At 40.0% G+C, this 72,089-nt stretch overlaps 1 protein-coding gene, 1 long non-coding RNA gene and 1 other non-coding gene across 3 annotated transcripts; all 3 read right to left on the reverse strand.

The window, feature by feature from the left end:
* Positions 1–26,390: 26,390 nt before the first annotated feature.
* On the reverse strand, positions 26,391–26,497 carry LOC148860917 (small nucleolar RNA R71). The gene has a single exon (XR_016095239.1). It is a non-coding gene; the product is annotated as a small nucleolar RNA R71 (small nucleolar RNA).
* Positions 26,498–37,973: 11,476 nt separating this feature from the next.
* LOC148860918 (uncharacterized) lies at positions 37,974–38,906 on the reverse strand. Its single transcript, XR_016113422.1, has 2 exons — positions 38,402–38,906; positions 37,974–38,262 (listed from the first exon to the last, which is right to left on the reverse strand). It is a non-coding gene; the product is annotated as an uncharacterized LOC148860918 (long non-coding RNA).
* Positions 38,907–67,805: 28,899 nt separating this feature from the next.
* Positions 67,806–68,384, reverse strand: LOC148860919 (uncharacterized). The gene has a single exon (XM_088984987.1). The coding sequence runs from the start codon at positions 68,382–68,384 to the stop codon at positions 67,806–67,808; it is 579 nt and encodes a 192-aa protein (XP_088841113.1).
* Positions 68,385–72,089: the final 3,705 nt, after the last annotated feature.

Consider the following 72,089-nt stretch of genomic DNA (forward strand, 5'->3'; position numbering starts at 1 on the left):
AAATGCACCTACTGACCAAGTAATCCAAAAGTGAGATGGAGCATAAAATGCACTCGCTTCTTTAGAAGAGAGAAAAAGAAAATAAAAGAGAGAGAAGATAAAAATGTGTTCCCTGATTTACTACTTGGTTTGTAGTAGCAAAAATTGGATTGACTGGTGCATGAGTCATGTATGACTTGGTTGTGTTGATTTAATGATTCACAATAATTAACCTAGAATATTTGTAGAGAAAGACGAATGAGAGTTGAGTTTAAAAATTGGTAGGATAGCTAGTTTGTTTTTGTTCTATTTTTACTTGAATTTTGACTTGCTCTAGGACGGGCAAGGTTTAAGTGTGGGGGAATTTGATAAGAATAAAATTTGCCATATGTTTATCCCTCAATATTCAGTTTTTTACACTTAATCGGTACCTAATTGGACTCATTACTCTTGTATTTCGATTCAGGGCAAGCAAGAAGGCGATTGGAAGAAAACAAGGCTAATCGGATGTTTTTGTACAGTTTCGGCATCGATCAGTCATATGGGCCTAACTCTCAATTCGGGACTCCGATTTGGATATTTCAAGAACCACTGGAAAGATAAGGAAAAGGCCCACAACTTTTATGTTTTGGGTTATGGCAGAATCGGTCCATATCTAAGACGAATTCGGGCCCAAAGTCAGAGCAATTTCGCAGCAAAGCCCATTTCACAAGCTGAAGCCCATTTCGCAGAGAGTCTTGAAGCAAGCCCGAATTGTTAAAGAAGCCCAATTCGAATTCAAGATCCAAGAGTCCCATTAGAATAGAAGTTGAATGTAATCTCAATAAAATAGTTTTACCAGATTTAAATTCTAAAATTGTAATCCTATAAAGATAAGAGATAAGAGTTAGATAGGATAAGTTCAAATTAGACTAGGACATTCCAGTTTGACGATAATCTCCTTAAGGGAGTTGGAGAGCAGCCCTCTCCCCAAATCTATATAAAGGGGGGGCGGACCAGCACCCAAGGCATCAATTCCTCCAGGAGAGCTTCAGTCTTCAGAGAGGGAAATCAGCAACCAAGGAGGAAGAAGCAAGAGTTCGCCGCCCTTTCTCATCTAGAAGCTGCGTTTTCATCATGAAGTGTCTGTAAGTTTTTATTTCTGGTTGAAGGGTTAGGGAAGCCTTGATTCTGTAATATTGTGAGATCTAATTGATTTTTTTATTTTAGTTCATTGTTTATGGGTATTCATATGTTTTCTTCTAATTAACTATGAGGATTATTTTTGTTGATTAAGCAAGAAGGGCCCCTTGCTCATTCAATGGAAATAATCTATGGCCGATTGAACCTCCAGTTTCGTATATGATTGGTAGGTTTGATCATGGTGGCAACTAACATAAATTGATTGCAAAAAAGTTTTCGATCTATGTTAGGAAAATATATGATCTAGTTTAAACGATCTGAGCTTGTGAGATCGCTGACCAGAATTGGGTCTCTCCCCTCTTAATGCTATTAATAGGTTAAATCCTAAGAGCTTGTTTAGGATTGCCTATTAATAAGGGAAGCAATCAAAGAGCTTGTTTTGGTTGTCTAATAATAAGAGTAGAGATTGGCTATTAGAGCTTGTTAATAACTATTACCAATTTATTCATAAACATATGAATCTATCTTTGCATCAAGGATCAATGCTACGAATCAAAGCTGAACTTGTCCCTTCAACCGGAAACCATCTCCCATCGATTTAATCTTTGTTTTCTATTATTTTCTGCTATTTTCTTATTTTCGTTAGCTTTACAATCCCTCTTAATCCATCTACTCAAAAATAAATCCACCCAATCCCTGTGGAGAACGACCTTGCTCATCACTATCTGCAAATTATTAACCCAGAGCAAGAATATTTATCTTTGGTTGGGTTCAGCACCCACCATCAAGTCCATTTTAAAGAAGACGGTGAACCCAGGTAGAAAGGATTGGAGCCTACGTCTCGATGACGCACTTTGGGCATACTGAACCACATACAAAACACTAATAGTGATGTCTCCTTATAGGTTAATTTTTGACAAATCTTGTCACTTACCAGTCAAAATCAAGCATAAGGCCTGTTGGGCAATCAAACGCTGCAATATAGACATGGAAGAAGCTGGCAAGGCAAGAAAGCTCCAATTGCAAGAATTGGAGGAGTTGCGGTTAGAAGCATATGAGAATTCGAGAATCTACAAAGAGAAGACCAAATTGTTCCATGATAATTTGCTTTTAAAAAAACAATTTATAATTGGACAAAAGGTTTTATTGTACAATTCTCGACTTCAACTCACGCCAGGTAAGTTGCGTTCCTGGTGCATGGGCCCATTTGTTGTTACTAATGTATTTCCTTATGGTGCAGTAGAGATCAAAAGTCTCAATACAGACAAGGTTTTCAAACTAAATGGGCATAGATTAAAGTTGTTCCATGAGGATGCAAATGTCTCCTCCTTGGTAGATATCTCGTTGGATCTTCCTCATTATTCATCAAATCAAGGAAGCAAAGATGGACGTTGTGAAAGAATGGTAGGATTCATCGTATAGACGCCAAAAAGGATGCGGAATGGGTGGGCAAATTTCAAAAATTTTCCTACCTTCTTCCAACTGGGAATCTTATTTCCTAAATTTAGAATGCAATATTCAATGATTCTACTTGAACCATAATCGAACCAGATCTGAACTAAAAGACAATGGAGGAATTATACCTGATCTAGAGAAGCAGTATCTCCCAAAGTTGGTGTTCATGCCCAAAGAGGACACCAAGATCCTCTCCTACTGAAGATGACACAGCAATATGTGGAACGGAACTAGCAGAGTGCATCCTACACACTGAATCCTTCGCAAGAATCCTCTGGAAACACTGAGCACCGAATCTTTTTAGTTCTTTCTACAAAATTGATATCAAAAACTGATTTCTTGATTTCTTTTCTTCAAAGATTGAATCTTTTCAAAGAATGGTGGTGCTGGAGGAGAGCTCCTGAGATTAAGATGGCGAAGATTGCTTCTCTTCTCTCTGGAGTGTGTATGAGATCCTATCTCAATTCGTAGTATGTTTTCTTGCTCAAAAACTCTAGGTTCAAATTCTGTTGTATCTTTCTTAGGGTTTCTCCTCTTTTCTTCTTGATTAAGAAATCACCTAATTAGGAGTTATCCCAATCCAAATCAGCATCTGGATAGGGGATGATCTTAATCCTATATGCAGATTAGGTTAGCTAACTACTGATATTATCAGGAGATTACCATATTCAAATCTGATTTGAATTCGGTCTCCTAGAGTGGATTAGGTTAAAGGCCCAATCCTTTTTCTAACCTTAATCTCAGATCCGCCCCTTAAGTGGGTGATCATATCAGTCCAGTTTGAAATGGGCTTTTGGCCCATTAAATAATCAGTGCTCAATTAGTTTCCAATCTGCTGCCCAGTTGGGCTTCTTTGTATGGCATGGGACCCAAGCATTGATCTACACACCAGCCGCATGGGTTCGGACCAGCCTTCATTACAAGGTCTAGCTGAATTCACTGAGAAGCCCAGTGAACCCCTAAGCCCATCAAATGGACCCTATGGGCCCAACACTTACATTAAGTGGTCCCTGAGCCAAGCCATCTTATAAAATCCTAGGGGCTGTGGGCAGGTGGAAGATTAGCCCATCAGGTATTATCCTAAATGGCCTTACACTTAACCTCTCAGCCCATAATGATCAAGCACTGCCCAACAAGAGAGGACCTCTCCCTCGGTTGCAAGGAACAGTGTTGCACTCTCTACTCACATGGATCCTAGGAATTAAAACCATTATCATATATAAATTTTGCAAAACAAAATTCCAACGATTGAAATCAACTGCCGGCAGTTTTGTTTCCATCAGAGAGAGTGCATTCCCGATCATTACCTTTGTCCGAAAAAGGGGCTGATCCTGTCACTATGATCACCCACTCAGATGAATTCTCAGACTGCCCCAACATGCCCAGGTTTTGACCCTCGCTAAGGATCTCACTGATTGGCATATCAAAGACAGCCCAATCCGACACCTAGTGAAGTATCATAATCGAGTCTAGGGGTCAGGTGTAACTTTCCATTTTTCCCATTTGTCTCTAAGGTCCAGGGCAATACTGAAAATCTGGTCCGGTTCAAGGATTTGAGTAATCCTATACTGCATGTGCCTTGGGTCTTACCCTGGTAGCCGAGACAGCTCATCCCAACACTTGGCAGCACACTAATATCAGCCTTGGCTGTATAAATCTCCCCAGACTTATCCAATGGCTGCGAACATTTAAAACTAACATAAGTCTCATTAAGTGTCCAGTTTTAGGGTCTTACACAGAATCATACCAAACAACATGAATCAAACATGCACTTTATTTATTTACACTAAATATCAAAAGTACATCAAATCAGATTGAAGCTATGGGCATACAAAACTGTCTAACACGTCGAGCATAACGACGTTAAACAATTGCACTTGTGGAAGGCAACCCACTATGTTTGGTTATTTTTTGTTCAGTTATTGTTTTCAATTTTAGGAACATGGTCGTGTTTAGCAGTTGATTTCACATTTGAAGAATCTCAACAAGGCGTTCAGGGAAGTTCCCTTAAATCCTTCTATCATATGCATAATCATATACATTAGGGACAATGTATACCTTAAGTGTGGGGGGATTAGGGGAAACTCATAATTTCTGGGGTAACTCTAGCATGCTTCGATCATCACTTCTTAACCTTGCCTTTTGAAGTTTCTGCTCCCTAGAAACTTATCCTTGAATGATTTCAAACTATCAAGAATTATGTGCTTAGGTTGTATAGACAGGATAGGATGCAAGCATGACTAACTGGAATTTTTTGCTGTATAAGTACCTCATTATTTTAAATGATCAATAGGCAAGATGCATACAGATTTAACCTGCATGAGTGTGTGCTTAATTTTCACCTAAATATCTGTCAAACATAGTCTGATTATTCTAGAACTTGCTATGTTAGACATGATGAGACCATGTTAATGAGTTCATGGATCAGAATGGTGATGTCCTTGTGATTCTTTCGTAATATATATATATAAATTTTCGTGACAAATGTGAGATGGAGCACAAAATGCACTCACATCTAGAAGTGAAAGGAAAGGGTGAGATGGAGCATAAAATGCACTCACATCTAGTAGCGAAAGGAAAGGGTGAGATGGAGCATAAAATGCACTCACCCTAGACCCCAACTCCATTCTCACCTTTAAATCCTCTAAACTCATGATAAGTGGTGGAGATGTGATACATACGCAAGCTTATGGCAATAACATGCCTTGTTTTGACCTAAGAAGCAAAGAGAGGTATTTGAATCTGACTACATTGGTTTGTTAAAACAATGAGTGCTTGTTTAGTCCAAGAATGTTCAGTTGATGAAAGGCTTGTTTTCTTTACTGTTGATTTAACTTGGGATCATGAGGAATGGTGATTTGGGATCACTCTTGGACAAGTTAAAAGGGAGAAAGAAATGGAAATGGGAAGATTATTAAGTTTGGATTGAAGCATGCAATGGATCAGGCCTTATGTTGAGAGAAAGAGAGATTAAAAATTAGTAGGTAGTTTCTTTTGTTTTGCTTAAGTTTTGCCTTGCCCGAGGACGGGCAAAGTTTAAGTGTGGGGGGATTTGATGAGACTAAAAAGTACCCTATTTTTATCCCCAAATATTCACTCTTTTTCATTATTTTAGCACTTAATTGGACTCATTACTCTTGTATTTCGATTCAGGGCAAGCAAGAAGGCGATTGGAAGAAAACAAGGCTAATCGGATGATTTTGCACAGTTTCGGCACCATTAATTAATCTAGGCATAACTCTCTATTCTGGACTCCGATTTGGATAATTCAAACTGCACTGGAAAGATGAGGGATAGACCCACAATTTTATGTTTTGGGTTTTGATAGATTCAGTCCACCTTAAAGATGAAATTGGGCCTGAAGTTGGAGCAAGTTCATAGTAAATCCCATTTCACAGCTGAAACCCAATTCGTAGAAGAACCTTGAGGTAGACTAAGTTATTAAAACAGCCCAACTCGAATTCAAGAGCCAAGAGTCCCAATTTCGAATGTAATCTCCAGAAAGAGAGTCTTATCAGATTTAAGTTTTAAATGTAATCCTAGAAAGATAAGATGATTGAGATTAGATCACTAGATAAGAGATAGGATAGGATTAGTTCAAAATAGATCAGGACTTTCTTAATTGAGGTTAATTTCCTAAAAGGAGTTGGAAAATAGCCCTCTCCCTCAGCTATATAGGGGGGGTGAACTAGCTTTAGGCATCAATCAATCAAAAAAAAATCCATCAATCAAGCATCAAGCAACTCGATCAATCAAGAAAGATCAGTTTAGCCTTCTCAGAAGTAGAGCATGGAGGATTCGAAAATCATGAGCAGTTAAGCTTTTCTTTTCTGGTTCAAGGGGGGATGTTCGATTGTGTCATCATGAGGTTCAGTATTTAATTCAAGTTCTTGTTTTTTAATTCAAGTATTCATTGATTCTTGTGCTTATTCTCTATGGGTGTTAATGTTAATTAGTCTAACAAATTAATTAATAATGATTTTCCTACTGCTATCCATGGTTCGGTGATCCGTAATTGTCACGAATAGTGGTACAAGTAGCAATTAGGTTAATATCTTTCTGGGTCAATTGTTCATGACAGCCTTTAACCAATGTATTGACATGTTTTAACCTAAAGGGAATCAGTGGAACAAGATTCGATAATTGCAGCTATCTCAATTATTGTTATTTTGGTTTAACTATTTTCACAAAGTTTAATGCTATCACTAGTTAATATGGAGCGCTATCGTACCGAGTCGATTAGTGATAAGTGTTGATCGAATGCTGGGTTTGGTCAGCTGATTTAGGAAAACACAAGGTTTATTATGGCTATCCTAATAAATCTAAGGTTAAATGCTTGAATTATAAGACTGTCGAAGTCTACCTAGGATCGATGACCAATTGATTAAATCCGAACCCTTGAATCAGAATTCGGTAAGACTGATTTCTCTTAAGTTGATGTTGCTCTCTTGATTCTTTTTGAATTTTAATTATTTAATTTTCCCACTCTTTATATTGCACACTCAGTTGAGAAATTATTTCCCTAGCTCCCTGTGGGATTCGACCTAGGACCACTACTACTACAAATTTATTGTGGGACTAGCATTAATTTTGAAGGCTTCGATAACCCGTCACTCGGTCTGCCGCTTAAACCCTGAATTCACCCTCAACCCTAAATCAGACGCCATTATCAAAATTAAGACCTCCCAAAGTACCTACGTAGCAAATCTCAACTCAAAATTCCTCAATTTGCCCTCTTACCTAGCAAATCTTAACTCAAAATTCCTCCGTTTACCTTCTCATCAAGCGAAATTTCCATTTTGACCCCTCTCATTAGCTTAAAACAACCACAACCTAGATTTCCTTAATCCAATCACATCTGAGCCAATTAGACCATATGACTAAGCCCTAAACACTTGCTCATAAAGTTTCATTCCAAGATTTTCCCGTTTACCCCTCCGTCAAACCAAGATTCAGTAGTGGATCCCCTCGTTGACCCAATTCCTACAATTTTAACTCCCCTGAACTAAAAAACCCACCTATAAAATTTAAACCAAAAATACCCCTGTTTGCCCATCCATCACATAAAGATTCTATTATGATGCTCTGTATCAATTAAATTATGCCCTTTTCCAGATTTTCCTGATTCATTCCTAATTGACCCAATCTAACATTTCCAACCTTCTCAGAATGTCCAAAAACCCCATCATACCAAATTTTAACTCAAAATACCCTTGTTTGACCATTCATCCAAAAGATTCCATTTTAGTTAATCTTACTAGCCTATATACACAAAACCACTCTTTGCGCTTAGACCCATCTCAACCCTCTAATTTCTTACCAAAAATCCTATCCATCCATCAAGAACCCTGGTGTAAACCACCTTATACCTGGTTTGACCCAAAGTTCCCAAAATTATAAAATTGTCCCTAGAAACCCTTAAAATTACAAAAATACCCCTATACACTAATATATAAGGGGACCTAACTTTCTAATTTGGGGGGAGCTTAATGTGATTGAATCCACTATTCATCATCTTCAACCTTGAGACAAGAACATAGCGGCGGCCATCCAAAAATTCCCTAACCAGTCTTCCCTATCACTCTTTCCCTAATTCCCTCTTCTTATTCTTGTCCATTATCCCTTTACTTTTTTTCCTCTTCCATTTTTCACCACCACTCGCTTTCTTTTCAATGGGGAAACAAATTTTCCATTGAGCAAACCATCACAGCTACTAGCAAATTTTTGTTTCCTTTCGTTTCTGATCTGTTAAGAAAGCACATCTCCATAAGCCCATCTTACTTTTTATAATCCATTAGTCGCATCTCCATAATCCCATCTTACTTTTAAGAATCCATTAGTCACCTACCTCTAGGTGGTCTCTGGTATAAATAGGGGGTGAACCCCCTAAGGTGAGGGATCAAGACTCTCTATTACTTGGAACTCAATCACTTCCTTGTGGCATCGTCTAAGATATCCTAACTTAAGCCTTGTCCACCTCCTATTGCACCTTCACTAACTTAACCATCGGTCTCCGCACCTCGAGTTAGGACCTGAGGCCTCTGATGTATTCTCTTCCTCCATAGGACTAACCCATAGGCCCTCGATTACAGCAAACCTTGGACTCAATAGCCAACCCTTTTCTCGGAAGCATAATTACCTTATTGACATTGGCCCATCCAAGGCAATAACAATTGGTGGCTTTTTAGGAAACATTGCTAAGACTTCCCTAGATTAAAAAAAAATCACCTTAAAATTAACCCCAAGCTTCTACTGATGTGCTAGTTAGCCACCAAGGGCCTCCCGACCCCCTAGCCAACGAGGGCGCGACACAGCACGGTCTCGCAATCACCTCCAAGACCAAGGACATCGCCACCAAAAGGAAAGCCCCCGAGATGAAAGGAGGAAGTTGGGCCACCACAACCCACCTCTGAGGGCTGAGGGCTGAGATCACGCCTCTCCCTTTGTGAACTGGGCTGACCCATTCCATGTCTAAAAGGACCAGGATGAGGCCTAGTCCCCCATCGACGAAAAGATCATCAACTTGGAAGAATGGTAGGATCCATCTAATGGACGCCATAAAGGTTGCGGAATGGGTGGGCAAATTTCAAAAATTTCCTACCTTCGCCCAACTGGGAATCATATTCCCTAAATTTAGAATACAATATTCAAGGATCCTACCAAAAGACAAATGGGAGGAATATACCTGATCCGGAGAAGCACTGGATCCTTCACAAGAATCCTCTGGAAGTACTAAACACTGAATCTTTTTCAGTCTTTCTTGCAAGACTGATGTCAAGAACAGATTTCTTGACTTTCTTTTTCTGCAAAGATCTAATCTTGCAAAAACAGATGTTGGCGGCAGGAGGAGAACTCCAAAAGCGAAAAAGCTGAACTGCTTCTTCTTTCTTTTTCTAGAGTATGAGATCTTATCTCAATTCGTAGGAACCTTTCTTGCGATTTCTCTTGATTCGAAATCTGTTGTATTTCTCTCCCTTTTTGGTTAGGGTTTCTCCTCCTTTCTTCTTGATTAAGAATCCTCATAATTAGGAATTATCCCAATCCAAATCAGTATTTGGATAGGGGATAATCTTAATCCTATCTGCAGATAAAGTTAGCTTACTCCTGATCTTATCAGGAGGTTACCAGATTCAAATCTAATTTGAATTTGGTCTCCAAGAGTGGATAAGGCTAAAGGCCCAATCCTTTTACTAACATTAATCTCAGATTCGCCCCAAGGATGGGTAATCATATCAGCCCACCTCGAAATGGGCTTCTGGCCCATTAAGTGTTCAGTATCTAATTACTTTCCAATCTGCTGCCCAGTTGGGCTTCTTTGTATGGCATAGGACCCAAGCATTGATCTACACACCAGCCACATGGGTTCGGCCCAGCCTTTAATACAAGGCCCAGCCGAATTCACTGAAAAACTCAATGAACCCCTTGAGTCCATCATATGGACCCTATGGGCCCAACACTTACATTAAGTGGTCCCTGGGCCAAGCCATCTTATAAAAACCCAGGGACTGTGGGCAGGTGCAAGATTAGCCCATCAGGTATTATCCTCAATGGTCTTACACTTAACCTCTTAGCCCTTAATGATCAAGCACTGCCCGACAAGAGAGGACCTCTCCCTTGGCTGCAAGGAACAGTGCCGCACTCTCCTCTCACATGGATCCTGGGAATTATAACCATTTGCAAACAATTTGAAACCGTACATATATATATATAAATATATTAATTTTGCAAAACAAAATTCCAACGATTGAAATCAACTGCCGGCAGTTTGGTTTTCATCAGAGAGAGTGCATTCCCGATCATTACCCTTTGTCCGACAAAGTGGTTGATTCTGTCACTATGATCACCCACTTAGATGAATTCTCAAACTACCCCAACATACCCAGGTTTTGATCCCCGCTAAGGATCTCACTGATTGGCATATCAAAGGCAGCCTGATCCAACACCTAGTGAAGTGTCATAATCGAGTCTAGGGGTCAGGTGTAACTTTCCAGTTTCGCCCATCTATCTCCAAGGTCCAGGGCAATACTGGAAATCTGGTCCGGTTCAAGGATTCAAGTAATCCCATACTGCATGTGCCTCGGGTCTTACCCTGGTGGCTGAGACAGGCCATCCCAACACTTGGTGGCACACCAGTATCAGCCTTGGCAGGATAAATCTCCCCAGACTTATCCAACGGCTGTGAACATTTAAAACTAACACGAGTCTCTATAAATGTCCAGTTTTAGGGTTTTACACAGAATTAAACCAAACAACATGAATCAAACATGCACTTTATTTATTTCCACTAAATAACAAAAGTACATCAAATCATATTGAAGCTAAGGGCATACAAAACTGTCTAACAGCTCCCACTTGCACTTTGGTCCAATCTGGTACAAGCCGGAGTCCCATACTTTCCACGTGTTTCTCAAACACCTTCTGTGTCAGTGGCTTAGTCAATGGGTCTGCCACATTATTCGCTGATGCTACCTTCTGAATCAGGACGTCCCCTCTACCAACGATCTCCCGCAGTACATGGTACTTTCTCTCGATGTGCTTCGACTTCGAGTGAGCCCGAGGCTCTTTAGCCTGGGCGATCGCTCCATTGTTGTCACACAACAACGGGATGGGAGATGTGCTGGATGGAATCGCTCCCAATTCGTGTATGAACTTCTTCATCCACACGGCTTCCTTGGCAGCTTCACTTGCGGCAATGTACTCGGCCTCGGTTGTGGAGTCTGCAGTGGACCCCTGTTTGCTGCTTTTCCAGCAAACAGCACACGATCCTATCGTGAAAACATACCCAGATGTAGACTTTCTATCATCTGGATCCGACTGGAAATCGGCATCGGTATACCCTAGAACTTGCAGTGAACTACCATCGAATACCAGACAAAACTCTTTTGTCCTTCGAAGGTATTTGAGTATGTTCTTCACAGCAGTCCAATGCTCCTACCCTGGGTTTGCCTGGAATCTGCTTACTACACTCACCACCTGAGCAATGTCAGTGCGAGTGCACAGCATGGCATACATGATGCTCCCTACGGCTGAGGCATAGGGAACGTCTCTCATGCTCTCAATCTCCTCAGAAGTCTTGGGAGACATCTTCTTGGAGAGAGTGACTCCATGCCTGAAAGGAACGTTTCCTTTCTTGGAGTTCTCCATGCTGTACCTTTTGACAATTTTGTCAATATAAGCAGCCTGGGATAATCCAATTATCCGTTTCGATCTATCTCTATAGAGTCGAAGACCCAGTATGTATGAAGCTTCTCCAAGATCTTTCATGGAGAACTGCTGTGATAGCCATACCTTGACCGAAGTCAACATTCCTACATCATTCCCAATGAGTAGGATATCGTCCACGTACAACACCAAAAGGGTGATCTTATCCCCACTGGACTTCCTGTAAACACAGGGCTCATCCGGATTCTGCTCAAAGTCAAACGTTTTGACTGCAGAATCAAAACGGATGTTCCAACTCCTAGAAGCCTGCTTAAGTCCATATATGGATCTATTAAGTTTACATACCATGTGTTCCTGACCAGCAGCAATGAAGCCTTGCGGCTGCTGCATGTAGATATCTTCACTAAGATCTCCATTCAGGAACGCGGTTTTGACATCCATTTGCCAAATCTACGCTGCTACAGCTAGCAGGATCCTAATGGATTTAAGCATGGCCACGGGCGAAAAGGTTTCCTCATAGTCGATGCCTTCTTTCTGAGTATACCCTTTCGCCACCAAGCGAGCTTTAAAGGTCTCAATCCTGCCATCGGGGCCCTTCTTCCTCTTGTAGATCCATTTGCAACCAATTGCTTTTACCCCGGGGGGCGGATCCACTAGAGTCCAGACTCCATTGGTCTCCATTGAGTCCATTTCAGCTCTCATGGCCTCCACCCACTTCTGGGAGTCTATGTCTAACATAGCTTCCGCGTAAGTCACGGGATCCTCTTCACTAGTCAAGGTTTCCACCAGGTAACTATCCTGGTCATAACCATATCGGACTGGTGGTCTGGATACCCGGGTGGTTCTTCTAGGTTGGTCATTACCTGGAATTTGTGGGACATCTCCCACTGATCCTGAGCTCTCCTCATCAAGAACTATTTCCTGACGATGGGTGTCCAGGATGTAATCGGATTCTAAGAACTGGGCGTTTCGACTGCAGAACACTTTCTGCTCACTCGGGTCATAGAATAGATAACCCACCGAATCCTTTGGGTAGCCTATAAACAGGCAACGACTGGTTTTAGATTCCAACTTGTCTGCACTTGTTCTTTTAACATGTGCAGGACAACCCCAAATCTTCAAGTGTCTTACACTTGGCTTCCTTCCGGTCCAAAGTTCATATGGAGTTTTAGGAACTGATTTGGTTGGAACCCGATTCAGCACGTAGATAGCAGTCTCTAATGCATATCCCCAAAAGGATGTGGGTAATTGTGAGCGTACGAGAAGTGACCGGACCATGTCCAACAAGGTCCTATTCCTCCTCTCTGAAACACCGTTGAGTTGAGGTGTAGCAGGAGGAGCTAATTGTGACACTATCCCATTGGCCTTTAAGTAGTCCCTGAATTCGTCAGAGAGATACTCGCCACCTCGATCTGATCGAAGGGCCTTAATTTCTCTCCCTAACTGTTTCTCGACTTCCTATCTGAACTCTTTGAACTTTTCAAATGATTCAGACTTATGTCTCATTAGGTACACGTAACCATATCGTGAAAAATCATTTGTAAAGGTGATGAAGTACACGTGTTGATTCCGTGTCCTAACACTCAGGGGACCACATACATCAATATGTATCAGGTCAAGTGTGCCTTCAGATCTTTCAGGCTTACCGTCAAATGGCCGCTTAGACATCTTACCTTGAAGGCAAGGTTCACAAGTGGGAAGATTTTCTACGGTTAGAAAATCCAAAGGACCATCCTTTACCAGCTTTGTGATTCGGTCAATACCGATATGGCCAAGTCGGTAATGCCAGAGGCACGTGGGACTTACTGTATCACGATTCATTTTCTTGGGATTTTCGACCGACGTAGTTTCAGTTAAGTTGGTTTCCAGAGAATGATGTAGAACATAGAGACCGTTCTCTTGTTCCCCGCATGCGATGAATTTATTAATCCGTTTAACAGTAATCACATTACTAAAATAAACAGTATATCCATCAGCACACAGTTTTGAAACAGAAATCAAATTTCTTCTCAAGTTCTGTACATAAAGACAATATTTAAGTACAAGTATTCCTTCTTTAAAAACTAATTCTACGGTTCCTATTGCCGCCGCTGCAACACTTGCAGTTGTTCCCAAGAATAGTGTCACTTCACCTTCACTCAACCTTCTGCTAACTTTGAACCCCTGTAGTGAGTTACACGCATGAGTTGAAGCCCCGGAGTCAACACACCAGGACACAGAAGTAACTAACATGTTAGTTTCTATGACACAAGTTTCGATGTTACCTTTCTTAGGTTCCAGGTAGGCAGGACAATTCCTCTTCCAGTGGCCGGTCTGCTTGCAGAAGTGACAGACATCAGATGCCTTGTTCTTCTTCTGCTTCTTAGGTTTGGCAGCCTTCTTCTGAGGCTTCTTTGCCTTTCTCTTTTTCTTGCCCGATTTGTTAGCTTCAGCAAACATAACCACAGGCTCATCCTTCATGAGTAGATCCTCGACACTCTGCAACATATTGCTGAGTTCCTGGACGCTGACATTCAGCTTATTCATATTGTAGTTCATTGTGAACGCATTGAAGGAAGAGGGCAAAGAATTGAGGATGGCATCCACTTGCGTGCCAAGATCTAGCCCGGATCCAAGAGCTTCAAGTTCGTTAATGTATCCCATCATCCGAAGACAATGGTCATGAACTTTCTGCCCTTTGGTCATCTTCGCGGTCATGAACAATTTCAGGACCTTCTGTCGAGTAGAACGGTTCTGCTCTTCATACATTGTTCTTAGACTGTCCAATATGTCCTTGGCTAGTTCGATCTGATCGAACTGCCTCTATATTGAGTTGTCTAATGAGGCAATGACAAAGCAGCGGGCTAGGGAGTTCTTATCCTCCCACTCTTGGTAGTCCCTCCTACAGGCCTCAGAAGCCCTATCACCCGGACGTTCTAGGGCAGGATTTTTCACTACCTTGTCTAACTTTTTGGAAGTTAGGACCAGCATAAGATTTCTGTACCAGTCGGCATAGTTTGGGCCCTTAAGCTTGTTATCATCTAGAAGCTTTGCAAATTGACTGTTTTCCATTTTCTGATAAAATAGCAAAATCATTAGTCCACAACCTTAGTTTGATTCATGTTACCTACATAGATATGGCTTTTAATCTATGTTCCATTCCCATTTGTTCATCTCTGAGATTTCCCTCCTTTCTCAGTGACGGAGACGACGAAATGTCTCTGGAAATGTGGGAAATCACATGGGGTGCGTGTAGCCAACTGTTTCAGCTGCATAACCTCACCACCTTTCTGTGACGGATCATATCCACTCATCAAATGAGTTTCCCTTTGGCCTCTGTCAGACAAGGTTCAGAGCCGTTTTCAGGTAAACCTTTCTGTCCAGTGAGTGTTTACCCATCATATTCAGGTTACGCCAAGGTACCGTGAGAGAGTTCCCATTTTCTGGTGAAGTCCCTCCCACATCGGTCTATGACGCCCCTATCATCTTATGAAACACTCTAATAGATCCAACAGCAAATGGATAGCCCAATTTTATGGTGCGTTTCCTCATTACTGAAGGACCCATCATTGTGCTAATGACAGAAGGCCTTTAGAGAGTCCATCATATGGGTCTCCCTATCACATGCATTCATATTTGCTGGAGGGAACAAAATTACGCCCTAGTTTTAATTTAAGTCAAACCAGAGTGGCTCCCACTGACTTTCATAAAGTCAGATTTCTGGTGGGCCTTAATCGGCTAGGGGTTCCGTATGCATCCCTTTTCAGGGTTATGGGGCCCACCAAGCAAAGAGGGGTCATCCAATGACCTTGAAGGACACCATGGCAATGATGTGCATTCAGCCATGGTGTGCGCAAGAGCCACTAACGAGTCTTCATGGGCCAAGTACTTATGGCCCATGGTTGCAGCACATCAAACATCCAAACATCACATGTAAAGGAGGAATTGATCCAATCAATTAACTGCTGTAAAGCCCATTGAATAGACCATTGAAATATAAGTCATTAACAATTAATGTCTACTAGGTGTATGGGCTGAATCGCAGATAGCAGTTCGGCCCATACAGCTTATCTCACAATAATGGGCCTTTTGCAGTTTTAACCCTTTAAAACTGGGCTTTATAGGTGGGCCGAATTAATCCCTGTAATTGAACATCAGATTTGGAACAGCAAGTGTGAGAAATACAGACTGAAAAACAGTCCCAATCGAACCCCAGATTTGGTCCAAACAGTTTTGGTCCAATCTAGTCCGAGAGGATCCAAAACTGATTTTCAATTCAGGAATTAATTCATGAAAGATCTGAAATTAATAATTTTGATTTCAAACAATCACAAATCACACTATGGACTGTTCGCACCACCTGCAAAATAGAGGTTAATCACAAGTGTTGCAGTTTCACAAACTGCAAATCGCAGAAAGCGATTTCTCCAACTGCAAATCTCCAACGCCTTCTTCTTCTTCCTTCTTCTTTAATCAAGAAAAATAACAGAAATCCTATTTCTATTAATTACATTCTTGATCAAATCCTATACATTCAGTCTAAAATTAAAAAAATTTACAAACCGAATTAAATGAAATAAATAAATAGAAAGAAAAAGGGTGTGCAGACTATCTGCGCCAAAACTGCACTGCGATCTCCAGGTTCGAACAGTCCATTAAATCAAAATAAATAAAGAACAATTCTAAATAAATTTTGGATTTAATAAAAAATAATTTCAGATCAATCGCCCTTAACAAGAAACAGTTTCTTGAAAAAAGAAAACAATCTGCGCAAATCTTGAAAGAGCACCTTCTATCCATCTGCGCAGGGTCAAATCTGATTTTCTTTTGGTTCAAGATTCGAACCTGTGGCTCTGATACCACTGAAAGAATGGTAGGATCCATCTAATGGACGCCATAAAGGTTGCGGAATGGATGGGCGAATTTCAAAAATTTCCTACCTTCTCCCAACTGGGAATCATATTCCCTAAATTTAGAATACAATATTCAAGGATCCTACTTGAACCATAACCAAACCAGATCCGTACCAAAAGACAAATGGGAGGAATATACCTGATCTGGAGAAGCACTATCTCCCAAAGTTGGTGTTCACGCCCAAAGAATGCTCCAAGATCCATTCCTGCTGAAGATGACACAGCTGTGGATGGAACAGAACCAGCAGAGTGCGTCCTACACACTGGATCCTTCACAAGAATCCTCTGGAAGTACTAAACACTGAATCTTTTTCAGTCTTTCTTGCAAGACTGATGTCAACAACAGATTTCTTGACTTTCTTTTTCTGCAAAGATCTAATCTTGCAAAAACAGATGTTGGCGGCAGGAGGAGAACTCCAAAAGCGAAAAAGCTGAACTGCTTCTTCTTTCTTTTTCTAGAGTATGAGATCTGATCTCAATTCGCAGGAACCTTTCTTGCGATTTCTCTTGAATTGAAATCTGTTGTATTTCTCTCCCTTTTTGGTTAGGGTTTCTCCTCCTTTCTTCTTGATTAAGAATCCTCCTAATTAGGAGTTATCCCAATCCAAATCAGTATTTGGATTGGGGATAATCTTAATCCTATCTGCAGATAAAGTTAGCTTACTCCTGATCTTATCAGGAGGTTACCAGATTCAAATCTAATTTGAATTTGGTCTCCAAGAGTGGATAAGGCTAAAGGCCCAATCCTTTTACTAACATTAATCTCAGATTCACCCCAAGGATGGGTAATCATATCAGCCCACCTCGAAATGGGCTTCTGGCCCATTAAGTGTTCAGTGTCTAATTACTTTCCAATCTGCTGCCCAGTTGGGCTTCTTTGTATGGCGTTGGACCCAAGCATTGATCTACACACCAGCCACATGGGTTCGGCCCAGCCTTTAATACAAGGCCCAGCCGAATTCACTGAAAAACTCAATGAACCCCTTGAGTCCATCATATGGACCCTATGGGCCCAACACTTACATTAAGTGGTCCCTGGGCCAAGCCATCTTATAAAAACCCAGGGACTGTGGGCAGGTGCAAGATTAGCCCATCAGGTATTATCCTCAATGGTCTTACACTTAACCTCTCAGCCCTTAATGATCAGGCACTTCCCGACAAGAGAGAACCTCTCCCTTGGCTGCAAGGAACAGTGCCGCACTCTCCTCTCACATGGATCCTAGGAATTATAACCATTTGCAAACAATTTGAAACCGTACATATATATATATAAATATATTAATTTTGCAAAACAAAATTCCAACGATTGAAATCAACTACCGGCAGTTTGGTTTCCATCAGAGAGAGTGCATTCCCGATCATTACCCTTTGTCCGACAAAGTGGTTGATTCTGTCACTATGATCACCCACTCAGATGAATTCTCAAACTGCCCCAACATACCCAGGTTTTGATCCCTGCTAAGGATCTCACTGATTGGCATATCAAAGGCAGCCTGATCCAACACCTAGTGAAGTGTCATAATCTAGTCTAGGGGTCTGGTGTAACTTTCCAGTTTTGCCCATCTATCTCCAAGGTCCAGGGCAATACTGGAAATCTGGTCCGGTTCAAGGATTCAAGTAATCCCATACTGCATGTGCCTCGGGTCTTACCCTGGTGGCTGAGACAGGCCATCCCAACACTTGGTGGCACACCAGTATCAGCCTTGGCAGGATAAATCTCCCCAGACTTATCCAACGGCTGTGAACATTTAAAACTAACACGAGTCTCTATAAATGTCCAGTTTTAGGGTTTTACACAGAATTAAACCAAACAACATGAATCAAACATGCACTTTATTTATTTCCACTAAATAACAAAAGTACATCAAATCAGATTGAAGCTAAGGGCATACAAAAACTGTCTAACACGACTTACTTGTGGAGCTTGGTGCAGTCAAAGACAAACTCTCCTTGGTTATGGAGAGCCGAGCTGACACATCGGCAAATCAGAACCCTTCGTATGAGAAAATGGATGCCTTCACTACCGATATCACCTCAAAGCCCCTTCTACCACATTTCAAAATGCTCAAAATGTATGACGGAACCTCTGACCTAAACGATCACCTGGAAAGTTTCAAGGCACTCATATACTCCTCTATTGGTACTCCGACGCCTTGACATGCCGGACCTTCCAGGCAACCTTCAAGGAGGCAGCCCGCCGATGGTTTTTGGGATTCCCCCTTGATCCATTAGCTCATGGGAATAGTTCACTAGTCTTTTCCTTGCCCACTTCATCAGCAGCCAATGGTACCAGAAGAGCGTCATCTCACTCATGATCGTTCAGCAAAAACGTGGCAAGAGCTTGCAATCCTACATTAACCACTTCAAGAAGAAGGAACTCGAGGTCCGGGACCTTGACCCCATGGTCTCCATGCACACGGCCATCAACGGCCTCCTGCTGGGCTCGGCTCTTAAATGCTTTATTGCCAAGACCCTGCCAAAATCCAAGGCGGAGTGTTTGAAGAAAGCCCAGAAGTACATAGTCGCCGAGGAGGCCTCAACCGACGAACTCCAAGAAGGAGAGGCCGATCATCACCGTGAAGGCCCAAAGAAGAAGACAAGAAATGGAGACGGCCACAATGGCAACAACAACAACAATACAGACAACAAAAAGCCACCATCCTTGGCCCTAGCTTATAGCAAATATACTCCACTCAACTCCACCTGAGCGCAAATCCTCAAGCAATTAGGGAAGGAGGAATACATGAAGTGGCCTAGGAAGATGAAGAAGTATTGCAAGTACCACCACGGGACTGGCTATGGCACCAAGGACTGCTATGACTTAAAGAACAAGATTGAGTCCCTCATCCACCAACGGCCACCTAAAGGAATACATGGGTAGCAAGGAAGGTGCCTTGTCTCCGCAACAACAATAGCAGCCACAACAGTTACCTAGCGTCATTGACGCTATCATGAGGGACACAACCTTGGGTGGTGCCTCAGCCTCAGTTAAAAAAGCCTATGCTAGGCAGCTAAACATCCAGGGGTTGGCTCCCAAGAAGCCAAAGCAGGAAGAAACTCGCACCTTTACAAACAAGGACTTGAAGGGGATCTCGATCCCCCATAACAATGCACCGGTGGTATCATCTATCATCGCAAACTTCATGGTGAAGAAGATACTAGTCGATAGCGGCTCCTCAACCAACATGCTCTTCTACACTAGTGCCACTCATCGGCTTCTCCGAGAATGTTGTCAGATCGGAGGGAAGAATCACCCTACCAGTCATAGTAGGGACAGTACCCTAGTAGGTGATGAGGATGAATGAGTTCCTAGTTGTGAATATAGGCTGCCCCTACAACGCTATCATCGGGCAGGCAACCCCCCACGCACTCAAAGCAGCCATTTACTTTAGCCTGCCAACGTGCCACTTGTTCGCTTCTCTAAGAATGTTGTCAGACCGGAGGGAAGAATCGCCCTATCAGTCACAGTAAGGACAGAACCCTGGCAGGAGATGAAGATGAATGAGTTCCTAGTCGTGAAGATCAGCTCCCCCGACAACACCATCACCAGGCAGCCGCCCCTCAACACACTCAAAGCGGCCATTTCCTCCTTCCACTTCACCCTCATGTTCCCCACCGAATACAGCATCAGAGTCATTCAGGGGGATCAACAAACTACCCACTAGTGCTTTGTGGAGGCATTAAAGGGCAAGAAAAAGGAAACTCTACCATTTGAAGGCCTCGACCTTTGGGAGGAACTAGCATGCCAAAGCCAGCCGGCTGAGGACCTCATCTCAGTACCCCTAGATGAGGCTGAGCCCGAGAAAATAGTGTGCATTGGGTCCAACCTTCCTCCAAATAGCCTTTCCAAGATACTAAGTTTCCTTAAAGCTAATACCAACGTCTTTTCTTGGTCTACCACTGACATGCCTAGAATTGACCCTTCGGTCATTACTCACAGGTTGAGCATGAACTCGAGCTCTAGGCTAGTTTGTAGAAGAAGAGGAACTTTGCTCCATAATGATAGAAAGCCATCAGAGAGGAAGTTGATAAGCTACTCGATGTCAGCATCATCCACGAGGTACATTACCATAACTGGTTATCCAATGTGGTTATGGTTAAGAAGGCTAATGGGAAATGACGGATCTGTATTGACTTCACAGACCTCAACTGAGCCTGCCCCAAAGATAGTTTTCCTTTACCACGAGTCGACCACCTTGTCAATGCCACTACAATGTATGAGCACTCAACTTTATGGAAGCCTTTTCCAAGTATAACCAGATCAAGATGCACCCCAAGGATGAGGAGAAGACCTCATTCATCACCGAGCATGGCACATATTGTTATAGGTTCATGCCCTTTGGCCTCAAAATCGTCAGGGCCACCTACCAAAGACTAGTGGAGAAGGGCCGACCGGCACACCTTGGACTTAGCCGAGACCTTTGACACCTTGCAAAAGTACAACATGAAGTTCAACCCCAACAAGTGTGCCTTCGGCATCACCTCAGGAAAATTCCTAGGCTTCATTGTCACGCAGCGGGGCATAGAGGCCAACTCAGAGAAGATCCAAGCTATCCTTAACATGGCACCTCCTCAGTCAATCAAAGAAGCTCAGAGGCTTATTTGCCAAGTGGCTACCCTTAGCCGGCTCATGTCAAAGTCGACCAACCACTGCTTACACTTCTTCCGAGTCATCAAGAAACTAAAGGACTTCCAGTGGACAGAAGAGTGCCAACATGCCTTTGACGAGCTGAAGTCCTACCGGCCTCACCGCCTCTGCTCACTCGGCCACTTCTAGGAGACTTGCTATACCTGTACCTCTCGGTCGGGGATGAGGCAATCGGTTCAGTGTTGGTGAGAGAAGAAGATGGAGTGCAGAGACCAATCTTCTATGTCAGCAAGGTCCTTTGTGACGCCGAGACCCGTTACCTAGAGATGAAGAAGTAAGCTTTCGCCCTGGTGGTCTCAGCCAAGAAACTTAGACCATATTTTCAAGCCCACAACATTGCAGTTCTAACCAACTAGCCCCTCAAGTTTGTCCCCACCAAACTAGAGACCACGGAACGGCTGACCAAATGGGCCATCAAGCTGCCTAAATTCAACCTATAGTACCAGTAGAAGCCCACAATTAAAGCACAGGCCTTGGTTGATGTTTTGGTGGAGTACTTTCCACGAACCCCTTGGCCAAGGTCTCGCAGATAATGAAGGACCTCGGCCTACTTGGAAATTGTTTGTTGATGGATCCTCCAACTCCAAAGGAAGCGGAGCAGGCCTCATACTCCTCATCCCGGGCAACACCAATGTAGAGTAGAAGGGATGAGAGATCCATCATATGGATAGTCGAACCCTGCAGGAAGGTAGGGCAAAATTTCAAAAATTTCTCTCTCTCCCATGTGGGAATCATATTTCCTATTTTAGAAAAAACTACATTTTTCAAGGATCAATCTTGAACCAAGAACCAAACCAGATCTGAAACCAAAAGGTAGGAGAGGGAGGTACCTGATACGAAGAAATAATATCTCCCAATAAAGGTGTTCATGCCCAAGGAAAGTCCAAAGACTACTCCCACTGAAGATGACACAGTGTAGGATGGAGCAGAATCAGCAAGTGGTTCTTCCCAAGAATAGAATCTTTCAGCAAGAATTCGATAGAGGGTATGTGAGCACGACTTTAGATCAATTTTTCTCCAAAAACTGAAATCAAGAACACTTCTTGATCGCTCCTACAGTGGAGAACGAACTGGCAATGGCGGCAGCAAGAAAAGGGCGGAATAGCAGAAGATAGCATAGTTTTACTATAGTTGTCTTCTCTCTTTTTGTGATCTAAGATCTGAATGTGTGTTGAATGGTTCGCCCCCTCCTTTTATAGCCTTAAAGAGATCAGCTCCTAATCCCATTAGGAGTTTCCTAATTCAAATCCTTATTTGAATCTGGACTCTCTTTAAGAGATAAGGATAAGCCCTTATCTTATCTGCATATTAGATCAACCCTCCTAATCTTATTAGGAATTTCTAAATCCAAATCTGTATTTGGATTTGGACTCTATAAGTGGATAGGGATAACTCTCTATCCTATCTACTGATCCAAATCCTAGAACAGCCCCTCTTTAATTGATCAAATCAAATCAGTTCAATTTGGGCTTTAGGCCCATTAAGTCCATGTGCTCACTAACCTTCCAAACTGCTGCCCAGTTGGATTTCCTTGTATGGCGTGGGACCCAAACATTGATCTACACATCAGCCTCATGGGTTTAGCCCAGCCTCTGTTACAAGGCCTGGCCGAATTCACTGTAGGACACAGTGAACCCCTGAGCCCATCACCATGGGCACTTAATGGGCCAAGCACTTACACTAAGTGGTCCCTAGGTCAAGCCACCTTATAAAAATCCAAAGACTGTGGGCAGATGCAAGATTAGCCCATCAGGTATTACCCTCAATGGTCTTACACTTAACCTCTCAGTCCATAATGATCAAACATTGCCTGACAAGAGAGGACCTCTCCCTCAGCTGCAAGGAATAGTGCTGCACTCTCTACTCATATGGGTCCCGAGAATTAAAACCTTTTGAAAACATTTTGAAACCGTAATATATATATGTATATCTCTATATAAATATATTTTGCAAAACAAATTTCAACAATTGAATTTGGCTGCTGGCAGCTTTGGTTTCCATCAGAGAGAGTGCATCCCCGATCATTACCTTTGTCCGACAAAGGGGCTGATCCCGTCACTATGATCACCCACTTAGATGAATTCTCAGATTGTCCCAACATTCCCAAGTTTTGACCCCCTCTAAGGATCTCACTGATTGGCATATCAAAGATAGTCCAATCCAACACCTAGTGCAGTATCATAATCGAGTCTAGGGGTCAGGTGTAACATTCTAGTTTTTTTCATCAATCTCCAAGGTCCCGGGCAATACTGGAATTCTGGTCCGGTTCAAGGTTTCAAGAAAACCCACACTACATGTACCTCAGGTCTCACCCTAGCAGCTGAGACAAGCCACCCCAACCTCCTTGGCGGCACATCAATGTCAGCCTTGGCAGGATAAATCTCCCCAGATCAATCCAATGGCTGTGAAGATTTTAAACTAACATGAGTCTCATATGTGTCCAGTGTAAGGGTATTACACAGAAACACACAATAATAACATGAATCAAATATGTACTTTATTCATTTACAATAAATTTCATATGGTACATCATTCTAATTAGAGCTAAAAGCATACTCAGTCTAATGGGAGTACATGTTGTGGTTTGACTTCTCGGCCTCCAATAATGAAGCCAAGTACAAAGCCCTGCTCATAGGCCTGCAACTCACTAAGGACCTTGGCTCCCAACACATTGAAGTCTTTAGTGACTCCTAGTTGGTGGTGAACCAAGTTAACGACGAGTATGGAGCCAGAGAACATAGCATGGCCAAATACGTGGCCAAGGTGCAAGAGCTCGCCAGCCACTTCCAACCAAGGTTCAAAGTATCGAAAACACAATGTACAAGAAACACAATTTTAAGAGACATATTGGGATACGCCTTGGATACGTATGGATATGGATGAAAAATCAAGATATGCATAAATATAGTATAAAATTCAAATAAATCCTAAAAAATATATTACTAACAATATTTACAAATTTTATATGATTGTAAATAAGTCATTTAAAATCAATATTTACAATTTAATGGTTTATATAAAGTTTGACATATCAAGACACAATTAGTAACCATTGAAAAATGATGGAATAACTAAAATATAAAAAAACAAAAAAAACTAAAATGTGAATGTCAATTTTCAAAAAACCAATATAATTAATCTTTATATTTATTAGTATCTAAAGTGAAAAGTTACTTAAAATTAAAAATACATGATAGAGTGTAAAGTGTATATATTAATTGTAGACCCTTTAATTTTGACAAAAATTGTGCTTAATTTATAAATTTTATTTAAATTTCATATTCAATGAAGCCAAATTAATGTTGCAGGTAAGATGGGCTTGGAATTGAAGAATTAAATATCAATTGGTAGAAATTTCAATTTATGGCATAATTTGAAGTGAAGATTAGCGGGCACGCCTTACCAGTACATGTCTGATGGTTTAATTCAAGAAAGGAGTGAATTTTCAGGCTGTTTCACCTCAAGAAGTTCCTTTTATTTTGGAAAGATAAGCTGGCAGATTCGATCTATAACTGGGTTCCTATTTTTGTGCTGTGAAGAGGAAGTTATTTTCAGAGAATTCAAATCCTATCTTATAGAAGATAATTTATAGGGAATCCTTATCTTTCCAACATGATATATATAGAGAGTTCCTAAAGAAAAAGAGAGGGGTGCAGCAAAAAAGGAAAAGGAGACAGACAAGTAGATGGCTACAAGGAGAAAACAAGCACAACGTTCTCAATCTCAAGGGTGGCATCATGAGTTCTTCCTTGTACCTTGTTTGTTTAATTTCTTTTATCATGAACTAATTTATTTGTAGCTTGGACTATGGAAAGCCTAACCACGACAATGGATTGATTTTTATTTAATTTAACCAAGTTGTTTTTATTTTCATATTGTCTATGAGTTATTATGCGTAATGCAATTAGGAGCTTGGCTACCTCTTCGTTGACTTGGTTTATGTGAATGAATCGGAAGGGGAGTTCATATAATAGATTAAATAATTCATAATGTGAATTGAATGGTATATAGGAATATATATACATGATTCATCTGATGGTATAGGTTTTTCATAAAACTTAATGCACTTTCTATCTTGAGAACTCTAATAGAGGAATCTAAGGGTTACTTGATAGAAGTAGGTTTGATATATCTTGGAAGGGAATATTAAACAAATTAGGAAAAACTCCAGCTCTTGAAAATAATAAATTATCTTGGTTAATTTAATAAATTGATGTTCATTGGAATGGTTAGGTGGACCAATAGTCTTAGCGCCTTCAGTGAGATTGTTGCAAGTTCAGTTATTAATTGCTTTTGTTTTTGTTTCTCTTTTAATCTTTAATTTTCAGTAGTTAAATTTCTTAGATTCAAAATTTGTTTATCCAAATAATTAAGGGTAAACTATAGTTTTAGTACTTATTTTGTTAAATCCTCATGGGAACGGTATCTTTATACTACTTGATAACTAGTTCACTTGCTAAGGTTATACAATTATAGCTATCAAGTTTTTGGCCCCATTATCGGGGATTTAATCCTAAAATAATATTAGAACTTGTTAACCTTGGTTAATTTGGATTTTACTCTTTATTTAATTTGTTCAGATTCTTGCTCTGTTCAGATTAATTAGTGTATGACATGCACTAGGGGTGAAGAATTAGCAGAATTTGACCCTGAAATAGAGAGAACCCTCCGCATATTGCAAAGAGCCAACAAAATTAAAGAGAGAGGAGGTTGAAGAAGGCGTCTTAACAGAAGAAGTTGAGGAAGAGATGGCAGACGAAGCAAATCGAACTCTTTTGGATTATGCTTGTCCAACAATTGATGGGGCTACTTCTAGCATTAGCAAGCCAACGATTCAAGCCAATAATTTTTAGATCAACCTTGCAATCATCCAAATGATTCAAACGAACATTCAGTTTAGTGGGTTGCCGAATGATGATCCTAATGCACACATTGTTAACTTCCTAGAAATATGTGACATATTCAAGCATAATGGAGTTAGCGATGATGCTATTAGGCTTTAAATTTTTCCATTTTCATTATGTGATAGAGCTAAAGATTGGCTTAACTCACTCCCAGCAGGAATTATCACTATTTGGAATGACTTGACTAAAAAATTTTTGGCCAAGTATTTTCCTCCCTCTAAAACAGCAAAATTGATCAATGATATCACTACTTTTGTTCAACTAGAGAGGGAATCTTTGTATAAGGCATGGGAACGATTTAAAGAGATGCTTAGGAAGTGTCCTCACCATGGAATACCAGTTTGGCACCAAATTCAAACTTTTTATAATGGTATTACTCCATCTAATCGCTCCATTATTGATGCAGCTGCAAGTGGCACAATCATGAGGAAAACTCCAGAGGAAGCCTATGATCTAGTGGAAGAAATGGTATCAAATAACTATCAATGGAATAATGATCGAGCTGATCAAAGGGGAGTGCATCATATAGATTCTTTTACAGCTTTATCTGCTCAGCTTGCTAGTTTGAATAAAAAATTAGACAATCTCAGTGTTGCAACAATAAATGTGTCATCTTGTAATCCATGTGACCTTTGTGGCCAATTGGGACATATAAACTCTGATTGTCAGGTAGGTAACCCTTTTGCTTCACATGAAAGTGCTAATTTTGTTTCTCATGGTGGCATGTCAAATTTCAACCCTTATTTGAATACATACAACCTAGGGTGGAGGAGTCATCCGAATTTTTTGTGGAATAACATCCAACAAAAAACACCCATGGGATTTCAACAACAGCCCCCCCACAAGAAATGAAGGGAAATTTAGAGGACACGATTTCTAAGTTCATTAATAATGCTGAAGCAAAGCTTCATGATCATGAAAAGAGATTCTTAAATCAAGAGGCATCTATTAAGAACTTAGAAGTTCAAGTGGGGCAGATTGTGAACATATTGTCAGAAAGAAGAGAGGGACGATTGGCTAGCAGTACAGAGAAGAACCCAAAGGAGCAAGTGAATGCCATTACCTTGAGAAGTGGAAAGACTATTGGCGAGATTAATGATGATGATCAAAAAGTTGAGGTAGATGACTCATAAATGGAGATCAAAGGGAGTACACCTAAACTAAACTTAGACGCTATTAAACTTCCTCTCCCTTACCCTAAAAGAGTTTTGAAAGCTAACATGGATAAACAATTTGAAAATTTTTTAGAGGTGTTTAGAAAAATACATATTAACATTCCTCTTCTTGATGTATTGTCACAGATTCCAAGATATGCCAAATTCTTGAAAAAGATGATTTCAAATAAAAAAAATGGGAGGAGTGCAAAATGGTGAAACTTAACGAATAGTGCTCAGCAATTCTTCAAAATAAATTGCCCCCAAAGCTCAAGGACCCAGGGAGTTTTTCTATTCCTTGCACCATAAGAGATACTGAGTTTGAAAAAGCTTTATGTGATCTAGGTGCTAGTATAAATTTAATGCCATATTCTATTTTTTGAAAAACTTGGATTGCATGAATTAACACCTACTACTATTACCTTAAAATTAGTTGATAGAAGTATTAAATATCCTATGGGAATAGTAGAAGATGTTTTAGTCAAAGTGGGCAATTTTATTATACCTGCTGACTTCATTGTGTTGGATATAGAGGAAAATAGGACAATGCCTTTGATTTTAGGGAGACCATTTCTTGCTACTGGTAATGCTATAATTGATGTACAAAAAAGTCTACTTACTCTTAGAATTAATGGTGAAGAAGTAGTGTTTAATGTATTTAAAACCATGAAATATCCTAACACAATTGAACATGAAATATATGCAATTGATTGCATTAATGTTTGGGCAGCTGAAGTCAATGCATCTAAATTAGATGATCCTTTAGAAAGCTGCGTTCTTAATTCTTGTGAAAATGTGTAGGCCTTGGATGAAGAAATTAAGGAGGTCTTGAACTATTTGGAGGCTAGTCAAGAAGGGTTCAACCCAAGACAAGGAAAATTTTTACCATTGAATGGACCAACCTCTACCAAGCAATTGTGACCTTCTATTGAAACACCTCCAACTTTGGAACTTAAACCTTTACCTTCTCATTTGACAGGTCTCCAAGAGGAAAAGTTGGTAACGGTGCTCAAGCAACATATATTGGCTATTGGATGGATCATCGCCGATATAAAAGGGATTAACCCTTTGGTGTGCACGCACAAAATCTTGATGGAAGAATGATGCAAACCCAAGGCACAACCACAAAGAAGGTTATATCCTAAAATGCAACAGGTAGTGAAGACAGAAATTCTTAAATGGCTCAAAGTAGGTATTATCTATCTTATCTATGATTCATCATGGGTAAGTCATGTTCAAGTTGTACCAAAAAAGGGTGAGACCACTGTAATTTTAAATGAAAATAATGAATTGACTCCCACAATAACAATAACTGGCTGGAGGGTATGCATAGACTATAGGAAATTGAATGAGGCTACTAGGAAAGATCACTTTCCTTTGTCATTTATTGATCAAATGAAAGAGAAACTTGCAGGGCATGAATATGATTGTTTCTTAGATGGTTACTCCAGTTACCTTCAAGTACCCATTGCACTTGAAGATCAAGAGAAGGCTACTTTGACTTGCCCATATGGAACATTTGCATGTAGGAGAATGCCATTTGGATTGTGTAATGCACCAGCTACTTTCCAGCGTTGCATGATGTCTTTGTGATTTCATTGATGATTTCATGGAAGTGTTTATGGATGATTTCTCCATTTATGGATCATCATTCGATATGTACTTACATAATTTAGAACAGGTATTTCAAAGATGTGAGGAATCTAACATTGTTTTGAATTGGGGAAAATGTCATTTCATGGTTAAGGAAGGAATAGTTCTAGGGCATAAAGTGTCATCCAAGGGCATTGAAGTAGATAAAGCTAAAGTAGAACTAATTGAAAAACTTCCTCCACCTCAATCTTTAAAGGAAGTTAGGGGTTTTCTTGGGCAAGCAGGTTTTTATAGAAGATTCATTAAGGATTTTTCTAAAATAGCTAAACCCTTGACAAATCTTCTAATTAAGGATGTACCTTTTGAATTTGGTGATAATTGTTTGCATGCATTCAACATTCTCAAGGAAAAATTGATTCAAGCCCCCATTGTATTAGCCCCTATATGGAAACTACCCATTGAAATCATGTATGATGCAAGTAATGATACTTTAGGTGCAGTTTTAGGGCAAAGAAACGATAAGAAATTTCATACAATTTATTATGCAAGTAGGACGATGAATGAAGCCCAAAGAAATTATTCCACGACTGAAAAGGAATTACTTGCAGCAATATTTGTTATTGAAAAGTTTAGATCTTATTTGCTCGTCTAAAGTCATAGTGTTCACTGATCATGCTGCTTTGAGATATTTGCTAAAAAAGATGCAAAGCCTAGGCTGATGCGATGGATTCTACTATTGCAAGAATTTGATCTAGAAATTAAGGATAAGAAGGGTAGTGAAAATATAGTAGCTGATCATTTATCAAGGCTTGATGAAAATTATGTTGAAAACATTAATGATTTGCCATTGCATGAGGAATTTCCAAATGAGCAATTGTATGCGATTAACATAAAAAATGAACCTTGGTTTGCTGATTTTGCTAATTTTCTGGCAGGAAAGGTGGTGCCACTTCACTTGACATGTCAACAAAAAAAGACAATTTTCTCTAATGTGAAGCATTACTTATGGGATGAACCTTACCTTTATAAAATTTGTAGGGATAGAATGATAAGGAGATGTATTCCTGAGGAGGAAGTATGGAGTGTTATAAGTTTTTGCCATGACAAGGAAGCAGGAGGTCATCATGGAGCATCAAAAACTACTTCAAAAATTCTTCAAAGCAGTTTTTACTGGCCTTCGCTCTTCAAGGATGTTTACTCTTATGTAAGTACTTGTGATCATTGTCAAATGACAAGTAATATCTCCCGTCGAAATGAGATGCCCTTGAACAATATTCTTGTTTGTGAATTTTTTTATGTTTGGGGCATTGATTTCATGGGGCCTTTTTCTAAGTCTGTTAATAATTCATGCATACTTGTGGCTGTGGATTATGTGAGTAAATGGGTGGAATCATGTGCATATCCAACTAATGATGCTCGGGTTGTTATTAAGTTTATGAAAAGGTTTATATTCACTCGTTATGGAATACCTAGAGAGGTCATAAGTGATGGGGGAAAACATTTTTTTAATAAACAATTCGAGCATTTGTTGAACAGTTAGAATTGCAACCCCCTACCACCCTCAAACTAGCGGACAAGTAGAGGTCTCTAATAGAGAATTAAAACGGATTTTAGAAAAAAACAGTTAGTACATCTAGAAGAGATTAGTCCTTAAAATTAGATGATGCACTTTGGGCTTACCGTACTGCATTCAAAACCCCAATAGGTATGTCTCCATATCAATTAATTTTTGGTAAGGCTTGCCATCTACCCATTGAGTTGGAACATAAAGCTTACTGGGCTATCAAATTTTTTAACTTTGATTTGAAAGATGCAGGTGATAAAAGAAAACTTCAGCTCAATGAAATAGAAGAATGGAGGAATCAAGCGTATGAGAATGCCCGGACTTACAAGGAAAGAACCAAAGCATGGCATGACTCCCGTATTGCAAGGAAGGAATTTAAGAAGGGAGACAAAGTTCTGCTATTTAATTCTCGTCTCAAGATATTTCCTAGAAAGTTAAAGACCAGATGGAGTGGACCATTTGTAGTGGCTAAGGTATTCCCTCATGGAGCGCTTGAATTACACAATGGTAATGAAGGCTCATTCAAGGTGAACGGGTAGCATTTGAAGCATTATATCGAAGGGGAGCAACCTATTCACTATGGGTCCACTCTTTCCTTGCAACATCCATGAAAGAAAGAAGCAAAGTCAAGCTCACAATTTAAAAGGAGCACTTGTGGGAGGTAACCCATTGAGTTCAATTATTTTGTTTAGTTATTTTTATTGCTTTTAGTTAGAAAAAGTAGAAAATTTATACTACTTGATACCTTCATTGCCACGCCTATGAAATTTGTTCAAAAGACTACATTTTATAAAGCGTGCCTGCATTTTATAAAAAGTGATCTTATGTTCTATTTTATAGCATAAACTAGATATGGGATGAATTAGGCATGGAGGAAGATCGAGATATCCCTTCTACGTCAAATGCGCCTCCACAAGCTGATTATGGAGAACAACTGCAGAGGCTAGAGCCTATTTCGCATTTGTAGGATTTCAACCATCCTCCCTACCTCGCCGTTCAGGGAAGTCCCCTTAATTTTTTTCTATTCTACTCCAAGTTATGGGTGAGCTACTTCTAATTTTTGATGCATTGGGGACAATGTATATATTAAGCTTGGGGGAGGGCACTTGATAATTTTTATGTTAACTCTAGCATGCTTTAATCTTCACCTTTTAAACTTTCTTTTTTGAAATTTCTGTTCCTTTGAAACTTATTTTTGAATGACTTCAAATTATCATAAATTATGTGCTTAGGTTGAAAAGACAAGATAGGATACAAGCATGAATAATTGAATTTTTTTTGCTAAGATAAGTACCTCATCGTTTTGAATGGTCAATTTAAAAGAAAAATGGGCAAGATTCACTACAAATTTAACCTTTATGTGAGCTTTTGAGCCAATGAGCATTCTATCATTTTTGCTCTAATTATTTTTTCCGTTGAGTGATTGTCAAACATGGTTTGATTATTCTAGAACTTGCTTTGTTATGCATGTTGAGACCACATTAATGAGTTCATGGATTAGAATGAAAAGAGTTTAGGTTAGCCATTTTGAATTCATAAAAAGCCTACCCTTATTCCATTTTCCCTTAGAATAACCAAGTTGAGCCTTATCCCCTTCTTTTTTAACCATAACTATGTCACTTTAAACCTCTTCATTTTACCTTTAACCCTAAGATCAAGGGATTAGTTGAATTAAAGTGCATGAAATTTGTAGTGCTCTTGTGAAATTTGAAGAAAGATAGTGCAAGTTGTTTTTTTTTTCAAAAAAAAATGCCTTGTGGTTACAGGAGAAGTTGAGATGATTAAAGTTGAAATTCATGAAAGTTAATTTGATATATTTCCCTTGATCATTTACACCTAAACTCCTCTTTATCAAACCTGAACCCCAGCCCCATTTCACCTTGTTCAAAACCTTTGATTTTTAATACATTGAACTCATGCTTAGTGGTGGAGAGGTGATATATAAGCAAGCTTATGGTAATAACATTCCTTGTTTTGACTTGAGAGTCTAATGTTACCTTAAACACTTTGAGTGCATAGAGTGAAAACAATGAGAGGGTATTTGAATCTTGTTGCATTTTGATTTTAAAAGAGATTGTTAAGACCATGAATGTTTATTTTAGTCTTAAAAAGTTCATTCTATGAAATGCTTGTTTTCTTTTATTATTGATTTGACTTGGGTTCATGAGGAATGGTGATTTGAGATTGTTTTTTGATGATTTAAGGAGGAGAAAGAAGTGGAAAATGGAAAGATTATTAAGTTTGGATTAAGGTATGCTTGAGGACAAGAATCATAAAGTGTGGGGGAATTTGATAGACTGTAAAGTGTATATATTAATTGTAGATAATTCCCTTTAATTTTGAAAGAAATTGTGCTTAATTTATAAAATTTATTTAAATTTCATATTCAATGAAGCCAAATTAATGTTGCAAGTAAGATGGGCTTGGAATTGAAGAATTAAATATCAATTGGTAGAAATTTCAATTTATGGCACAATTTGAAGTGAAGATTAGTGGGCACGCCTTACCAGTACATGTCTGACGGTTTAATTCAAGAAAGGAGCGAATTTTCAGGTCGATTCACCTCAAGAAGTTCCTTTTATTTTGGAAGGATAAGCTGGCAGATTCGATCTATAACTTGGTTCCTATTTTTGTGCTGTGAAGAGGAAGTTATTTAGGAGAATTCAAATCCTATCTTATAGGAGATAATCTATAGGGAATCCTTATCTTTCCAACATGATATATATAGAGAGTTCCTAAAGAAAAAGAGAGGGGGGGGGCGGAAAAGGAAAAGGAGACAGACAAGTAGATGGCTACAAGGAGAAAACAAGCACAACATTCTCAATCTCAAGGGCAACATCATGAGTTCTTCCGTGTACCTTGTTTGTTTAATTTCTTTTATCATGAACTAGTTTATTTGTAGCTTGGACTATAAAAAGCCTAACCACACAATGGATTGATTTTTATTTAATTTAACCAAGTTGTTTTTATTTTCATATTGTCTATGAGTTATTATGCATAATGCAATTAGGAGCTTGGCCACCTCTTAGTTGACTTGGTTTATGTGAATGAATCGGAAGGGGAATTCATATAATAAACTAAATAGTTCATAGTGTGAATTGAATGGTATATAGGAATATATATACATGATTCATCTAATGGTATAGGTTTTTCATAAAACTTAATGCACTTTCTATCTCGAGAAATCTAATAGAGGAATCTAAGGGTTACTTGATAGAAGTAGGTTTGATATATCTTGGAAGGGAATATTAAACAAATTAGGAAAAACTTCAGCTCATGAAAATAATAAATTATCTTGGTTAATTTAATAAATTTGATGTTCACTGGAATGGTTAGGTGGACCAATAGTCTTAGCGCCTTTAGTTAGATTGTTGCAAGTTCAGTTATTGATTGCTTTTGTTTTTGTTTCTCTTTTAATCTTTAATTTTCAGTAGTTAAATTTCATAGATTCAAAATTCATTTATCCAAATAATTAAGGGTAAACTATAGTTTTAGTACTTATTTTGTTAAATCCTCGTGGGGACGATATCTTTATACTACTTGATAATTAGTGCATTTTCTAGGGTTATACAATTATAGCTATCAATACATATTATCATAGCAAACAAATATGTGTGGCTCATTGGCAAACTTGTGGTTGTTAAAATCAAGTGACCAAGGTTCAAATCTTATTATAGCTAAAATTTGAAGTTTTTTTACACTAACAAAATGAAACTGATGAGAGGGGATCATTAATTAAAGGAATTAATGAGAGAATTTGAATTAGGCACTAAAACTCAAATTTAAACTTAAATTTGCTTTGGAGTAATTGACTAATTAATGAAAGAGAAATTAGACTTAAATAGAGGACTAACGACATTAATGAGAGATTCGGTATTAAATATTGATTAACGAAATTAATGATGAACCGAAATCAAATGTATCAAACTGTATTGGACTGTTTCGGCCCCGATACAGATCTGAAATAGCGCGATACGGGCCCGTATCGGTTAATACATACGAAAAGAAATGGAACAAAGGATTTATACACATTACGTGTATTAGGTTCTTGTCAGAATGATACATATCAACCGATATGGCCTGATACACTGCGATATTTTGAACCTTGGCATATACGAAGTGGCTAATCGAATGGCGATACTCGAAAGCATTTTGATTTATTATGGTATTGACATCCCTCCCAACTGATCAGGATTGTTGTATTTCATTTTCTTTCTTTTTTTTGAAGAAAAAGTGGATGTATTGAATTAATGAAGAAACTTCCTTTTTTGAGGCCATTATTGTCTCACTCAAATACAAGTTAAACTCATTAACTATTCAAAATAAAACCAATCCAGTACATTGCATCAAACTTTGAAATTAACAAACCTCCCAACAAATCAAATATCCAAAATTCAAATCAAGCATCATCAAAATTACCGAAAGTACCAAATTCAGCAAAATCAAAAGTTACCAAACTTAACAACTCATCAAATATCAAAAATCAAAATTAAGGTTATCAAAGTTATCATATTTATCAAATCGATTCACCAAATAAAATCAAAGTTAACTCATTGAATTCACCAAATCAACTCATCAAATATCAAAATCAAAACATCAAGAATCAAAGTTATCAAATTCATCAAATCAACTCATCATAAAAAAAACCAAATTAGCTCAGCAAAATCAAAATTAAATTCATCGAATCAACTCATCAAATATAAAAAATCAAAATAGAAATTGAGCTTATCAAAATCAACTCATCAAATAAAATCAAAATTAGCTCATCAAAATCAAAATTAAATTCATCAAATCAACTTATCAAATATCAAAAATCAAAATCGAAATATCAAAAGTCAAAATTAAGATTCATAAAATCAACTTGTCAAATGTTGAAAATCAAATACTTCATCTTCTTTCATGCAATCAATGAATAATTTCTTGGACTCTACTACAGGCCAACCCGAGGACCAATAGTATTGTGACCCAGTCCTTCGCTCACACCACGGTGACAAAAGGCACAACCTCGGAAGGTTCAGGGCAGTAAGATACGACCAATGGGGAGACTGCTACACCAACTATTGTCTCATATAACAATTTTCTCCGCCTTCAAGAAAAGCTTTCAGAAATGTCCTTTTGAATGGATTGACTCTTAGAAAGAAATGATACCAACCCCCAAACCAACTCCCAAGCTCAAACCTTCACCATCCCTACCACTATTGGGATTCCTACCCTATTCGTATTCACCATTATGAATGTTGAAAAAAATCCGTTTGTTCACTTCATGGTCATTCAGATGGAATCACCACCCATCAGAATAGATAATTGGGAGTGATGGGCCTCCCAGAATTGCATTTTTCCAAAATTAAACGAATACTAGTGACTCCCCATTCTCGGCCTAGACAAGGCTGGTTTGGGTAAGAGAGAGAGAGAGAGAGAGAGAGAAGGAAGGGGTTAGGCACCCCTCTCTCTTGTTAGTGTAATTTCCAAATCCCTTTTTCTAATTATTATTTTATAAAAATGAAGGTTTTCATATTTGGATCGAGAGAAATGTTCTCTGGCAACTGAAAAGGATATTAGTTGTGATTCAGTCTCCTCTTCTTGACTTGGCCCCCTTTTGAATGTAGGGACTGAGCAAAAGGGTGAGATACCATATCCCAGCCCCTTTTCTATCAAAACCCCCAACTTCGGACTCAGTTTGTCGGTCTGAAGAATTGAAAGAGACTATCAATCCTCACAAAAGCCAAAAAACACAACAGTTTTAACACTCAAACTCAGAGCATGATAAAAGCAAAAGCATAGGTTTTAGCACCCAATTTTTGTTTGGTCCTTTGTCAGAACCCCAACTCACCCTTGAGCATCGATCAAACCATTCTGATCCTTCTAGGACCCCAAAGAACCCAAGTATCAACCTCCAAATCATTAAACTCCAATCTTGATCTTAACCCTAATACCCCTTCTTTTGAATTCCTAAAAATGCCCCTTAACCAAATTACTAAAATACCCCCTTCATCCAAATTACAAAAATACCCCTTAACTAAAATACCCCCTTCATCCAAATTACAAAAATACCCCTTCATCCAAATTTCCAAAATCACCCTCATACCAAATTCCAAAAATGCCCACCCCTCATGCCAAATACCTACAATTACCCTCATTTCAAACTCCCAAAATATACCCCATTCCATGTCACCAAGATCCCCTTCCTTCAAATTACCAAAATACTCCTCAAACCAAGCTCATAAAATATCCCCCATACTAAGTTACCAAGATCCCCTTCCTTCAAATTACCAAAATACCCCTTCTTCCAATTTTTTAAAGCTTGCCCTAACCAAATGACCAAATTACCCTTCATTCCCTAAATTACCAAAATACCCTTTAACCAAATTACCCAAATACCCCTTCAAACTCTAGGTTACCAAATTATCTTTTATTCTCCAATTTACTAGGTTGCCCTTTTATTCTAAATTACCAATTTACCCCCAAACCTTAATTTACAAAATTATCCATTTCTAACCCAAATTTTCAAATCAGCCTATCTCTCCAAATCCCAACTTGCTAAAACCCCCCTTCCATCTTGAAAGTTGGCAGAACCTCCCCTACCTCTTATTATAAATAGGAAGTTCCATTCCCAAGAAAAGAGGTTGGTGGAGAAAGGGAGGAAGGACCCCAATTGAGCAGGTGAGAGCAATTTGGAAGTCGAGAAAGGTCGGATGGGTGGAATTTGAAGAGGAGGTCGGATGAGAAAATTTGAGAGGCGGACGACAAATGAGAGAATAGAGGCTAAAGGAAACCAAGCGAGAGTGGAAAGGAGAGAAGGCTTCAAGAGTAGAGAAGATACGAGAGAGGGAGGGAATGGTTCATAGTCTTCAACCCTGCAACAAATATGGAGAAGCGGCGGTGGGTGACCAGACTCCTCTCTCTCACCATTGCCATAGACTGAATTTCTCTCTCTTTCTGCTACTACTTGTTTTATCGATGGGCTTGAACCTAGCCAAAAACATCTTAGGCGTTCCAAAATAGCACTGATCAAAACGATTTCCCTTCTTGCATAACCAAATCAACCAAGAATGTGTAGTCCAATGTAGTTAGTCTCATGTGGCCAATTTCCCATAAATCTCACTTCATCAATGTCAGCAACGTTCAACCTTGTTTGGAAGGCCACATCGAGGTAATACCCTTGCCTCACATTCTATCATTTTGATTCAAAATTTTAATTCTTGTTAGATAGCTTTGGGTTTAGTTCATTCAACTTTTCATTTATTGGATTTTTTCTTTTTCATTATTTCTCTTACTTTCAGTTTCTCTGTTTCATTCACATCTTGTCTCTATGAGTATGAGAATAGTTGTGTTTTTCAGTGTCTAGAGGGGTAGATATGCTCTCGTAACACGTCCGACCAGCTAACCGAGTTTGAAAGTGGGGATTTTGATAGAAAAGGGTGGGGTTTCCTACCCTTTTTCTCAGGCCCTTGCATCCAAAAGGTGTTGTTCTGGAAGTGAAGGAGAGTGTTTTTCATATCCTTTTCAGTTGATGAAGAGCATAGATTCACAACTTGAATTTGAATCCAAAATAACAAAGGGGAATTTCGCATTCATACTCACCAGAGAGAGGGGTGCCTAACCCCTTCCCTCTCTCCCTCTCAACTTACCCAGATCGGCCTTGGCCTTGGTTGATAGATATGGAGTCACTAGCATCTGACTACTTTTGAGAAATGCAACTTCGAGAGGCCCATCACTCCCAATTATCTATTTTGGTGGGTGGCAACTCCAACTGATCGGCCATGAAGTGAACTACTGGGATTCTTCCAACCTTCATAGTAGGACAACAAGCAAGCAATGACTAAGGAGATAAATAAACAATGAAAAAGAAAAGGAAAAAAATGAAATAAACTGCCTATCTAATAAGAACTTCAAACAATAGAAAGAGGATATGAGGCAAGGGATTTTACCTCTTGTGGCCTGAAATGAATAACAATGCTGCAGAATAGTTTGGAAAGTTCAGTCTCTTGGCGAGCTCTTTTTCAGTAGTGGAACTTCAACTTGGGTTCGAACAAAATGGCTGTGTGGATGGAACCATCAACGACAAGATGCAACAAGAGAAAAGAAAATGAAGAAGAGAAGAATCGCTTCTTTCACTGAAACATTTGATTAGAGGGATCTTTTTCTAGGGTTTAATGAAAACCTAGAGGAATAACTGACAAGCAGAGCTCCCTTAACCTCTGCTCGCCATTTTTTCTTCCTGAACCTTTCTCTCGTCTCTCTCTATTTCTTTCTCTCACGAAAAGTGTCTATCTTCAACAGGAAAAAGAAAAAGAATGGTCAAAGCCCTCTCTCACTTACTTCGCCTTTCAAGAGAACGAAAGACCTCTGAAGTTCCTCTCACTAGCTCAATTTGGGTCCTTCCTCCCTTTCTCCTCCAACCTCTTCCTCTTCAAACTCCAACCCTCTGACCCCTTCTCTTGGGAATGAAGTCTTCTATTTATAATAGAAGGGAAGGGGGTTTTGCCAACTCTCAAGATGGAAGAGTGGTTTTATCAAGTTAGGGTTTAAAGGGATAGGAGGGTTCAAAAACATGGGGTCCGAAAGGTAATTTCATAATTTATGGTTTTTGGGGTAATTTGGTAATTTGGGATAAAAGGATAATTTAGTGATTTGGGTTTAGAGGGCAAATTGGTAATTTGTGGTCTGAAGGGGTAGGCGTAAAAGGGTATTTAGGTAATTCAAGGAATGAAGGGTATTTTGGTAATTTTAGGTTTGAATGTATTTTGGTGATTTTGTACATGAATATTTTGGGAATGAAAAGTATTTTTGTTATTTGACATGATGTATATTTTTGGAAGTTTGGATGGAGGGATAATTTGGTAATTTAGTCAAGGTATTTTGGTAACTTGGTAAAGGGTATTTTGGTAATTTGGTCAAAGTGGATTTTGGGAATTTAGGGAATGAAGGGTATTTGGGAAAATTGGAATAAGTGGTATTTTGCTGACTTAGCCAAGGGAAAATTAGGTAATTTGGTATAAAGGTATTATGGAAAGAGGGGTATTTTGGTAATTTGGGCAAGGAATATTTTGGGAATTTGGAAGGAGGAGTATTTTGGTCAAAGGGCATAAGGTGAGATCAATAGTGGATCTTGAGGATTTGGGGGTTGAGATTTGGGTTCTTCGGATTCTCTAGGTTTTGGTAGGATCAGAATGGTTTGATCGATGTTCGAGGGTGAGTTGGGGGTTCAGAAAGAGGATCAAGCAAAAATCAGGTGTTGATAGCTTCTCTTTGTTGTGAGGTAGGATGCTATGAAACAACAAAGACCCAAAAGAAGCACATAGAGATTTTTGCAAAGGGTAGGTTTTGAAGAGGGGCAAAATGAGGAAGGGGGATTAAGGTGAGGGGAAAGGCGAAGAATAAGTGTTCGCGTGCAAGATTGTTTCATTATTTACAAGCCATTTTATTCTTGGCGAAGTGACCCCTCCAAGGTATTAGAAACCTTACGGAATCAGAGTATATTTGTTGTAGAGGAAAGCATTGAAAACAAGAAAAACACAAGATTGAAAGCAGCTCAAGAACAAGATACTTAAGCTTATTGCAAAAAGAAAAAAAAAACAAATGCAAGTATTCTTCAAAAAACATTTTGAAAACTTAACGTAGGTCCTGTAGTCAATATAACATAATTGCTCTTTTGTAAGGAAAGAGGCATCCTTTCATGATAGACTAGTCTACACTCAAAAACTTTGACAAAACACTCGATAAATCTAATGATGGTGCAAAGTGTTATGCTCTTAAGTGTGCTACAGTATTTTCATTAAGATAGTAATGTATGATTAAAATGATTCCTCAAGTTAGTAGTCTTGCTTACGCTCTTTGGGGGGATGATGGGGAATTTGCAAATTCTAGACATGCTGCCACATTCTTAGAGAAAGGTGGTGAACTGTTATCAAGGTTCCATTATCATCACTTCCTATCTTAAATTGACTCCTCCTAGGTATCAGAAGCCTTACGAAATCATGGTATTTTCCGCAAAGAAAACCATATCAAAAGCAATTTAAGGCGTGTAAACTGTTTATTATTATTTTTGGAAAAGTGATCCATCCTAGGTAAAAACCTTAAGGAATCGGGGTATATTCATAAAAATTGTATATATATATATATATATATATATATATATATATATATATATTGAAAAATGACCCCTCCTAGGTAAAAACCTTACGAAATCTGGGTATTTGTGAAAATGGTCTATTTTTTGGAAAAACAACCCCTCTAGGTAAAAACCTTATGAAATCAGGGTATATTTGTGAAAACTATCTATTTTTTGGAAAAATGACCCCTCTTAGGTAAAAACTTTATGGAATTAGAGTATATTCATGAAAATTATCTATTTTTTGGAAAAGCAATCCCTCCTAAGTAAAAAATCTTACAAAATTAGGGTATATTTGTGAAAATAATATATTTTTTGAAGAACGACTCCTAGGAAAAACATTATAGAATCAGGGTATATTTGTGAAAATAATATGTTTTTGGAAAAAAATGACACCTCCTAGGTAAAAGCTTTCGGAATCAGAGTATGTTTGTGAAAATAGTTTATTTTTTGGAAAAACGACCCCTCCTAAGTAAAAACCTTAAAGAATTAGGGTATATTTGTGATTACAGTCTATTTTCTTGACTCCTAAGTAAAAACCTTACAGAATTAGGGTATATTTGAGAGAACAATCTATTTTGTGAAACAATGACCCCCTTCTAGGTAAAAACCTTATGGAATCAGGGTATATTTGTAAAAATAGTCTTTTTTTTTTTTTTTGGAAAAACAACCCCTCCTAGGTAAAAACCTTATGAAATCAGGGTATATTTGTGAAAACAATCTACTTTTTGGAAAAAATGACCCCACATAGGTAAAAACCTTATGGAATCAAGGTATATTTATGAAAATAGTCTATTTTTTGGACAAACGATCCCTCCTAGGTAAAAACCTTACAGAATTAGGGTGTATTTGTGAAAACAATCTACTTTTTGGAAAAAGACCCCTCATAGGGAAAAACCTTATGGAATCAGGGTATATTTGTGAAAACACTATATTTTTTGGAACAATGATGCCTTGTAGGTGAAAACCTTACAAAATCAAGGTATATTTGTGAAAATAGTCTATTTTTTAGAACGACCCCCTACTAGGTAAAAGCCTTATGGAATCAGGGTATATTTGTGAAAATCATTTATTTTTTGGAAAAATGATCCCTACTAAGTAAAAACCTTACAGAATTAGGGTATATTTATGAAAACAATCTACTTTTAAGAAAAACGACCTCTCATAGTTAAAAACCTCACGAAATCATGGTATATTTGTAAAATAGTATATTTTTTGGAACAATGATACCTCATAGGTGAAAACCTTATGAAATTAGGGTATATTTGTAAACATAGTCTATTTTTTGGAACAATGACCCCCTCCTAGGTAAAAATCTTACAAAATCAATGTATATTTGTGAATACGATCTATTTTTAGCAATGACCCCTTATAAGTAAAAAACCTTATGGAATCAATGTATATTTGTTGTAAAGAAAAGTTATAAAGGACTTTAATGGTGCAATGGACTTTGATGTCACAAGGGTCTTTAATGCCATAACAGACTTTGTTGCCACATGGGACTTTGATGCCATGAGAGTCGTAAATGTCCTAATAGACTTTAATGTCATCAGGGTCTTTAATGTTGTAACGAACTTTGATGCCACAAGAAACTTTGCTTCCACAAGGGCCTTTAAAATAGATTTAATTCAAATGAATGATTTTTAACTAAAACTTGATGAGGAAATTATGATCTTTAGCAGAAATAGTAATGATTTATATATCATGATGCATTATGCCATGAAGCAAATGCTATGCCATGATGCAATGACCAAAAAAACATTGGTACTTAGATACGAGAGACTTTGGTGCCTTGAAGGACTTTAATGGTGTAATGGACTTTAAAGCAGATATGGTTATCATGATTAAACAATGATTTCTATGCCATAAGGTGGGATAATGATATGACCATCTGGAAGTTGAATGATTTCACAAAACATGATGTAATTAACTGAAAAACATAATTCCTCATATGATGAATGACTTTCAAATGGAATTTTTAACTAATCAATTAATTAAAAAAACACAATGCATATTTTTTCCTTGAAAACAAAATGATGTATGATTAAGAACCCAAACACAATAGAGATAATATGCAAAATGTCACATTTAGATGATTTAAAATAATGGATACTCAAAGATAGAGTTCTGATGGAGGATAATTTGACCCAACCCCTTGACACGACGACACATGCACATGACTCAGCATGAGCAACAGCTCAGCACCACAGCCTGACCGCGACTAAGTGACCAGCCCACAGGGTAGTTCGCTACCCCATAGCTCGCTATAGGGGGAGCTCACTACAACGCGAGCTCGAGGTCCCCCGAGCTACTGAAAGGGAATACTTCGAGACAAGTCTATCCTAGCTCGCGAGCTAGGATAACCAGCTCGCTCCAACACTTAGGTAGAAAAACTGCCCCAAAGGCAACCTTGAGAGGGGTCACCTCAAAATACCCCAAGGAGCTCGCTACAAAGTAGCTCGCGACAGGATAGCTCGCTACAAGGAGCTCACGACTAAGCAGCGCAATGCTTTCAGGAATCTTCTATCTAACAAGATCGTACCCGTCAGACTGCGCCACATCTCCTGACCGACGGTGTAGTCCCTGCCAATTCAACAAACTGCACCCACGTCTCTCGACAGATGGTGGCGTGCCTGTCCTCCCAAGACGTGTCACTCATCCGATTGGGTAGTACCCTACAACGATTACCTGTGCAGCCCTGGTAGATAATGGCTGTGACAGTAGCCCAGTGGCGGTTACGCCCGATTTGACAAGAACGCCTATATAAGAGCCCTCTAGTTGAAGGGAAGGGCTCTCTCTCGAACATTAGAGATCCTATCTGAAACTTACTTGCTCTTGAGATAACCTTGAGAACTTAATGAGCCAGTGCGACCAACACTCTTTGCTTTCTCCCCCAGCATTTAACTTAAGCTTTGGAGCATTCCCACTGGACAAATCCCCTGGGAATCCGTCATCTTCTTCCTCTCAGGTGCCGCCCATTGCCAGCTAGGAGCCAGTCAGTAGCCAGCTAGGAATGTCTGGATCATGCCGCATCATTTGGCGTCGTCTGTGGGAAACGCTTCAAGAAGCCTTCCTCTAAGCTCTTACAGTTTCCTTTTCTGAAAACTCAGCATTCATGGCTTCCTCCAGCAATGTCGGACGTGGTGTCAGCCAGAACGCTTCTGGGGAGCAACCCCAACTTCCTACTGTCTGTATTGGGCAGTTCACTATCCCCCTCTCCATGGACCGAGTTCCCAATTTGAACGTCTCTTAAAGTGGCACCCACGGTTGCTCCACTCCCTTCCACAGTTGGAACAACCTTTGCTAAACCCTTGGTTGTGCCCCCAGCGGCCAACCCGAACCAGTTGGAGGACTTAATGCAGTGCATGCGAGCCATGCAAGCTCAAATGAAATAATTTCAACAATTCCAACTCTATCAACAACAAGTGTTGCACCAGGTTTCCCAATACCAGTATCAACAGCAGTTTCCTTCTTTGCCCCAGGCCCAGCTGTCGCTTCCCACTCGGCATCCGGCCACGAAGCAGATAAAGCCCTCCCGCCTGAGTGAACGACCTTACCCGGGAGAGGCCTCCCAGGCCCAAGATCCCGCCAAGAGTCAAGCCTCTTCCCATAGCCAGAAGGAGAGGCCGACCACCCCCGCCTCACAGCCTGTGGGCAGGTCGAGGGCCTTCCAGCCAACCAAGCCCGTATCACCCCGGCCTTCTCGGTTCGAGCTCCCACTCTTAGAGAACCCGTTCGAGGTCCTGGCTATAGACTATAGGCAGGGCCCTTCGGTTCAGAGCCACCACCGGCAGTCTGAGCCCGTCGAGCTCGGCAACATTGAAGCATCAAGCACCAACGCTGAACCAGCAAAGCAGTAGCGAAGACACTGGCGAGCTCGCCGAACTGCTACCTGAGTCTCTCCTGAGCTCAAAGGAAAAGAGGAGGTATGCTCAGGTGAAGTGAAAGCTACCCCTCTCCTCTCAATTCCTTCCCCATTATCTTTAGAACTCCTTACTGTCCCCATGCCAAGGGGCTTCAAGCTCCCTCCATTGGACAAGTATGACGGATCATTCGATCCAAACGATCATGTGGATGCCTTCCAGTCCCAGTTGCACCTGGCAAGAGCCGATGAATCCTGCATGTGCATGGCCTTTTCCACAGCCTTCAAAGGGGTAGCCCACACATGGTACCGTAACTTCACGCCTGGTTCGATAAGAAGTTGGGAGCAGTTCGTGCAAGTTTTCACCTCCCACTTTGTCACTAGCAAAAGGTGCTCGAGAACTCAGGAAAGCCTCCTCGGCATAGTTCAAAAGGAAGGGGAGTCCATTCAGAGTTATGTCAAGCAGTTCAATGACGCTTGTTTACAGATAACCGACATGGATCCCGCAATTTGCCTCATTGCAGCCAAGAGAGGTATCACCCACAAAGAGTTCAAGTGGCACGTAGTTGTTAATCAACCCAAGACCATGACCGAGTTCCTCAAGCTCCCAGACCGGTTCATAGGGACGGAGGAGGAAATCAACTAGAAGGGTGAGCAGGCCCTTGAGAAAAGGAAGAGGGAACTAGAGCCCCCATCTCAGGGAGACAGTAGGAAGAAGAAGGACCAAACTCGGGGGGCAAAGCCAAATCAGCCTTTCCGAGCTCTAGTAGCAAAAAGAGACTATACACCCCTCAACGCAAAGCGGACCGAAATCCTTACGGCGATCAAGGACGCTCCGTACGTGAAGTGGCCACCTCAATTGAAGGTGGACCCTAATGTTAGAAATAAAAATTTGTATTGTGGCTTTCATAAAGATCACGGTCATAGCACCGAAAGTTGTAAAATTCTCCGCGATGAGATAGAAGAACTCATCCGTCACGGATATTTGAGAAATTTTGTACAAAGTAATAATAATAATAATAAAGTAGATCGGCAAGGGGAGCAGAGTAAAGATGCTCCCGAGTCCAGTAGGTAAGAAGAATAGCCACAGAAGCAGCCCCTCGAAGAGAGACCAGTTTGGGGGACCACCACGTCATAGCTGGAGGCTCGATTGTGGCGGGTTGCACCTCAACTGCAGTTCACGCATTAACTCGCGAAGATGCCAGGGAAGAGAAGAACCCCCCAAAGCGGCCAAGGATGGAAGATCCCATCTTCTTCGTAGAAGATGACACACGCAGGGTCCACTACCCCCATGATGATGTGCACGTCATAAAGGTGAAGATCAACGACTTCGAAGTCAGGCGCATCCTCATCGACTCAGGCACCTCAACGAACATCCTCTTCAAAGTAGATTTCAACCAACTATAGCTCCAGGAGAGCGACCTAAAACCTGTGAACATTCTGAAGAGATAGAATATCCATCACATGGACGCCCAAAGATTGCAGAATAAGGGGCGAATTTCAAAAATTTTTCTCTCCCTTCAACTGGGAATCGCATTCCCTATTTAGAAAATCACATTTTCAAGGATCATTCTTGAACCATAAACCGAACCAGATCTGAACCAAAAGGAGTAGGGAGGGATTATACCTGATACAAAGAAATAGTATCTCCCAATGGAGGTGTTCACGCCCAAGGAAGGATCCAAAATCGGCTCCCACTGAAGATGGCGCAGTGCAGGGTGGAGCAGAATCAACAGTGTTCTTTCAAAAGAACTTGACCCTTCGCAAGAATCAACTGGATGGTTTGTGAATACAGCTCCAAAAGATTGGTATCAAGATCGAATCTTGATTACTCCCTGTAGAAAGGAGGAGATTGAACTGCTGGAGGCGGCGACTACAGGAAGGAGGCGGCAAGAGAGTATTCACAAGGTGCAGAATTCTCTCTTCTTGTGATCTCAACTCTAAAGACAAGAATGTGTTGGTTGCATGTCTAAAGGCTGCCACCCCCTCCTCCTTTTATAATCGTAAAAGGATCAGCTCCTAATCCCATTAGGAGTTGCTAATCCAAATCATATCTGGATAAGAAGTCCCTTTAAGTGATAAGGGATAACCCTTATCTTATCTACATATTAGATCAGCCATCTCCTCATCTAATTAGGAGGCTTCCAGATCTAAATCTTATTTAGATCTTGGACTCTCTAAGTGGATAGGGTCTGGGCTCAATCCTATCAGCTGATCCATCTCAGAATTTACCCCTTTAAGTGAGTAATCAAATTAGCCCAGTTCGAAATGGGCTTAAGGCCCACTTAAGGTTATGTATTCACTTAGCCTTCCAAACTTTTGCCCAATTAGGCTTCCTTGTATGGCGTGGGCCCCAAATATTGATCTACACATCAGCCACATGGGTTCGGCTCAGCCTTTATTACAAGGCCTGGGCGGATACACTGTTATGGATAGTGCACCCCCTAAAACCCATCTCATGGGCTCTATGGGCCCAACACTTATCCTAAGTGGTCCCTGGGCCAAACCACCTTTTAACACCCAGGGACTATGGGTAGATGCAAGATTAGCCCATCAGGTATTATTCTCAATGGTCTTACACTCAACCTCTCAGACCATAATGATCATACACTACCCGACAAGAGAGGACCTCTCCCTCGGCTGCAAGGAATAGTGTTGCATTCTCTGCTTATATGGATCCCGGGAATTAAAACCTTTTGCAAACCTTTTAGAAACCATTAAATATATACTTTTATATCTCATATAAAATAGATTTTGCAAAACAAATCTCAACGGTTGAAATCGACTACCGGCAGTCTTGGTTTCCATCAGTGAGAATGCATCCCTGATCATTACCGTTGTCCGACAAAGGGGCTGATCATGTCACTATGATCACCCACTCAGATGAATTCTCAGACAATCCCAACATACCCAGGTTTTGATCCCGACTAAGGATCTCACTGAATGGTATATCAAAGATAGCCCAATCCGACACCTAGTGCAGTATCACAATCGAGTCTAGGGGTCGGGTGTAACTTTCCAGTTTTGCCCATCAATCTCCAAGGTCTAGGGCAATACTAGAAATCTGGTCCAGCTCAAAGATTCAATTAATCCTACACTGTATGTGCCTAGGGTCTCACCCTGGCAGCTGAGATAGGCCACCCCAACCAACTTGGTGGCACCACAGTGTCAGCCTTGTCAGGATAGGTCTCCAAAGACCGACCCACTGTCTATGAACATTCTAAACTAACACAAGTCTCATTAAGTGTCCAGTTTAAGGGTATTACACAGAAACATACCAAGGGAACATGAATCAAATATGCACTTTTATTCATTTACAATAAACTCATAAAGTACATCATCTTGATTGAAGCTAAGGGCATACAAAATTGTCTAACACATTCCCCTGGTAGGCTTCAGCAGAGAGGAAGTCAGGCCCCTGGGAAGGATTATATTACTCGTGGAGGTTGGCACTTGGCCTAGCATAGTGAGGTTCAACCACGATTTCTTAGTGGTCGCAACCCCCTCCTCATATAATGCCATAGTAGGTTGGCCGATTACGCATGCCTTATGGGCTATGGTGTCCACTTACTACTTGGCCATGAAGTTCCCCACGGACTTCAAAATCGGGATAGTGCAAGGTGATCAGCTTGAGTCTCGCAAGCGCTACGTCGCCAGCCTTAAAGGGAAAGCCAAGGGGGCCGATGACCTTGAGCTGGAGCGACCTACAGAGTAGAGCGAGGAGCAAGCTACGCCCACAAAAGAGACTATCTCCATCCCATCCTCGATGGAGGACCCAGTCCAAACTCTTCAGATCAGTGCTTCCATTGAAGAACCTCTGTGATCTAAACTGGTATGCTTTTTACTTGAAAATTTAGATGTTTTTGCATGGTCTGCGGCAAAAATTCCTGGCATAGACCCTAGCATCATAACCCATAAGCTTAATACTGATCCTGTAGTTAGGCCCGTTAGACAAAAGAAACGCAACCTAGCCCCAGAGTGATGGAGGGCAGTCAACGAGGAGGTCGGGAAGCTCCTTGCAACCAATTTTATCAGGGAAGTCCACTACCCGAGCTGGGTGGCCAACCCCGTTCTGGTGAAAAAGGCTAATGGTAAATGGCGCATGTGCATCGACTACACCGACCTGAACTGAGCTTGCCCAAAGGAGTGCTTCCCACTCCCTAGGATCAACCTCGGGGCACGAGTTGTTGAGCTTTCTAGACACCTATTCGGGATACAATTAGATTAGGATGGACCCGACAGATGAAGAAAAGACTGCATTCATAACCGAGCTTGGCCTGTATTGCTACGAGGTCATTCCCTTTGGGCTAAAAAATGCTGGGGCGACCTTTCAAAAACTTGTAAATAAACTGTTTGAGCCATTGATTGGCCAAAAAGTAGAATGTTATGTAGACGACATGGTCGTCAAAACCTAGTTCTCATGTGACTTAATACAAGACTTGCATTTAGTCTTTGAAATTCTACATAGATTTAATATGAAGTTGAACCTGAATAAGTGTGTATTTGGCGTTACCTCGGGTAAATTCCTGGGATACATTGTTAACTGGTGCGGCATTGAAGCCAAAGCAAAATAAAGGCCATCCTAGATCTGAGACCACCCCGAAAAGTGAAGGAGGTTTAGAGGTTGAATGGCCGAATAGCCGCTCTGAACCGCTTCATGTCCAAGTCAGCAAATCGCTACCTACCTTTCTTTAAAGCAATTAAAAGCAAAGGGTTTGAATGGACCCAAGATTGTCAGCTCACGTTTGATGAGCTCAAAAAGTACCTCGCCAACATATCGGTCTTAACCTGGCCCGAAGAGGGTGATGTTTTAGAGTTGTACCTCTCAGCAAGTGATGAAGTGGTTAGCTCGGTACTAATAAAAGAAGTAGATCGGGTCCAACGACCTATCTACTATGTTAGTAAAGTGTTGTAGGGAGCAGAGATAAGATAACCAGAGATAGAAAAATTGGCCTATGCACTGGTTATTGCAGCCCGAAAGCTCTGTTCGTACTTTCAAACTCATACTGTTATCGTCCTCACCAACAAACCTCTGAGGCAAGTCCTACTCAAGCATGAGGTCTCTGGTAGACTGACGAAGTGGGCCGTTGAGCTCAAAGAGTACGATCTCCAATACAAGCCACAAACTACTATTAAGGCCCAAGCCTTAGCAGACTTCATCGTGGAGTGCACTTTCAGCTCCAAAGTCCCCAGGCCGGTCAAGCACAAGGCCCCCAGTTCGGGCGAGCCCGGAGCTCCCAGGCCAATCAAGTCCGAGCACCGTGAGGTAGCAGCCAGTGCAGCATCTCTCCTAGTTAGGCCAAGCACGAATTGGGATGAGGAGCCTTGGATCCTTCATGTAATTGGCTCCTCAAACCAGTAGGGCAAAGGAGCCAAAATAGTTCTGCACGACCCAAGTGGCACGAAACTGGAGTACGCACTATGCTTTGAGTTTGTGACATCCAATAATGAAGCAGAATACAAAGCGTTGATAGCCGAGCTAGCTCTAGCCAAAGAAATGAAAGCTAAGCATATTATCATCTGCAATGATTCCCAACTCGTGGTTAATCAGGTTACAGGAGAATACGAAGCTTGCGAACCGACTATGATTGCCTACTTAGCCAAAGTAAGAGAGGTTCTGCTCGATTTCTAGTCACACTTCATCAGGCAAGTCCCGAGGTCGGAGAACACTAAGGCCGATGCCCTATCCAGGTTTGTCAGCACCAGTGATAACACCATGAGAACCGTGTACATAGAGAACCTGCCTCGTCCTAGCATTCTCAGGGGAGTAGAGGAAGTCACTCCTATCGTTCAAGCAAAGTCGAGCAGGATTGACCGGCTTGTGAGCTTCCTACTACACGGGACCCTCCTTGTAGATCGCAATGCCGCCAGAAGGGTAGAGCGTCAGGCGGCCAAATACGTCACAACAAACGAACGACTGAACTGAACATCCTACACGCTCCCTTACATGCGCTGCTTGCGACCTTCTGAAGCCAAGCTCGTACTCTGCGACACTCATGAGGGCCTGTGCGGCGGACACTTGGGGGGCAGGGCCCTCGCCCAAAAAGCACTACGACAAGGGTACTACTGGCCAACAATGAAAGCAGACGCTATTGAGCTCGTCAGAAAGTGTGACAAGTGCTAGAAGCATGCCAATATCCACCATCAGCCCGCTGCTGACCTCAAGTATCTCACCAGCCCGTGGCCTTCGCATAATGGGGCATTGATATACTCAGACCGTTGCCACCAGCGTCAGGCCAGAGGAAGTTCCTAGTGGTAGTAGTGGATTATTTCACCAAGTGGGTAGAAGTTGAACCTCTTGTAACAATCACAACCCGAAACATCCAGAACTTCTTTTGGAAGAACATAGTGTGCCGCTTTGGGTTACCTAGGGTATTGATTTCTGATAACGGCAAGCAATTCGAGGACATCAAATTCCAGAACTGGTGCCAAGACATGGGATCCGAAAGAACTTCACTTCAGTCGCACACCCTCAAGTAAACGGTCAAGAAAAGGTTACGAACAGAGCTATCCTCCGCGAACTGAAGGCAAGGTTAGGCCAAGCTAAAGGACTATGGGCAGACGAGCTACCCAGTGTTCTATGGGCTTACCGAACGACAGAGAAGACCACCACAAGAGAGACTCACTTCAACCTCACCTACGACACCGAAGCAGTCATCCCAGCTGAGATTGAGGTTCCCTCGCTACGACTGGAAGCATATGATGACAAGGCAAATGAAGATGAGCTACGTACCAACCTCGACCTACTCGACGAAGTAAGGGACCTCTCATATATCAGGACCACAGCTTACCAGCAAAGAGTAGCTCGGTACTATAACACCAGGGACAAGAAGTAGAACCTCCGCATCGGAGACCTAGTCCTTCGTAAAGTTATGGTACCTGAGCTTAGCGTTGGCAATCTCAGACCGAATTGGGAAGGTTCCTACCAAGTGAAATGGGTGCTCGGGGAAGGAACATATGAGCTCAAAACCCTTGAAGAGAAACAAGTACCTTGAGCATGGAATATTGTCAACTTAAGGCAGTATTACCTGTAACTATTGAGTAGACCACGAGTCACTCCCAGAGCCTAAGGGCCAAAATGCCGAGCTAACACGACCTCGGCGCAATAAGACCCAGTCGCCTCTATGGCATGGGCGAACTACTGAGTAGGCCATGCGTCACTCTCAGAGCCTAAGGGCCAAAATGTCGAGCTAACACGACCTCGGCGCAATGAGACCCAGTCGCCTCCATGGCATGGGCAAACTCCAAAAACAGACTATAAGTCACCCCCTTAGCCTAAGGGCTAAAACACCGAGCTTAATAAGACCTCGGCACACATCCAGAGTTAAGAGCCGCTTCGGCGCATTTCTCAACATTCGAAACGTCAGAAATCCCCTGACTTCTGCGCACGCATTTAATGCGAGCAGTTAATCAAGTTTGAACTTTGGTCAAATCCACCCGTCACACTTCATGAACTCCTCACGCTAAGGTGACATACTTAGGCCGCGGAGTGGGGGGCAATTGACGGAGGATGATTTGACCTGACCCCTTGAGATGATGACATGTGGACATGACTCAGCACGAGCAACAACTCAGCACCACAGCCTAACCGCGACTAAGTGACCAGCCCACAGGGCAGCTCGCTACCCCATAGCTCGCTATAGGGGGAGCTCTCTACAATGCGAGCTCGAGGTCCCCCGAGCTACTAAAAGGGAATACTCTGAGACAAATCTATCCTAGCTCATGAGCTAGGATAACTAGCTCGCTCCAACACTTAGGTAGAAAAACTGCTCCAAAGGCAACCTTGAGAGGGGTCACCTCGAAGTACCCCAAGGAGTTCGCTACACAGTAGCTCTCGACAAGATAGCTCGCTACGTGATAGAATAGCTCCCTATAAGGTAGCTCACGATTAAGCGACACGATGCTTTCAGGAAGCTTCTATCTAACAAGACCGTACCTGTCAAACTGTACCACATCTCCTGACCCACGGTGTAGTCCCTGCCAATTCAACAGACTGCATCCACGTCTCTCGACAGATGGTGGCGTGCTTGTCCTCTCGGGACATGTCACTCATCCAATTGGGTAGTACCCTGCAACGGTTACCTGCGCAGCCCTAGCAGATAACGGCTGTGACAGAAGCCCAGTGGCGGTTACACCCGATTTGACAAGAACGCCTATATAAGAGCCCCCTAGTTGAAGGGAAGGGCTCTCTCTTGAACATCAGAGATCCTATCTGAAACTTACTTGCTCTTGAGCTAACCTTGAAAACTTAGTGAGCCAGCGCGACCTACACTCTTAGCCTCTTTACACTCTTTGCTTTCTCCCCCAGCGTTCTAACTTAAGCTTCAGAATATTCCCACTGGTAAATCCCCCGAGAATCCTTCATCTTCTTCCTCTCAGGTGCCGCCCGTTGCCAGCTAGGAGCCAGTCAGTAGCCAGCTAGGAGTTCCCGGATCGTGCCACATCAAGTTCCATTAGGTATTTTGCTAAACTTGAATAAGAGATAAAAGTAGCCACCTCCTCTTCGGAAAATAATGATCAATATATTTCAAATCTCGAAGACATAAGCAATGGATATGCAATGACTGACGATCAAAGATTCACATCGAGAAATGCCTATCTGAAGGGGCGTTGCCCCAGTTTGGATCAATCAAAGATTCACATCGAGAAATGCCTATCCAGTGCTAATTGCCAATGCATTAAGGATTGATGAGGACTTCAAACTAGGATGAAACATGGCCTAGGACAAGGGTTCTAAAACATAGGATAAAATGCTCAAGAAACTTAAACTATAATGGGTATCATATGCTTGTATCAATTTAGGTCTTTACTAAAGATTATGCTCTTGCACTCTTTTTTTTCCTTAATTAAACAGTCTCACAGTCATAAATGAAGCGAAGAGCTCTTCATGTCTTTCAATACCATGGGTTATACATTCAGTTGATCAAGGAGGATTTTGTTTTGGGACGAAATGTAAATAGGTAAGGTTAGAATGGAGATGGATGTCACTTCTAAAGATTAGTTTATCGATTTAATTAATGTACTTGCCCCAATTTCTCTTGCTTGCTCTTCTCTTCCTTTTCTATAGCAATTGGCTGCCCCAATTTATTTTTACAACCTCCTTTCCTTTTTTCTCCTTTATTTTTTAATTTTATTTTGTGCATTTGCCCTAATTTTCATATTCATTTCTTCCTTTATGTTTCTTCTCAATTGATTGAGATTCACATGCAGAATTGAACATTTGGCATCCACCTCTTAGGAGAGTTTACTTGAAGGAATAGTTATTACAAAAGCTCAAAGAGATAATTAGTGGAATGAGCAATAAAGGGGGTTTGACGAAAAAGGATAAAGCAAATGACCAAAAGGGAGCTTCCTATAATTTCTTTATTAAATGCATAACACATAGGGAAAAATGCATGTCAAGCCCAACTAGCATTTAACTAACTCAAGGGTATTTATGTCATTTAACACTTCAACAGTTGGGAATTTTGAGGTTGCCCAAATGAGAGTGATTATTTTTCCTTTCTTTTCTTCTTTTCTTTTTTTTTTCTCTTTTTTCTTTATTCTTCCTCCTTTTTTCTCTCTTTTTTTAGAAACCTTTTTCTATCCCTTTGGGAAGAAGCATCCTAAGAATTTGATTGGTTTAACAAATAAGAAAGGTCCAACAAATCAACTTAGTAGGCTAACTAGCAGTGTTGATAGTGACAAGAGATTCAGGGGAATAAAAAAATGACCGATAATGGCCTCCAATCTTTGCCCTAATTAATCGACAAAGCATTAGGTTAATATGATGCATCCATTCCATGCTGAATTAGGAAACCTATCCGAAGGAGTATATCTCGTCATAATGACTTCAACCTTTATCATTGCCCTAGTTTGAGTAATCAATGATGAACTCATTTGTGGACATGATTGGGAATGGATATTACTTCTTTTGGTATGATGGGATTGCCCCCTCTCATGGGCATTTCTAGTGATGGATCTTCAATTAACATTTTTTTCATAGAGTTATACCCTAGGGGTTTATTTTAATTTCATGATTAGAGAGAAACTTTCTCATGCAATCCTCTCAAGGGAAGTGGCGACTTTATCTCTTTACAAGGTTGGGAAGCCCCTTTCTTATTACAACTTATTACTTTATTATGGAAAAAAATGTTTCCAATGAAGCAAAAATATAAAACAACAAAATGGAACATCTAAGTAGGACTCAAAGCACCAAACCAGAGAAACCGAATTTATTATGCAATTTGCAAAAATAAGATGATAAAAAGATGAATTGAGACCTTTATTAGGTAAAACTAATTGATTCAAGAATTAGGGCATCATTATTGTTATAGGGCCATGGCAATATGTCCAGAACCTTTAGGTTAACCTTATCTTGTTCTTGTTTCTCTTACATTTTCCTCTCTCCCCCTTTTATCTTAAGGTGCATCGAACTTCAAATAGTGGAGAATCATATGCATGGAGCAAAAACAAAAATGTGCACATGTGTTTCATTGATGGAGTGAATGAGATGCAAGAAAACATTGCAATAAATGCTATGCCATGGTAGGACAAGACCTATTAGGGTGGTAACATAAAGTTGCATTTTAGTAGATTTAAATGATCTTGAAGTGAAGGATTAAGTTATTTGAAATGAACAATGATTAATCACGAAATTTCACTTGATTAAGAGACTTCATTTTTACTTTATTATCCCGGCCGAACCTAAGTGCCACTACCCAGGCTGGCTACGTACCCTTTGTGAGGGATCAACCAAGCGTAGTTTAGATTATTTATGACTTTAATTATAGAACAACAAGAAAAAGATGAGAAAACTAATAGACTAGAAATAACGATATGATGCTAATGTAGAGAAACTCCACTGTCAACAAGATTCTGTATTACAACTCGAAGAGGAAGACATTGATCAATAGGAGGTCCTAACATCTTATGATAATCACGAAATATACTTGATTTGAACCCTCGAGGAAGCGGATTTGGAATGGTCTTGGCCGTAGCAGATCTATAACTCTTTGGGGTTGTTTGACCTTGATGGTATGATACTCTCTGAGTCTAGTGTCTTAACCTTTTTTTGGAACTGGATGCCTTGGTCCTAAAGAAACCCCTATTTTTTATTATTGCAACATTGACTTGATTTTCCCTTTTTAAATTAAATGATTTAGTAAAGAGAGTGAAGAAATATGTAGGAGCTATGTGGTGGGAGCCTTGCTTTAAGGAAACCAAGATGGAATGATGTAGAATGCAAATATTTATGTAAAAACTATGCAATGCCGACAAAACATCTAGAAAACAATGAAAAACTGATTTGCACCTAGTTTGAAATGGCTGGGGCGAAAACTTGGGCAGATCAACTGGGTGTGGACCGGCCACCTACGAAGAGGGTAGGCTGTTATGAGCTAGCTATCTAATTAAAGAGTCCAAGGGTAATGCTGGAAAGTTGGGGAGTTAAGGAGCTGAGTATGATGAGTATTGACTTACTAGACCTTGGTTGTGTTAGAATGCGAATGGACTAACTAGGGGTGGTAGGTAGGGTGATTAATGGATGGGTCAAAACCACTATTGAAAGCAAATCCATGGGAATACCATTGGTAAATTAGTCAATTTAAGAAGATGATTCAAGATCGCCCTGTGGCTGGAAAAGATGCTAATGCTGCTATAGCCGACTAGGTTGAACGAATGCAAAATGCAGTGCGATGAAAACAATGCGAACCTTTATTGTGAAAACATAGAAATTTGGGTAATATTCCTAAAACACCAAAACTGAGGGGGGGGGGGGGAGGTGAATCTGGTTTCAATCAAGAACTCAGAGAAGCTTAAATCTTACAATTATAACCAAAGCATGCAAAAGAGATTTGGTTCTTTATTATTGTTTTCTTATTATTTTTTTGTTGTTTTCTCTTTATTTGCTTTTCTTATTAAATTATTATTATTATTTGAGTTTTTTATTTTTTTTCTTTGTTTGACTTTTGTTTTGTTTTCTATTTATTTTTTATTTTTGTTTGTGATTTTTAATATGATGTTATCATTTTTTTCTTTATTCATTTTTCTTGACTCTTCCTTCTTTTTGACTTATTGATCTTTTATCATATATATTTTCCTTTGATTTTTTATGGTGCTTTCTCATGGTTTTTATCCACCATTATTTTATATTACCTATTTTCTTTTATTTATTACTATTATTATTATTATTATTATTATTATTATTATTATTATTATTATTATTATTATTATTATTATTATTATTATTATTATTATTATTATTGTTATTATTATTATTATATTTCAATTGTTCAAAGGACATTAGATTTCTTAGAGAATTTCTTCTATTTCCTACTCCCCTTCTTTTACTCTCACTTTAAATTTTGTATTCTTCTTTTTTATTATTTATTTATATATTTTTTTCTTTTGATTTTGATAACTTTTCTCATTCTATAAATAATTGTGAACCCTTTCTACCTTTTTTTTTTTTTAATTTCAATTTTCCCATTATATATATACTTTCCATTTTTGGATTTTTCTTTAACTACACTTTTTTTATATTTTTTATTTTTAGATTTCCCATTTTTTATGTTTTTTATATTTTTGTAGTTCCCCATTTTTCTTTTTTATATTTTTTTCACTGTTTTTATTTTTGATTTTCCCATTTTTATATTTTATATTTTTCCTTTTTTGTATTTTTCAATTTTTTATTTTGACTTTCCCTATTTTGTATTCTGCATTTTTTTTGTTTTTCTTTTGGATTTTCCCCTTTATTTTTAATCTTTTTACCATTTTTTTATCATTTTTGCAATTTATTCTTTTTTTGTTGCTTTTCCATTCTTAATCTCAAACACTCTAAAATGGACGTACCAATTCATTCAAAAGAGGGGGCTGACCCTAGAATCTAGGCTAGCATGCAAGATGTGTGCATGAGCTTGGGGTGTGACACCTATATCCACAGTCAAAAGGCAACCGCAGTACAAGAAAATGAGGCGATATCTACTGTACTTTAACTACAGTTATTAAAACCGTAGCTAAAACATGATATAACTTCATGTCCGTAACAAAAATATGAACTTTAGCTACAGGCAAAGATATTTATAGCCACAGTTTTAAGGTATTCGTAGCAAAAAGTTACAATAGCAGAAGTTAACATGTAGCTACGGTCATTTGGTTCATGGCTATAGAGCTTTTTCTCTGTGGGTAAAAGCTATTTACACTATAGCCATGGATTTCAGTTATCCGTAGCTAAAACTATGAAGTTCATCTTTAGCTACGGTCATTTGTAGCTACACATTTGTTGCTATAGCCACGGATTTTAGTTATTTATAGCTATACATTTATTTGAAAATATTATACAATTATTATAAAATAATAAATACAGTAAAAATTAATTAATTTAAAAATATTTAGTAAATAGATAAAAATTAATAAGCATATAAAAAATTACTAAAATTAATAATATTTAAAAATATTTGAAAATATTCATTAGCCACGGCTGCCGCTAATTCTAATTCAGCTACCGCTATAAGTTGGCACATGCTTTTTTAGCGGCAGCCTTGAACTTGCGACAGTCATGACTGCTGCTAAAAACATACGTATTTTTTTTTCAAATAACTTATTTTTTTCTAATTTTCTTCAAATTACTTGTTTTCTCTATATTTATTTATACCAAAATAAAATACAAAAAAATTAAAAAAAAAGCATCAATTACAATTAAATTTAAAAAAAAACATTCTCCATTCAAAATATTTGAATCAAAGATACATCTTAATTTCAATTTCATAAATTCTTAGTTTGTACAAAAATTCAATGGGATCTGAACCAAGCTCTCTACAATCTCTTGTACTGCAAGGTTCCGCTTTACATGCCCTACTTGTTCCCCATAGGAGGAAGGCCTCTGTTGTCGCTGGTAAAAATCGAAGGTACCAAATCCTGCAGGCTGGGATAGATGTGGATTAGTGCCACTGTGGACCAACTGACCAGTAGACCTGTTCATGGATCGGGCTCGGGCCGGGCTTTTACTCTTCATCAATGGAAATTTGTTAGGCTCGAGCCCGAGCCCAACCTTGATAAAAAGCCCGAAGCTTGAGTTTGCGATGACTGTAAGCTGCGATTTCAACAATGATCAGTTCGCATCTGAGAAAGAGAGAGAGAGAGAGAGAGAGAACTCATTGCCGTCGCCGGTGCCTATTTTTTCCACCTCACCGGTGGCTGTAAGCTGAGTTCGCGGTATCTGAGATTTGTAAGCTGTGATTTCAACAGTGATCAGTTCGCGTCTGTGAGAGAGAGAGAGAGAGAGAGAGAGAGAGAGAGAGAGAGAGAAAGAAAGAGAGAGAAAGTGAGAAGAGGAACGGTGAATGTTCGCCGCCTCACTGGTTGTGTGGCTGCCTGAGAGTGTGAGGACTGAGGACTGAGGAGGATGTGAAGACTGAAGAGAAGAGAGGTTCGACTGGAAAGAGGTGAACGAGGTGAAAGTGAAGAGGGGTTCGACTAGGGTTTTTTAACTTTAATTTATAGGTCGGGCCAGGCTATTTTGGAAAATCCCGAGCCCGGCTCGAATTTATTGCAGGCCTGGCTTTTTGGCCCAGGGTTAAGCCCATAGGCTCTTTTGCGTGTTCAAGCCCGTCCGGGGGCCGGGCCGGCCCGTCGGGCCACCCGGCCCATGAACAGGTCAGACTCCACCAATATACCTAATAGAGTGCTGCACATGACCCACTTATGAATTTGGATACCCTTCTATTAGACAGTTTTGTATGCCCTTAGCTTCAATCGAATTGATGTACTTTATGAGTTTATTGTAAATGAATAAAAGTGCATATTTGATTCATGTTCCCTTGGTATGTTTCTGTGTAATACCCTTAAACTGGACACTTATTGAGACTCGTGTTAGTTTAGAATGTTCACAGCCAGTGGGTCGGTCTGGGGAGACCTATCCTGACAAGGCTGACACTGTGGTGCCACCAAGTCGGTTGAGGTGGCTTGTCTCAGCTACCGGGGTGAGACCCTAGGCACATACAGTGTGGGATTAATTGAATCTTTGAACTGGACCAGATTTCCAGTATTGCCCTAGACCTTGGAGATTGATGGGCTAAACTGGAAAGTTACACCCGACCCCTACACTCGATTATGATACTGCACTAGGTGTCGGATCGGGCTATCTTTGATGTACCAATCAGTGAGATCATTAGCGGGGGTCAAAACCTGGGTATGTTGGGACAATCCGAGAATTCATCTGAGTGGGTGATCATAGTGACAGGATCAGCCCCTTTGTCGAACAAAGGTAATGATCGGGGATGCACTCTCACTGTTGGAAACCAAGACTACTGGCAGCCGATTTTAACCGTTGAGATTTGTTTTGCAAAGTATATTTTATATGAGATATAAAAGTATATATATATTATGGTTTCTAAAATGTTTGCAAAACGGTTTTAATTCCCGGGATCCATATAAGTAGAGAGTGCAACACTGTTCTTTGCAGCCGAGGGAGAGGTCCTCTCTTGTCGGGCAGTGTATGATCATTAAGGGCTGAGAGGTTAAGTGTAAGACCATTGAGGATCAGTAGAACAAAAGCCCATTTCGAACTGGGCTATTTATTTAGTTAATTAAAGGGGCGAATTCTAAGATGGATTAGCAGATAGGACAGGGTCTTAATCCTATCCACTCAGAGAGTCCAGATCTGAATGTGATTCAGATCTAGAAACCTCCTAATGGGATTAGGAGAAAGCTAATCTAATTTGCAGATAAGATAAGGATTTATCCTTATCACTAGAAGAGAAGGCTGATCCAAATATGATTTGGATAAGCAGCTCCTAATGGGATTGGGAGCTGATCTTTTAAGTTAACAAAAGAAGGAGGGGGCGGCAGCCTTTAGGAGATATACATCAGATCCTCTTTAGTGCTGAAATCAAGAAGAGAGAATTCTGCACCCTACGAATACTCTCTTGCCGCCTCCCTGTTCTTGCCGCCCTGTTTGCCAGTTCGATCTCCAGTTGTGGGAGAAGTCAAGATTGGATCTTGACATCAGTTCTTTGAGAAATGATTGAAAAGGAAGCTATGCTCACGTACCATTCTATTGATTCTTGCGAAGGATAGAGTTCTTGGGGAAGAACACTGTTGATTCTGCTCCATCCTGCACTGCGCCATCTTTAGTGGGAGCAGTCTTTGGATCCTTCCTTGGGCGTGAACACCTTCGTTGGGAGATATTACTTCTCTGTATCAGGTATAATTCTCTCATATTCCTTTTGGTTCAGATCTGATTCAGTTTAAGGTTCAAGAATGATCCTTGAAAATATGATTTTCTAAATAGGGAATGTGATTCCCAGTTGAAGGGAGAGAAAAATTTTTGAAATTGGCCCCCTTATTCCGCAATCTTTGGGCATCCATGGGATGGATCTCTCATCCCTTCTCCTTCCCCTTCCAACCTTAAACAAAACTTTTGCATTAAGGGTATTACACAGAAACATACCAAGGGAACATGAATCAAATATGCACTTTCATTCATTTACAATAAACTCATAAAGTACATCATTTTTTATTGAAGTAAAGGGCATACAAAACTGTCTAACAGCTCCCACTTGCACTTATGTCCAATCGGGTACTAGCCGGAGTCCCATGCTTTCCACGTGTTTCTCAAACACTTTTTGTGATAGTGGCTTCGTCAATGGGTCTGCTACATTTTTCGCTAACGCTACCTTCTGAATTAGAACGTCCCCTCTACCAACAATCTACTGGAGTACGTGGTACTTCCTCTCGATGCACTTCGTTTTCGAGTGGGCTCGTGGCTCCTTAGCCTGAACAATGGCTCCATTGTTGTCACACAACAATGGGATGGGTGATGTGCTGGACGGAACTACTCCCAACTCGTGAACGTACTTCTTCATCCACACGGCTTCTTTGGCAGCCTCACTTGCGGCAATGTACTCGACCTCGGTCGTGGAGTCTGTAGTGGACCCCTGTTTGCTGCTTTTCCAACAAACAGCACACGATCCTATCGTGAAAACATATCTAGATGTAGACTTTCTATCATCTAGATTCGACTAGAAATCGGCATCTATATACCCTTGGATCTGTATTGAGCTATCATCGAATACTAGACAAAACTCTTTTGTCCTTCGAAGGTACTTAAGTATGTTTTTCACAGCAGTCCAATGCTCTTGCCCTGAGTTTGCCTGAAATCTGCTTACTACACTCACTGCCTGATCAATGTTAGGACGAGTGCACAGCATGGCATACCTGCAGCAATGAAGCCTTACTAATGTTGCATATAGATATCTTCAGTAAGATCTCCATTCAGGAATGCAGTATTGACATTCATCTACCAAATCTCATAATCATGGTATGCTGCTACAGCTAACAGGATCCTAATGGATTTAAGCATGGCCACAGGCGAAAAGGTTTCTTCATAATCAATGCCTTCTTTCTGAGAGTACCCTTTCGCCACCAGACGAGCTTTGAAGGTCTCAACCCTACCATCAGGGCCCTTCTTCCTCTTATAAATCCATTTGCAACTGATTGCTTTTACCCCGGAGGGTGGATCTACTAGAGTCCAAACTCCATTGGTCTCCATTGAGTCCATCTCTGCTCTCATGGCCTCCACCCACTTTTGGGAATCTATGTCCAGCATAGCTTTCGCGTAAGTTACGGGATCCTCCTCATTAGTCAAGGTTTCCACCAAGTAACTATTCTGATCATAACCATAACGGACTGGTGGCCTGGATACCCGAGTAGATCTTCTAGGTTGGTCACTATCTAGAACTTGTGGGACATCTCCCACTGTTCCTGAGCTCTCATCATCAAGAACAACTTCCTGATGATGGGTGTCTAGGATGTAATCGGTTTCGAAGAATTGTGCATTTCAACTGCAGAACACTTTCTGCTCATTTGGGTCATAGAATAGGTAACTTACAGAGCCTTTTGGGTAGCCTACAAACAGGCAATGGCTGGTCTTGGATTCCAACTTGTCTGCACTCGTTCTTTTAACGTGTGCTGGACAACCCCAAATCTTCAAGTGTCTTATGCATAACCCCAAAAGGATGTGGGTAGCCTTTTAGGTAACTTACAAACACTTGGTTTCTTTCCGGTCCAAAGTTCATATAGAGTATTCGGAACCAATTTGGTTGGAATCTGATTCAGCACATAAATCGCAGTCTCTAATGCATAACCCCAAAAGGATGTGGGTAACTCTGAGTATATGAGAAGCGACTGGACCATATCCAATAAGGTCCTATTCCTCCTCTCTAAAACACCGTTAAGTTGAGGTGTAGCAGGAGGAGATAATTGTGATACTATTCCATTGTCCTTTAAGTAGTCCATGAATTCGTCAAAGAGATACTCGCCACCTTGATCTGATCGAAGGGCTTTAATTTCTCTCCCTAACTGTTTCTCGACCTCTTGTCTAAACTCTTTGAAATTTTCAAAGGATTCAGACTTGTGTCTCATTAGGTACACGTAACCATATCGTGAAAAATCATCTGTGAAGGTGATGAAATACACGTGTTGATTCTATGTCCTAACACTCAGGGGACCACATACATCAGTATGTATTAGGTCAAGTGTGCCTGTACATCTTTCAGGCTTACCGTTAAATGGTCGTTTCTTCATCTTGCCTTGTAGGCAAGGCTCACAGGTGGGAAGATCTTCTACAGTTAGAAAATCCAAAGGACCATCCTTTACCAACCTTGTGATTCGGTCAACACCGATGTGGCCAAGTCGGTAATGCCACAGACACGTGGGATTAACTGTATCACGGGTTCTCTTCTTGGGGATTTCAGCCGACGTAGTTTCGGTTATGTTAGTTTCTAGAGAATGATGTAGAACATAGATACCGTTCTCCAGTTCCCCGTATGCGATGAATCTGTTATTTTTTTTAATAGTAATCGTATTACTAAAGAAGACAGAATAACCATCTGCACACAGTTTTGAGACAGAAATCAAATTTCTCCTTAAATTTTGTACATAAAGACAATCTTTTAATACAATAGTTCCTTCTCTAAAAAGTAACTCCATGGTTCCTATGGCCTTGGCTATAACAGTTGCAGTTCTGTATGCAATAATCCTAATAACCGAACATGATATATGGCTCTGATACCACTTGTATGAATAAATAAAGGGGAACAAATCAATCCTTAGTCTTGCAGAATCATACCAATATCATTTATGTACAAAGAACAAGAAGCCATGTTGCACCCCAAAGAATATCATACTGCAGTTATCAAGGAGGTTTAAATGTAAATACTTGTATCCATTGCAGTAGTAGAAACCTTTGCGGAATGAGTGATGAATCAATGGTAGGTCGACTATGGTTTTCCTCAGTTAAATCTTTCTTCTTCCTTAGGTTTTCTCAGCTCTTGACTCTAATGGGATAGAGCAAGAGAGCAGCTAAATGATTTAACATATTGGGAATCATAACCTATGAGCCTTTATATTTTGACCTAATAGGATCCTATTAAGCCTATATGGGCCAAAATGTGGTATCCACTCATTAAGCTCCATACCCTTTTGTTGAAGTCTATGGGCTTTGCCTAAATGAATCACTTGATTTAGCCCACTTACAAGATAGCCCATCAATGCAATTGTTTCACTGAATATGTAAGCCCACGTAATGGAGATTAAAACCTAACAATCTCCCACTTGGGCTACATATGAGAACTGAAACAATTATATTAAAAGAATTCCTTATGTGTACACTTTTTATGCTAACTTCTTTAGACTTCTCCTTAGTTTCAATCTAGTCCATCTCCTGTACTAATATGAGACCATGACGGCATTCACCACATATATGTGTGACTAAACCTTTCATGCTCACCATATCAATACATTCAATGACATAGATTAAGTATGGATGAGTGGCATGGAAATTACATGCAATGTGATCTCAAAATATGCCTATTTCCATCTGGTTCAACTTTATTCTTTAGAAAGATCAATAAAAAATCACAAACATATTCAAAGATGTAGATGATGGAAAGAGTCATAAACTTTATTATGTGTAAATGTAGACATGCAAACATGCCTTAATCCATAGTACATCCAAGAACAAAAGAAAAGAAAACTCCCACTAAATCAAGGTATCATAAAACATGCCTACACCCATATGAGCAGTGTGCTCATGAAAGACCTTAGGTGGCAATCCCTTGGTCAACGGATCTGCTATCATGGAGTTTGTCCCTATATGCTCTATGCAAATCTGACCACTCTAAACTCTTTCCTTAATAGATAGAAACTTGATATCAATATATTTTGACTTCAGAGAACTTCCGTTATTGTTGGAATACAGAACTGCAGATTTATTGTCACACAATAACTTTAATGGCCTTTCAATGCCGTTAACCACTCGCAGCCCCGTGACAAAGTTACGCAGCCATATCCCATGACTGATTGCCTCAAAGCAAGCTATGAACCCTGCTGCCATAGTTCAAGGGGCTATGAGTGTCAGTTTGGCACTTTTCCAAGATATAGCTCCTCTAGTTAACATGAAAACATAGCTCGAAGTGGATCGTTTGCTGTTTTGGCATCCTACAAAATCAGAATCAGAATACCCAATGATCTCCAAACTGTTTGATTTCCTGTAGATTAACATGAAGTCCTTTGTTCTCTGTAAATACCGCGCGACCCGTTTGGCTGCTAATGATCCAGTCCTGGGTTACTCAAATATCTACCCAACAGTCCCACTATAAATGCTATATCAGGACAGATACAAACTTGAGCATACATCAGACTTCCTATAGCCGAGGCATATGGAATCTTTTGCATCTCCTTTATTTCAAGGTCTGTTTTGGGGCACTGGCTGAGACTAAACTTGTCTCCTTTAGTCACAGGCGTATCACCCGGTGAACAACTTTTCATGCTGAATCTGCTTAGCACCTTTTCGATATAGCCATTTTGTGACAATCCAAGAACGCCTCGAGAGCGATCTCGTAGTATTTGTATGCCTAGCACAAAAGAGGCATCCCCAAGATCTTTCATCTCAAAATTCTTAGTGAGAAATTTCTTGGTTTCGTGCAGCAAGCCTATATCGTTACTCGCCAGCAGTATGTCATCGACATATAGTACCAGGAAGATAAACCTGCTCCCACTGAACTTGTGGTATACACATTCATCAACCACATTTACCTCAAAACCATATGAAGTAATCACTTGATGAAATTTGCGATACCATCGATGAGAAGCCTATTTGAGACCATAGATGAATTTCTTTAATTTGCAGACCATAGACTTTGAATCTTTGGATTCAAAGTTTTATGGCTGAACCATATAAATCGTTTCATCAATGTCTCTGTTGAGAAATACTGTCTTTACATCCATCTGATGTAGGTCTAAATCAAAATGAGCTACAAGTTTCATTATTGTCCTAAATGAGTCCTTCGAAGAAACCGGAGAAAATGTTTCTTTATAATCAATGCCTTCCCTTTGAGTGAAACCTTTGGCAACTAGACAAGCCTTATATCTTTCAACATTGCCTTTTGAATCCCTTTTGGTTTTAAATATCCATTTGCAACCAATGGGTTTCAAACTTTCAAGCAACTCGACAAGATCCCAAATGTCATTGTCTTTCATGGATTTCATCTCTTCTTGCATGGCATTGATCCGATGTTGAGAATTAGAAACTTTGAAGGGCTTCGTGAAGGGTGATTGGATCATTTTTCGCTAAGCCTACCGAATCTTCTTGTTCTAGGAGGAACACGATATAGACATCTGGAATCGCACTTCTCCTTTGTCTGTTGGATCTCCTCAATGGCAATTCTTGAGGTTGTTGAGTTTGCTCTATGAAAAGAACTTCATTGTTGTCTTGAATCGGAACCGCTTCATGAATAGTGTCAGGAATTGTTGTCTGATCACTGGTGATAATAATATCAGGAAGACAAATGAATTTCTCTTCTTGTAAGATAATTGTTTCGTCAAAAGAGACGTTCCTTAATTCTTTCCCTCCAAACTCAACATCTTCAAGAAATCTCGCATTTCCCATCTCAAAGAAGGAGCGGGTAGTGGGATCATAGAACTTGAACCCTCGAGAACGTTCCGCATATCCAACAAAGTAACAACTAGCTGTCCTAGAGTCCAATTTCCTTTCATTGGGTCTATAAGGCCTTGTTTCAGCTGGACATCCCCAAATGTGTAGGTTCCTTATACTGGGCTTTTTTCCAGTCCACAACTCATACGGAGTTTTAATTACTGCTTTGCTGGGTACTTTGTTAAGCATATACGCTACAGTTTTTAGTGCTTCTCCCCAAAGTGATTCAGGTAAAGAAGAATGACTAATCATGCTCCTCACCATGTCCTTAAGTGTCATGTTTCGTCTTTCAACACCATTCATGCTGGGTGTACCCGGCATGGTGTACTGTGGGACGATACCACATTCCTTTAGGAAGTTAGCAAAGGGTCCTAGACATTTCTCTCCTGATCCATCATATCTGCCATAGTATTCCCCGCCACAGTCAGATTTGACAGCTTTAATTTTCTTACTAAGTTGAAGTTCAACTTCAGCTTTATAAGACTTGAAAACGTCCAGGGATTGAGACTTCTCACTTATTAAGTATAGGTACCCATACAATGAATAGTCATCTATGAACGTGATGAAGTATTGCTGGCCATTCCATGCAGGCATAGGGAATGGCCCACAGATGTCCATATGTATCAGTTCTAAGACTTTCGTACATCTATTGGCACCTATTTTCTTTGAGTTCGTCAATTTTCCCTTAATACACTCAATACAGACTTGGAAGTCCGTTAAATCAAGGGAATCAAGAATTCCGTCCGACACAAACCTCTGAATTCTCTGTTTAGAGATGTGGTCTAAGCGCTTATGCCATAAGGAAGCAGAATTCTCGGTTAAGTTACGCTTTGCACCTTTAGTACTTGCATGCAGGACTGCATTGTGGGAAGCAATAGTTTCTAACATATAAAGACGATCAATTAAAATACCGATACCAATAATATTTGAATTTAGAGAAATACTAACTTTGTTATTTCCAAAACCATAAAAGCAACCAGATTTGTCTAAATAGGAAATAAAAATTAAGTTCCGTTTAAATGACGGAGCTACAAATGTCTCAACTAAATTCAAATAACAACCAGTTTTTAAAATCAATCTAAAATGTCCTACAGCTTCCACAGGAACTTTATTGCCATCGCCTACATAAATGAATCTTTCAGCATCAGTTGGCGGTCGGCTCCAGATGCAACCCTGCATAGACACACTTATGTGAGTAGTAGCGCCAGAATCTATCCACCAAGTGTCTATAGGTACAGAAGCTAAATTAGCCTCAGAACAAACTAAAGTAAGAAACATACCCTTCTTTATGCGCCAGGCGACGTATTTGGGACACTCTTTCTTCACGTGTCCACCTTTCTTGCAGAAAAAACAGGTAAATCCATCACCTTGCTTCTTCGCCTTTTTCTACATGGGTGTTCCTTTTGCAATATCCTTAGTCCTCTTCTTTTTGTTGTTCTGAGAGGTTGATGCTAAGTGAGTACTTTCCATCTTTTCTCTTTGGATTCTTTCTTCTTCTTGCACACATTGAGAAATGAGCTCATTAAGAGTCCATTTCTCCTTTTGAGTATTATAACTCACCTTAAATTGACTGAATTGTGCAGGAAGAGAAATAATAACTAAATGCACGAGCAAATCATCATTTATCTCAAACTTTAGTGCCTTCAGTTTATCCGCAAGATTCGACATTTCGAGTATGTACTCCCTTATGTTTCCTTTTTCCTTGTACCTCATAGAAATTAGAGTAGCTAAAAGGTTGCTAGTCTCCACTTTCTCATTCTTGGCGAAATATTGTTGTATCACCACAAGGGATTCCTTAGCATTATTACTCTCAGAAATAGAGCCCCGAAACGCTTCCGGTATGGAACGTTTCATAATCATCAGACTCATGCGATTAGAGCGATCCCATTTCTCAACTTTGGCCTCATTGGAATTGTCCTCAGCCGGGATGGGTCGCTCCATCCTAAACGCAAGGTCTAAATCCATACAGCCGAGAACAATTTCCACATTCTCTTTCTAGATCTTGAAGTTTGTACCATTCAGCATGGGAATGGCACTGATTTGAGTGGAAACATTATTTGCAGTTGTCGAAACTGAACAGAAAGCAAAAACAACATATAATCAATAATATTATAAATTACAAAGGCAAGATACCTAGCACAACTTGACATTTAGTGTTTGCACAGAAACATCAATTGTAAATGGTACTCTCAACGCAACAATCAAACATTGATAATAAATCCTATCAAACAATAGCCTTTCTTTGGACCGACTACTATTCACATGGATAATAGCTTTACAATATCAATATTCATCATCGCATGTGTGTTCACTGCCCAGCCAAACATCAACCTTCCTTTGGGCCGATCAATGTCCACATGAACAATGAACACACAAAATCTTCATATTTCAAATCATCGCATGTGTGTTCACTGCCCGGCCAAACATCAACCTTCCTTTGGGCCGATCAATGTCCGCATGGACAATGAACACACTGCAAAGTTAAAAAAATTAAATTAATTTTACACTGCAAAGGCTACTTTGGTAACATGCTGCTTCAATCAATTTAATTTGAAAATAAAAAAGTATTCATCCAAAACTATATTCATCGCATGCATCACAAAGTTAAAAAAAAGGTTCAAGGTTACTTCCATGCAAAGGAGAGAAGAACTGACACGTGCAAATTGCTTACGTGCATGCAAATCACGATTCCAAATATTTTTTTTTTGAGTCGGTTCTGTAGATGCATTGAATCACTGATGCGAAATCATTATTTCCAAAGGCGCATCGCAACACTGATCGTTGTTGTTTTTATTTTTTTTGGGGTTCCAAAGAGGCAAAAGCGATTCCAGAGAGGCATCGCAAGCAAAGATGCAACACCGAATAGCATCGAATCATCATCACACTGCGTCTATGTTTTTTTTTTTTTTTTGTTGACTAAAACCAAAACCGCATTGAATCATTGCGTCAAAACCGCATTAAATTATCAATGCGTCTTCCATTTTTTTTTGGTTGACTGAAAATCGAAACCGAATAATTAATGCGTCTCTCCCTTCGACTGAAACCAAAACCGCATTGAATCATCAATGCGCCTTCCTTTTTTTTTTTTTGGTTGACTGAAATCGAAATCGCATTGATCATAATGACCAAAACCGCATTGAATCATCAATGTGTCTTTGTGACTGAAACCGAAGCCACATTGAACACAGCCTTGCTTCATGGCTGTTCGACAAGCACACACAGCCGAACGACTGTATCCAGTGATCGAGAGGCAACCACAAAGAAATCGATAAAAAGAAAAATGATAATCCTAATAGCCGAACATGATATATGGCTCTGATACCACTTGTAAGAATAAATAAAGGGGAACAAATCAATCCTTAGTCTTGCAGAATCATACCAATTTCATTCATGTACGAAGAACAAGAAGCCATGTTGCACCCCAAAGAATATCATGCTACAATTATCAAGGATGTTTAAACATATATACCTGTATCCATCGCAATAGTAGAAACCTTTGCGGAATGAGTGATGAATCAATGGTAGGTCGACTGTGGTTTTCCTTAGTTAAATCTTCCTTCTTCCTTGGGTTTTCTCAACTCTTGACTCTAATGGGGTAGAGCAAGAGGGCGGCTAGATGATTTAACATATTGGGAACCATAACCTAGGAGCCTTTATATTTTGACCTAATAGGATCCCATTAAGCCTATATGGGCCAAAATGTGGTATCCACTCATTAAGCCCCATACCCTTTTGTTGAAATTTACAGGCTTTGCCTAAATGAATCACTTGATTTAGCCCACTTACAAGATAGCCCATCAATACAATTGTTTCACTGAAGATGTAAGCCCACTTAACAGGCATTAAAACCTAACACATCACGCTTTGTTTGTTTCGAGTAAAAACAAAATTACTCATTTTGTACAAGGTATATAGAAATGACATCATAAGTTATAGTCTCCCTTCTCCAAATGCCTCTGATCTGGCCTGAGCCTTGAGTCAGTAGGAGGCAACTTCTCCAGTAGGCCAGGTGTCAATCACCCTTCGGAATCTATCTCTGGTTCATCATCTGAAGGCATACCACACACATCATCTCATCAAATTGGTTTGACAGTATTTTTTCTGTACAGGGAAACCAGGGTTGGGGCAAAGCATGGTGCATGTCCCACTGGCCATACAGGTTTGATCCCGTGCCTCCTAAATGGAGGGGTGCCATGTGACCATCTCAACTACTGGGCATCAGCGTTTGACAGAGATTTCTAGAAACCTCCAAGTCATCTAGATGAACTGTGGATCTCCTATATAATGTACTAGAAACTCATGAGAACACCAAATTTTATTGTTCATATGGCAATTTCAGCCCTACAGGCCAATGCAAAAAGCAAACAAAAACTTCTCAACATTTTATATAAAAAATTTAGAACTTGGACTAATGTTACTCAAAGAAATAAGAATAGATTCAATGGTTCGATTTTGTCATTTCATTCCTCCACATGGCTGAAATAGGAAAAGTTGACTAGAACAGTGGCTCTGTTCAAAATACTTCCACTACATCTATACACACCTGGATGTAGTAGCTTTAGAGTGAAGCGTTTGTAATTGGAACTTCAAAAGGTTGACAAGAACAGTGGGTCTCATTTCCACCCTCTTACAAAAAGGATGCTATAAAGGATTTGAACTTCAAAAAGAAAATGAAAAAAAAAGCAGCAAGAAAAGCAGGTAAGGGGGAGTGGCGTCTGTAATTGGAACCATTGCAATAAAACCCAAAGAATTGGGTTTGGAGTTCAGAGACAATCTATGTTATTCTGTGGGGGATTTTGACTCTGTCGAGTCTATTTGTTTATTCCACAACTTCTTGTTGTTCTACTTTCTCATATTTTTAATAAATTTCTTTCTGAGTTACTGATCAAAAAATATAAGATAAAATAAAATAAAATAAAGAAAGCACTGATAGTGCCAAGTTTAGTAAATCACTCACATTGCCAATCATCTTTCTACAAGCACCTGATCTTTGAGTATACAGTTTGACTTTTTTGGCAGTCCTAATTATCAGTAATAAATCCGCTATCTTTTTAGACAACCTGATGATACAGCATGGTGCCATAATGGTCACAGTAGATTTTACCCAGTATAATATTGTAGATAGAAGTGGTGACCTTGCTCCATTGAATGTCTCTCCATCTTCAAACTGAAGGGTGAGAACCCCAACAGGATCAAGCTGTATCAAACGCCCCCAAAACTTGCCTTTCAGATTAGAGTCTGCCCAGAATTTCCAGCCCCTCCCATCACAGTGACAAGCAACAATCATTGGGTGATGGCTCACCTGAATCAAAGCCACTTGTTACAGGCTAGAAGTTTACTACAAAAATGTCTTTCTCTGGCTAATTATAGAAAGCTAGGTATTTGCATTTTTTGTCAAAAAATAGTATGGCTTCTTGATTCCTGAGGGTATATATTAAGGAATAAAATAAAATAGAAAAAAAAAGGGGAAGAAGAGTTCCATCTTCATATTTCTACCATACTGCATAAACAAATGACAAATTCTAAAACAATATTTAAAGTAAATTATTATCATATTTTACACACTTTTGGTTCATATGCAAGGAAGTAATAAGCATTTTGATACTCTTATAGCTGGTGTGAAGTTGCAACTAGAACTCACCAAGGAAGAGGTGTGAATTTGTATATATG

The sequence above is a fragment of the Nelumbo lutea genome, chromosome 4 (assembly GCF_056320005.1).
Source record: "Nelumbo lutea isolate HS-2025 chromosome 4, American lotus-T2T, whole genome shotgun sequence".
NCBI lineage: Eukaryota > Viridiplantae > Streptophyta > Magnoliopsida > Proteales > Nelumbonaceae > Nelumbo > Nelumbo lutea.

Bases quoted from the DNA above. Each gene is read 5' to 3' on its own strand.
- LOC148860919 (XM_088984987.1), bottom strand. From the start codon at position 68,384: ATGGATTTAGACCTTGCGTTTAGGATGGAGCGACCCATCCCGGCTGAG.